The sequence below is a fragment of the Natator depressus genome, chromosome 4 (assembly GCF_965152275.1).
Source record: "Natator depressus isolate rNatDep1 chromosome 4, rNatDep2.hap1, whole genome shotgun sequence".
Taxonomy (NCBI): domain Eukaryota; kingdom Metazoa; phylum Chordata; order Testudines; family Cheloniidae; genus Natator; species Natator depressus.
The window spans coordinates 139,284,427-139,355,817 of NC_134237.1; the positions used below are offsets into that span (position 1 = coordinate 139,284,427).

A 71,391-nucleotide genomic window follows, 5' to 3' on the forward strand; every position below is an offset into this window, starting at 1 on the left:
ACATGGTAGTGTGGAGATGGACCTTAGCCAGACCTGCCATCCTGAATCCCCCAGGCTGTGGGGAACTTCGTACCCAGACCCAAACTCTGCAGCTCTGGCTCTTCTCTGATAGATGGATTGGAACCAGGGCTCTGGGGCCGCACTCCCTCTAGCTTTGAGGAAGGCAGGTCCAGAGTCTGTGGAACTCAGGCCCCAAGCCCCAGCACTCCCCTTTGTCTAACGCCCTGAAGCCTGGAGCCCTGACCCCCTCCACCGTGCGGCTGCAGCCCCAGTGCCCCTGTGGCTGAAGCCAGTACAGTATTGGCTTTTTTTGTTGTTGTTGCCTGATTGAGGACTTCCATTTCCACAGGGTGTCTGGTTGCCCAGTCAGTCCGTAACTGGTGTTCATATCTTTGAGGTTCTACTGTATTTAAATGATCGTTTATATTTCTTTTCATTTCATTTTTTACAGCAAACACGAAGGTCAGCGGTAAGCGGCGGGGTGCGGAAGGTGCTGTGCCTAGGGGCGCGGAAGGTGTAAATCCAGCCCTGACCTGGCCTCTGCTGGAGCTGCTTTCGCCACAATGCTAGAAACACCAGCCTTGAGCCCTGCCCAGCCCATGGGAAAGTTTCCTCTGATTGGCTGCCTACCACACTGCCCGGCCTGCTGGGAAAGAGCAGCCAATCAGAGCTGCAGCACAGGCCAGATGAGCTCTCTCCGCCCCCCAACCCCCAGGAGTCAAGGTGTTTGGGGAGGGGGAGCAGAGGGACACCTGGGGGAAGAGGCAGAGGTTGGGCTGCAGGGGGAAGAATTGATGTGGGGTTGGGGCACATGGCAGAGCTGGGGTGATGCACAAAATCACCTGCTGCAGAACTGAGGGGGCACAGAACTGATGGGGGGTGGCAGGGGACAGATAATTAATCAACTGGGATGCTTGGATTTAGAGAGAAGCTGAGAGCTCTCTGAACCAACTGGCAGGACACAAGGGTGGAGTTTATTCTCTCTCTCTTTATTGTTAATCTTTCACACGACATGGAACCGTCAGAAAGGATCGAGTGGTTCAGTAGCTTCCTCTGTAGCCATTTAATCCCGTCTTCATTGCCGTGGTCCTTCCATTCCCCGTCCGTTCCGCCATCTGTCATACTCACTTGGTGTGTCAGGTGCAACGGATCTCTGATTTGGGGCCTCTACTAGTCAATTATACATTCTGATAATGAATTAAGTAAATAATTACATTAAGAAAATAAATCAACATTTAATAATCAACAGATAATTTAATCAATTTTAAATGAATGCTATACATGAAATCCCGTTGCTGTTTGGGCCAGGTCTGGTGTCATTCTAGGTGGTGGTTCTGCAAAGCTTCCTGCGGTGACCCAGGAGCATGGTACCAATCTCAGGGCAGGCTGTTAGGGAGCCGGGCACAAACCCCAGACGGGCTGTGAGTTCTATACATAGATTTCACCAACCAATTCTCAAGTGTAAACTCCTCAGGCACCATAACAGCCTCAACGTGGAGTCACAGCCAGTCATAAGAACATAAGAACGGCCACACTAGGTCAGACCAAAGGTTCATCCAAACCCAGTATCCTGTCCTCTGACAGTGGACAGTGCCAGGTGCCTCAGAGGGAATGAACAGAACAGGGAATCACCAAGTGATCCATCCCCTGTCACCCATTCCCAGCTTCTGGCAAACAGAGGCTAGGGACACCATCCCTGCCCATCTTGGCTAATAGCCATTGATGGACCTCTCCTCCATGAATCTATCTAGCTCCCTTTTGAATCCCATTATAGTATTGGCCTTCACAACACCCTCTGGCAAGGAGTTCCAGAGGTTGACAGTGTGTTGCATGAAAAAATACTTTCTTGTGTTTGTTTTAAACCTGCTGCCTATTAATTTCATTTGGTGGCCCCTAGTTCTTGTATTATGAGAAGGAGTAAATAACACTTCCTTATTTACTTTCTCTATACCACTCATGATTTTATAGACCTCTATCATATCCCCCCTTAGTCACCTCTTTTCCAAGCTGAAAAGTCCCAGTCTTATTAATCTCGCCTCATACGGAAGCCGTTCCAGACCCCTAATAATTCTTGTTGCCCTTTTCTGAACCTTTTCCAATTCCAATATATCTTTTTTGAGATGGGGCGACCACATCTGCACACAGTATTCAAGGCGTACCATGGATTTATACAGAGGCAACATGATATTTTCTGTCTTATTATCTATCCTTTGATGATTCACAACATTCTGCTCGCTTTTCTGACGGCCGCTGCACATTGAGTGGATGATTTCAGAGAACTATCCACAATGACTCCAAGATCTCTTTCTTGAGTGGTAACAGCTAATTTAGACCCCCATCATTGTATATGTAGAGTTAGGATTATGTTTTCCAATGCGCATTACTTTGCATTTATCAACATTCAATTTCATCTGCCATTTTGTTGCCCAGTCACCCAGTTTTGTGAGATCCTTCTGCAGCTCTTCACAGTCTGCCTGGGATTTAACTATCTTGAGTAGTTTGGTATCATCTGCAAATCCCAGTCCCTTGGGTGCTCCGATCTGTTTTGCCACCCAGGTGAGCTGCCTCTGTGATAGACGGTCCCAAAGAATCACAGCAATATTCTGGGTACTCCCAGTGCCAAAGAATGAATCGCTTATCCCAGTGTCAGGAGGAGCACCTTAATTCTCACACCAAAGACTGCGGTTGTAGCCAATCTTGTAATAAACTAAATACAGATGTATTAAATAGGAAAAGGAAACAAGAGAGATATTTACAAGGATAAAGCAGGTAAGCACCTTTAAGGCTAATTCAGGCTAAGCACCGGGGATCTTTTGCTTATGCCTAGAAAACCTTACCCCCAGAGTTCGAGCAGCATAGAGATCCAGTTCCTTCTTGTTAGAGGGTTTTATCCCTCTCTTGCCATGTGCTCTGAGCTGCAAACCCAGCTGATGGAAGAATCCACTTGCATAACTCATCTTCCCGGGGAAGGGCAGAACAATCCCACCGTATCTTATCCTCTTTCACATCCCACAACAGTCCGTCTGGTGTCGATGGACCTTTCCTGTCAGTGTCCCTCTCCTGTCTGGTGGTTTACACCGTCACAGAGGCTCACAATACAACCACTCAAATAGTATCTTACAATATGGGATACGGGTGTTACGAGGCGGACAAATGCAGGCAGCAGTTCACAAGTATTCAGTGAAATCTAAGTACTAAACAAGTTTTTATGCACCTGAGACCTGTATTAACACTACTACAACTCAGGAGAGCCACACTGATCCCAGCCATGTATTTGTCAGTGTTCCATGGAGACATGGGGACTTTGGCTTGAGCTGGCACCTGGTCTGCCTGCGTCACAAGTACCTAATAAAAGCCCTGATTTAGGAAAACACTTAAGCACAAGTTTAAATTAATTCCAATTCAGGACAACACTTAAGCATGCAAGATTAAGGTTAAGCTCATGCTTAAGTGCTGTCCTGACTAGGCATGTTTTCCAGAAATGGGCTCTCGAATGGGGCCCTGATCCCGTAATAACAATACTCTTTATTCAAAACTACTTGCTGAATATTTCCTTTGTCTGCAGATTGTTCCCTTGCAGAGGGTTGTGAACGTTCCATCTTTAAAGTTCACACTCAGTTGCTTAAGTTTGAGGGGCTAAATAGGTCACACGGTATCCTTGTGTTCTCAGAATGAATGAAACTCTTAGAATCAGAACTCTGGTGCAAATATTTGTGTGTATCCATTGATATTCTATTTCAGGTAATGTCTTCTAACATTTGTATAAATGTTTTTCTCTCTCTCAACAGTTCTCTGAGTACACTCATTTGCTACAATCTCTGCAAGAGCTGGTTAAATGTTGTTATTGAAACATTTTTCCACTGAAAAGTGGCTTTTTGACCAAAATTATTTTTTTGCAGGAAAAATTTCATTTGAATCAAAATTCATTTTTTCCCACCAAGAACAAGAGATTTTAAAACTTTGTAAAATCGCAAATGAGTAAAAAACTTTCATTTGCTGTTCAATAAAAGTTTTAATGTAAAAATTGGGGGGTTGCTTTCAAAAATTATACCCAAAACATTTCTGAAATGGATTTTTTTGTTTTTCATGAAAAAAACTAAAAATTTTCACAAATTTCAAAATTTTGTGCAAAAAAATAAATAAATTGGCAGTTTCCAGACACCTCTAATATTTGCAGAGTGAAGGTGAATAGGGGCAAACAAAGAGAAAATGAATTTCAAAAAATGAAACAAAAATTCTCAGATTTATTTAGCTGGCAGTATTGTATCCAACTGGGAAATCACCCTGAGAGAATTAATCTGGAGGTCCCCAAGAGTCAATTTTCTGAGTCCGATCACACTTGTTAAAAACACTAGAAGGGAATGTCTCCACTACAAACTTACATCGACCTGTGTTAGGTCGCCTTGCAGCCACCGCAGTATTTATTGCAGTGGTCCATGTCCATGGTACCCTTCTTCTGACTGAAGAGGGGCAGTGTGGGTGAAAGTCCGGGCTCCTCACTTCCACCTCCCCGCTGGGAGGCTGGCTGCTCCCCGGGCTCTCGGCTCCCCACCCCCCACCAGGAGCACAGCAGAGAGCGAGGAGCCGGAAGCTCCATGCAGCCAGGCTCCCAGCGGGGAGCTGGGTGAGCACAGCTCAACTCGGAGCAGGCAGCGGAGAGCCAGGACCCAGGGGGTAGCCCCTCTTTCAGCATGGAGTGGGGAGCCGGGCAGGTGCAGCCCAGCTGGGACTGGGGAGCAGGACTGGCCTTACCGTGAGGTGAACTGAGGTGGCTGCCTCAGGTGCCAGACTGGGGGCTGGGGTGGGGGGGGGGCGCCACTAGGACCCAGAGTGTAGAAAATTGTGTCTGCTGCTGGTGTATCTGTATTGTCTCCACTCTAGACACACAGAGAGGGGGGAGCGCTGTGCTGGAGGAAGGAGGGCACAAGAGACAGAACAGGCAGGCAGGAGAAAAGGGGAGAGGGAATCACAGAAAGCAGCAGGAGCTGCAGGGAGACAGAGGAGGAGGAGCCTCTTATGTACCCCTCTAGCACCCCCAGGGCCTGGACTGATTAACCCCAGCTTCTCAGGGAGCTTCCTGTTTCCTGCTGCTTCCCTGAACCCACTTGAGGAGAACAGGCCGTCAGCTGAAGTAGTAGGAGCCAGTTAGGCCCTTAAGACACTGATCTCTTCCCTCACTCAGGCCCTGCTACCAGCCTGCTTATTGGTCCCCTTCAACTGAGTGTTGAGAGCCACTATCGCTGGCCTAGAACAGCAGCCGTGAGTGAAAGAAGAAAACGCCCCCCTGGGGCAGCATTCAGAAAAAGAAAGCAAGCAAAGGAAGCTTTTCTATCAAAGCAGGAAGGAGCTCTCCTGAGATACGTAGACACAACTGTTCAAGGTGAGCCTTCCGGCCCCAGGGAGGAGTGAGTGGTGCGGAGATGCCTGATCTTCCAGTCAGTCAGAGGGCAGGTGACCTGGCAGCTACTGCAGCATCCGTATCTCCATCTCCAATGGATGTAACCATGCACAGTCCTGAAGAAAAGTGTAGATCAGAGAAGAGTGTGGTGGAGGCGGAAGAAACAGCTGCTGCTGAGTTTAGTTCCTTAAGTCTAGATGATCCAGGACTGTAGACCCCCCCTGAGCAGTAGCCTGAGGGACTTCCTTGTACTGCACGGGCCAGAGCAAGTGAAAAACTTCATGTTCCCCAAAGCCAATGAAAACAGAAGTTTCCATCCAACCCATTACTGGCGTGAAATCCCCAATGGGGACAAAGTGGAGAGGCCATGGCTTATATACTCAAAAACCCAGAATGCTGCATACTGTTTTTGTTGCAAACTCTTCCAGTCTAATGTTCCAGCCACACTGGGTTCTACAGGAACAAAGGACTGGAAAAATCTGACTAGAAATCTGGCATGCCATGAGAAGGCAGCAAATCACCAGAGAGCATTCCATCGGTGGAAAGAGCTTGAGATGAGACTAAGGTTAAAGGCCACCATAGATGATCAGCATCAAGAGAAGATTGCATCAGAGTCTCTTTACTGGCCAAATGTTCTGAAAAGGCTCATTCCCATTGTGAGAATGCTTGCTACCCAAAACCTAGCCCTGCATGGCACTTCAGATCAGCTGTTTCCTAAAACTGTGGAGCTGATGGCTGACTTTGATGCTGTTCTCCAGGAGCATCTAAGAAGAGTCACCACCCAAGTAGTGCTACACACACCACTACCTTGGAAAAACAATTCAAAATGAGATCAGACAGTTACTGGCAACAAAAGTCAAACAGAAGATTGTGGCAGATCGGAAGTCAGCAAGATATTATTCTGTTATTCTGGACTGCACACTTGACATCAGCCATACGGAACAAATGACTTTAATGGTGCGTTTTGTAACAACAACAGAACCTAGTGAAAATGTCCCGGCAGTGGTGACTGTCAGAGCATTTTCTAGACTTTATTGACATTGATGATACTACAGGACCTGGTGTGACAAATGTGCTTCTTAAAAAGCTGGAAGATATGGGAGCTGCGATAGCTGACATGAGAGGTCAGGGCTACGATAATGGTGCTAACATGAGAGGAAAGAACTGAGGTGTGCAGACACGGATCTGAGAGTTAAACCTTCGAGCTTTTTTTGTCCCAGGCAGTTCTCATTCATTGAACTTGGTGGTCAGTGATGCAGCATCAGCTTCTAGAGAATATCTGGGAACATCCTCCCTAACACTGAAACCACTGAGTGCCACAGGATGGGAAAGTGGAGTGGAGGCGATAAAGCCTATCAAACACCAAATTGGGAAGATAGATGATGCCACAGTTGCCATGATGGAGGACAGTGCTATGACAGGAACTGTTCGTGGGAGAACAGGGGCAGAGGGAAATGGAATCACCAGAAACATACCTAACTTCACATTTCTGTGTGGCTTAGTGTTGTGGCATGACAGACTGTTTGAAATAAATGTTGTAAGCAGGAGACTCCAAGGTGTTGACCTTGATATATCTGGAGCAATGGAACAAGTGGACAAAGCAAAGTCAGACCTACCGTCTTACCGGTCAGATGGGGGATTTCAAAACGTTCTGAAGACTGCACAGAAGTTGGCAGAGGAACTCCACACTGAAGCGATTTTCCCACCCATTCAAGAATACAAGAGTCACCGAAGAAGACGACGACATTTTTAATACGAGGCAGGGATAATCCCATAAGAGACCCAAACAACAATTCAAAGTTGAATTCTTGAACCAGCTGCTAGATTGTGCAATACATACAGCTGAAGAACGTTTCATGCAGCTCAAGGAACACAGCAGTATATTTGGGATGTTGTATGATATTCCAAAACTCCTCACTATACCTGAAGAAGACCTACACCAGCAATGCACGGCACTAGAGACAGTGTTGACACATGATGACATGCGCGATATTGATGCGAGTGATTTAGGTGATGAACTGAAAGCCCTTTCAAGATACATTTCATCAGGATCAACTCCAAAGGCTGTTCTGGAATATTATGTGCACAAATAAGATGACCACCCTCTTTCCAAATGCTTTTGTTGCTCTGCACATATGTCTAACACTTCCTGTAACAGTTGCCAGTGGAGAACGCAGCTTCTCCAAGCTGCAGTTAATAAAAACACATCTACACTCCACAGTGACACAGGAGAGGCTGGTCGGCCTTGGAACCATCTCAATAGAGCATGAGCTGGCCCAGCCGGTGGACCTTCAGGAAGCAGTTCAAATCTTTGCAACCAAGAAGGCACGGAAAGCACCACTTTGATTATTCAAACAGATACAAATGCCAGTGTTTACCATGCAGACAAGGAAAGTTACATTTGCTGTTCAGGTGTTTGAAAGTTAAGTGTTACTTAACATTTTTGAACAAGGCATTTTAAGTTGTTAGTTCTCCTTTATTGGGGTAGGTAGCAGAGCAGTACCATGAGAGGAGTAGAACAGGAAGAAGGCAGAATTGAGAAGTTTTGAAGTTTTGGCCCAAGCGAGGAGGCATGGGGGCGTCATTTGAGCTCCCCGCCTCAGGTGCCAAAATATTGTGGGCCGGCCCCGCTGGGGAGCCTGGGCAGCAGCTCGGCTGGGAGCAGGGATCCAAGAGCCTAGGGCGTAGCCGAACTCAGGCTGGAGCTCCCCACACATCCCGGCGTTCTCCTCAATTTCACGGCTCCATGAATGAGCCAACAGCCGCGGTAAGTAACCCACGGTGTCTACACAGACACTGTGTTGCCCTGACTACACTGACATAAGGCCTATGCCCCTCGTGGAGGTGGAGTTATTATGTCAGTGTAGTAAGGCACTTACATCGGTGGGACCAAAGCTCTGGTGTGTACACTGACATGAATAGGTCGACGTAAGGCAGCTTACCTTGACCTAACTCTGTCGTGTAGACCAAGCCAGAGGGTGAGATTCTGCCACTTGTACTCACTATGACAAATACCCTAATTTGCAACTGGTCCCCTTGAATGAATGAGCCTGCTTGTGGAGGACGGTATAACCCAGTGTGGATTAGCATGGCAGAACCCAGCCCTACTGCATCGGGAGGTTTTTGTAAGCTAACTTCCATCATCAGCCAATGTGAAAAACAACATTTTCAGCAGAGGAAAGGGGAGTTTTCTGTTAAAACCATGTTCCACCGCAGCCTAGCGTTAACCTCAAGAGAACATGCATTCAGGCTCCCTTTGTACTCTGTGCGGCAGGAGATTTTGTCATTTGGGTTTAACCAAAAGATTCTAATTTTAATTGAAAGTCTTTTTCTTCATGCTAAGCAGTCCCCTGCTGTGCTCCTAAGCGTCGGGTGGCCTCGTCTGGTTGGGGAGAAAGGTTCGCCCTTAACACAAGCTAAAACCTCGTGGAGACAAGGTAGGTCATATTTTTCACATTACTTGTTAGGCTCCTCCACAGGCTTTAACTTGACCTGCTAACAACTCATGTGAAAACTACACACTGCCTTGTCTTCGCTAGGATTTTACCTCAAGTTAGTTAACTCAAGTTCTAGGCCCAGTGTTCTTTAACATCTTCAGTAATGACCTGGGCATAGGTATGGAGAGCATACTGATCAAATTTGCAGATGACACAAAGCTAGGAGGGGAGGGTTGCAGCACTTTGGAGGATAAAGCTAAAATTCAGAGGGATCTTGCTAAATTGGAGAACTGGGCTATAGACAACAAGATGAAATTCAACAAAGACAAATCTAAGATGCTACACCTAGGGAAGAACAACGAAATGCACAAATACAGAATGGGGGATAACTGGCTTGGCAGCAGCACGGCTGAGAAGGATCTGGGAGTTGTGGTGGACCCCAACCTCCACATGAGTCAGCAATGCGATGCTGTTGCAGAAAAAGCAAATGCAATTTTAGGTTGCATTAACAGAGGCACGGCATGCAAGTCACAGGAGGTGACAGTACTGCTCTACTCGGTGCTGGGTAGGCGTCAGCTGAAGTACCGTGTCCAGTTTTGGTCACCAATGTATAGAAAGGATGTAAAGAAACTGGAGAGTATCCAGACATGGACACAGATGATCAGAGGGATGGAATGCAATGCAAGGCGTCTGAGCAAAGACTGAAGGAACTGGGTATTTTGGTTTGGAAAAGAGGAGACTACGGGGGGACATGACAGCGGCCTTCAAACACTTGAAAGGTTGACTTAAAAAAGATGGAGAAAAGTTGTTCTCTTTTGCCACAGACGGCAGGACGAGAGGCAATGGGTTCAAACTACAGCACAGCAGATTCAGATTAAATCTCAGGACAAACTTCCCAACTGTAAGAGCAGTAGGACAATGGAACAGATCCTAAGGGGGTTGTGGAAGCTCCTTCGCTGGAGGGTTTCAAGGGCTAGCCGACTGTCTGGGATGGTTTAGACGCAGCAAACCTGGCATCTTGGCAGGGGTTAGACTAGATGACCCTTGCGGCCCCTTCTAACTCAATGGTTTTATGAGTTAACATCCCTCTTCTGCAGTGACGACAAGGCCGTAAGGGTTGGCTCCTGGCCTTCACTCAGGTAGCTCCAGCCAGGCCTTTCCCTCTGGCTGGTGTGGGGGAGGATGCTTCCTGATGCCTCCCTGACCCTGGATCCTCTCTGGATCTTCCACAGGTCTCTTTCTGCCCTTTACCCTCCTATCAGGGCCCCAGGCACCAGCTCTCCCAGAGCGAGGGAGCTCTACCAGCCCCTTGCAAGACTCTGGGCCTCTCCCACCAGCCCCCTATGTCTTTCTTTTTTAGTATGACACTTAACTGGGAGGAGTGGTAGATACGCTGGAGGGTAGGGATAAGATACAGAGGGACCTAGAGAATTTGGAGGATTGGGCCAAAAGAAATCTGATGAGGTTCAACAAAGACAAGTGCAGAGTCCTGCACTTAGGACAGAAGAATCCAATGCACTGCTACAGACTAGGGACCGAATGGCTCGGCAGCAGTTCTGCAGAAAAGGACCTAGGGGTGACAGTGGACGAGAAGCTGGATATGAGTCAACAGTGTGCCCTTGTAGCCAAGAAGGCCAATGGCATTTTGGGCTGTATAAGTAGGGGCATTGCCAGCAGATCGAGGGACGTGATTGTTCCCCTCTATTCAACATTGGTGAGGCCTCACCTGAAGTACTGTGTCCAGTTTTGGGCCCCACACTACAAGAAGGATGTGGAAAAATTGGAGAGAGTCCAGCGAAGGGCAACAAAAATGATTAGGGGTCTGGAACACATGATTTATGAGGAGAGGCTGAGGGAACTGGGATTGTTTAGTCTGCGGAAGAGAAGAATGAGGGGGGATTTGATAGCTGCTTTCAACTACCTGAAAGGGGGTTTCAAAGAGGATGGATCTAGACTGTTCTCAGTGGTAGCAGATGACAGAACAAGGAGTAATGGTCTCAAGTTGCAGTGGGGGAGGTTTAGGTTGGATATTAGGAAAAACTTTTTCACTAGGAGGGTGGTGAAGCCCTGGAATGGGTTACCTAGGGAGATGGTGGAATTTCCTTCCTTAGAAGTTTTTAAGGTGAGGCTTGACAATGCCCTGGCTGGGATGATTTAATTGGGGATCCGTCCTGCTTTGAGCAGGGGGTTGGACTAGATGACCTCCTGAGGTCCCTTCCAACCCTGATCTTCTATGATTCTATGATTCTGAGCCCCTTGTTTCCCCTCTGTGATACAGCAGGCTCCATTTTACAAGCAGACCTGCCCCTACCCCAGGCTACCATCACGTGATTTCTGATGCAGCCAGCGTCCCAAACCCATCACCTGGGGGTGGGGGGGAGGTGGGGGCTAACGGCACTTTGATGGGGCTGAGCCCAAATCCCCTAAAAGGGCCAGCCCGCCCCGTGACACCACCCACCTGGCAGGCTGCCGGGAGTCAGGCAGTGCTGTCCCAGGGGCGATGCTGGAGCAGTGCACAGAGATGCAATGGGCTAGGGGAGGCGGTGGAAGCAGTATTATGTGTAACTGTGACACCCCCTTCCCTCCCCCTCAGCACAACTCCCTGCTGAAGCGCTGGCCTGATCTCTGTCTTCTCAGGACTTCAAAAAAGAAAAGTATTGCACAGCCCAGCCCCTGCCTGAAGGGGTTAACGACAGCAGCTAGTCAGCTCAGAAAGTCCCAGACAATTTCTTAGTGAGCCACCGTTTAACACACACACAGACCTCGCAGGCAGGATTTGGGATACTTTTCAGTCCCTTCAGCAGCACGGGTAGGCAATAAATCTGCGGGGTTCCTTACGGAGACTCCCGGGGCTGTTGCTGTTACATGTGTTTCAGTGCAAGGTTACAGCACAACACTCACTTGTGGAGTTTCGGCCACACCTTCAGAGCATTCCCCTCCGAGCTCTCGCAGATCATTTCTCAGTCTCTGGGGCCGGGGGGGGCTCCAAACGTATGTGTCCCCCCTCGGGAGTCTCCGGGGCCTGAGGAGAATGGCGGCCTCTCCATCCCCGCCCAGCGCCTCGGAATCTCCTCAGCAAACACCAGTCCAAAGATGCGTGCGGCCAGCAGCACTTCCCGTCCCACGGCTAACAGACACCAGACAACCGTCTCCTCGTCGTTCAGTGAGATGGGGAATCCGGAGCCCATTTCCAAGGTGGTTCGGCAACTGGGACGCAGCCTTCACAGCTCTTAGTCCCGCATGGATCAGCCACCAAGCCCCCAGGGCTGCCCCCAGCTCCCATGTCTGAGCCTTTCCCTCCTGAGCTCTGACCGGCTCAGCTCTCGGGGAATGTGTGGAACCTGCAAGGCTGCTTGCCCTTCCTGAAACTTCCCGTACAGCCTCAGAGACGGCTACCGAGGCCGCGTCTCCGCTACAAAGTTATGTCAGCGTTCAGCCACCAAAGTTTGTGTATCGCTGGGCATGTGCCCACTTGGCTGCTTGCACCAGTGCTGCTCACACTCACCAGAGTGCTTGTGTAACCCACTAAACTTTGATTCCACAAGTGCCGCCGTCAGCCCATGTTACCGCAGGAGCAGCGAGCAGGTTCTGTCTCTTTTGACAGCAGAACTCCCACCTGTGGATGATCACACACAGGGAAAATATGCAGATGTGGGCAGTCGTGGATGCCCAAAGGATGGGGCCGGCCTTCGGGGCAGGTGGCATGGGTGACTGCCCAGGGCGCCATGGTCCGGAGTCAAGGAGCAGGACACAGGCCTGGCCCCCACACTGCCCCCAGCCTGCCCCTCACCGTGCTTCAGCGGGATGATGCTGGAGGCCCCACAACACAAGCGGGGCCAGGACACAGAGCAGGACTGCCATGGCTGGGGTGGAACTGGGGGCATCCCAGGAGGGGAGAGGGCACAGGCTTGGCAACTTTGGTTGGCTTTTACCCGTCTGCCTTGAGGTGAAAGGCTCAAAGCCCCGATCCACCCTGATCCCCCTCCTCTTTCCTTAAAATGGTAAATACATGGGGGAAACTGAGGCACAGACAGGTGAGGTAACTTGCCCAAGGTCTCCCAGTGAGTCAGGAGTAGAGGAAGGAATAGAAACCAGGAGTCCCTATTGCCAGGTCTTGTCAGGGACCAGACCAGCAGGGACAGCGGCTGGCCGGCTCTCTGAATAACCTCCCTGCTAGACAGCCTATAAGGCCACCTGCTGTTCCTGGGACCTGCCGGAGGCGCCACAGAGCTGGCTGGCTGCCGGCTCACCAGGCCTGCTTAGATGCCTGGCACCCAGATGAGCTCACTGGCTGCTCAATGTGTATCTTGCCCATGGCAGCTGTGCTTCCCTGTCGTCCAGTCCCTGCTCCAGCCGGCTTCCAGGCCCTGCTCCTGCTCTGCTCCAGCCCCTGCTCCCCTTCGGCTTCAGACGTCTAGTCTGATGCCCAGCCCTGCCTCTGCCTCACTCACTGCTTGGCCCCCCACTTCTGGCTTCGGCTTCTGTCTCTCTGGTACTGATCCCGGGCTCCACCTCTGGCTGAGGACTCTGCTGTACCCCCACCCTGGCTCTGGCATTTGGCTTCTGACCCTGGGCCCATTTCCTGGATGCTGCCCATGCTGGACCCAGCTCGAGCCCGTTGGCTGAAGTCTCACTTCCACCACGAGGCCTGACCACACATGGCCCAGCTGGTGACAGGGTGGCTCTCACCACCAGGCATCCTCCCCATTTCTATTTCTGGGCCAGGGCTGCATCAGAGGGAGGCTCTAACCCAGCAGGCCGCTGAAAGGATCAACCTGCCAGTGATCGGGGCTCGGCTCAGCGCGAAGGCAGGAGAATGGAGAGGGAGAATATCTATGAGAACCTGGAGATGATGGAAGCTGCTCCCCAGCCAAAAGGTAAGCACAAGAGGCTGCACCGGACCCTGGACTCCCGCTGGCCTTTCCTTGGCTTTGTGGTCTCTGCATCAGCGTTCTGGGCAGCGATCGCTTGCTCCAGTGACCACGTCCCCAGAGCTCAGCCTTGTGCTGGCTGGACAGCACCACGGGCAGTGGGCGAGGGTACTCGGTCAGTCCTTCCCACTCATTCTCTCCCCTGCCAGTCCCCAACGGGAGAAGGGCACAGGGAGGAGAGATGGGAGTCCCTGCACAGCACCCTAACCTCCTGCTCGGCAGAGCAGTGGCATGGGCTGGCCATAAAAGCCATCCAGGCTCCCCGACCCCAGCCCACTGCCACCATCAGCCTCTCGCAGGAGGAGATCGCCTGGGTCAAATCCTCACAGCCCCCGTTTCTGGGGACCAGCTCCCTCTCATCCCCCCCATTTCACAGTGACACCTCCTTTCCTTATCCTCTGCCCCTTCCCTGCCGGAGCACGTGCTTCTATCCAGGAGCAGGGGTAGGGAGATGCTAGCTGTGTTAGCAGAGAAGGGTTTTCCCCAGGACTCGGGGACAGGGGGAAGAGAACCTGTTCTTCCAAGGACCTCCAAGGAGCAAATGGAGCTGGAAGTTCTGAGATAAGGACCAAGCTGTTTTCCTAAAGCTCCCAGCACAGGCAGACTGCGAAGAGCTACAGAGGGATCTCACAAAACTGGGTGACTGGGCAACAAAATGGCAGATGAAATTCAGTCTTGATAAATGCAAAGTGATGCACCTTGGAAAACAATCCCAATTATACCTATAAAATGATGGGGTCTAAATTAGCTGTTACCACTCAAGCAAGAGATCTTGGGTCAGTGTGGAGAGTTCTCTGAAAACATCCACTCACTGTGCAGCGGCCGTCAGAAAAGCGAACAGAACGTTGGGCATCATTAAGAAAGGGAGAGATAAGAAGACAGAAAATATCGTATTCCCTCTGTATAAATCCATGATACGCCCACATCTCGAATACTGTGTGCAGATGTGGTCGCCCCATCTCAAAAAAGGGCAACAAAAATGATTAGGGGTACAGAACGGCTGCAGTATGAGGACAGATTAATAAGACTGGGACTCTTCAGCTTGGAAGAGAGACGACTAAGGGGGGATATGATAGTGGTCTATAAAGTCGTGACTGGTGTGGAGAAAGTAAATAAGGAAGTGTTATTTACTCCTTCTCATAACACAAGAACTAGGGGTCACCAAGTGAAATGAATAGGCAGCAGGTTTAAAACACACAAAAGGAAGAATTTCTTACCACAACGCACAGTCAACCTGTGGAACTCCTTGTCAGAGGATGTTGTGAAGTCCAAGACTATAACAGGGTTCAAAAAAGAACTAGATAAGTTCATGGCCGATAGGTCCATCAATGGCTATTAGCCAGGCTGGGCAGGGATGGCATCCCCAGCCTCTGACTGCCAGAAGCTGGGAACAGGTGACAGGGGATGGATCACTTGGTGATTCCCTGTTCTGCTCATTCCCTCCGGGGCACCTGGCCCTGGCCACTGTCGGAAGACAGGACACTGGGTTGGATGGACCCTTGGTCTAACCCAATCTGGCCGTTCTCATGTTCTTCTATTTGGTGGTACAGATGTCAGCTGAACAAGGGCCTCCTCCAGGGCTTTCTTATCCCCTTTGGTCTCAGTGCAATCCAGATGCCATGTGCGAGCTCTTCTGGTTTTGAACACATGAAAGAAGCCCAGGAAGGGTCTAGAGACAGGCAGGGAGACGGGGCTGACGGAAGTGGAGGGTGCTGGTGAGGACGTGAGGTTCAATATGCAGCTGCAGCTAGCCACCGAGCTCAGCTAGGCTCTCCGCAGCGGCAAAGGAAAACCCAAGGGGAAATGTAGCCTGTGCTAGGTGACAGAGAAGCTCCTCCCAGAATCTGTTTAGTAAAGGCTGAGAACTGTAAACTTAGCACATTAGTGAGAGGCAGCTTCACCCTTTGGTTAGAGTGAGAGAAGCCACTTCTGCAATGTAAGGGGATTATCTGGGCACCTGAGTGTTGTCTTCTGGTTCCAGGAACCACACCCCATGGGGGAGCACTGCGAGCGAATGGCTGAGGCCCACAGACAGGGAGGGGGTGCAGCAGGCTGAGACTTTCAGGGAGAGGAGAATCTGACAGTCTTGCGCCTCCAAGGAGCTGCTGTTCAGCTTGGGGAGACCAAATCCAGAGCACACAGAGCACACTTACTTCTGTCGACACATAGATCCTGGCTCGAATGCAGCTCTAGTGTTCTCCCTTTAATGTGCAGGGGAGACACAGACTTCTGGCTTTGCCCTGTGAGCCACCCCTTGGCTGCCTTGCAGTGAGGAGCCCAGCAACCTGGGGATGGGTTATTAGACAGGGATGCTGTAGAAAGGCCCTTCTGAGCACACTGCTGCTGTCAGCCCCACTTTTCTCCTGCAAAGAATCACTTCCCTCATTTCACTGCCTCCTTGTTTTGATATTTCATAAGTTGTTTCAGGTTCCTTTTCTCATTTAAAAATACTCCTTTGGGCATGGACTTCACAAGCCCTAAACTTCCCTCTCAAGAAAGGCTTAGGCAGGGGGAAAAGCCTGCTTCCAGCTCTCTCTCACAGGATGCCTGCCTGGCGCTACCGTCACCCCTGATGTAGGGAGGGTGGCTTTTCAGATTCAAGTTCAGGTCGGTTCTGACCTTATTTGGCCTGATTCTGCTGTTGCTGTTAACCACAGTCAGGGAACAGGAGGCTGAACAGTGATTAGATCTGGGGGATGGAGTTTCCGTGGTCACTAGCATTTGAGCTGTCACTTTCCACAGATATGTTTCTTCTTCTCCTTCAAGGAAATCCTACCGAGACATCGGTCCCTTGGCGGCGCGGGGCGGGGCGGATCGTCACTGCTGTCCTTCTGCTCCTGACGCTTGTGGTCCTGGCCAGCTCCCTCCTTGCTGTGGCGCTTCTATGTAAGTTCAGCTGCGGCTCCAAGGTCCACGTTGGCCAACTTCCCTACAGGCCAGCTGGCTCAACTGGGGGGCGGGGCACCCCCACATTTCAGCAGAATGTCGACTGTGTTTCCAGTCTGTCCCGCCAAATAAATCTCCTACTCCAGGGAGTTCGAATGGAGTTGAAAGATCTTGCCCTACTGGTTTGATATGAGCACAAACCTTCCAAGTCTAACGATGGTCAAGCACTGGCCCAGGTCACCTAGGGAATCCCCATCACTGGAGATTTTAAGACGAGGTTAGACAACCACCTGTCAGGGACGGTCTAGGTGTACTTCATCCTGCCTGAACTTCACCTCTGTGACTTCAGATCACAGGTGGCAGCCCCACATGCTCAACCTGCGCTCTGAGGGTCAAGCTGGGTCCTTTCCTGACCACATAGCACCAGCATGAGCCTCAGCCCCAGGTGTCCTCGTGGCACAATTGAAATGCCTGCCCTACGGAGAGACTGGACGGCCCAGAGCTTCGGGCACTTGTCTGGGGCTCTGATTGCTGGGTTTAATTCCCTGCCCTGGAGCCAGCAAACAGTGCTGAAAACAGGGGAGTTTGAGTGGAGAGCTGTTGGAGGAGAGGGGAGACAAGCCCCTGTTCCTTAGGGGCAGTGAGTGGCATCGACGACTGGTGCCTCCCCATGCTGGGGGTCCACAATCTAAAGGGGAGGACACGTGACCACCCCACGTGTCTCCTCTGCCCAGCGACCCCTGCGCCCAGCCCAGGACCTCCCTGCAGTCCCCACCCCACCAGAGTTACCTGTGGGGGGGGGGTCTGTCCTTTTCGCGCTGCGCCTCTCCCCTCCTGCCAGCACATTCGGCCGCTCTCCCTGGCAGCCGGGCCCAGGCGGGGAGCAGGAGGGAGCCACCTCTCATGCGGCTGAAGCTGGTCGCTCCAGGTCACTGTTCTGGGCAGTGCAGCAGCTGCCTGAGAGAACCTGGCTGGGGGCGTGGCGCCGGGCCGCCCCCACCATGGCCTGGGAGCCGGAAACGTGCCAGGGGGAGAGGGGACTCCAGCTTGTTCGACCCCTGTCCCTGGTAGCCTGGCCTTGGTGGGGCAGCCCCGCCACCTCCCCAACCAGGCTGTCTCAGGCAGTCGCTGCGCCGCACAGAGCAGCGACCCCGAGCGGCCGACATGAGAAGTGGCTGGTCCTGCTCCTTCCACTCCCTGCCCGGGCCCGGCTGCCAGGGACGGGGCCGATTGCGCTGGGGTCAGTATCAGCGGGAGAAGGACAGAGCCCCTCTTCCTCCTCCCCACCCCCGGCATGCCAAGCAGAAATCTGGGGGTGCTTCACCCTGCACACACACCCCTGTGCGTCGCCTCTGGAGAGTGGGTTCTTGAGAGTTTGCTGGCTGGTTTGTTGCGTTCAGTTTGCAGAGGCTGGTACGGGCAGTGTGCTGAGAGATGCAGAGCCTTTGATCAGATCAGATCAGGGCGGGGCTTCCCTGACTAGGAGGCCTATAAATGCAAGCAATGGAGTGGCAAAGAAGTCAGCAAACAACTGGAGACAGGGGAGTTAGAGTGCACGGTTGTAAAGAGAGTTTGTGGGAGGGGCGGTGGAGTTCTGTTTTTGTGTCGTGTGGGGTTTTCTTTTTCCTTGACTGGCGCTTGGGCGGGAAGGGTGTGACAGACACAGAGGCAGCAGTGGTAGTGACCCAGGCATTGGAGGAGACAATGAAGATGACCAGATGTGGAAGCTGCAGGATGTACATGATCCTGGAGTGGGTACCTGAAAAGAGCTTGTTTGTATGAAGTGCCGGCTGAGAGAACTGATAGAAGAGAAGAGCTGAGGTTTGGAGATGCAGGTGGAAAGTATGGCTGAGTTTGGAAGGGGATTCGAGCAGATGATGGAGGGAAGGCGAGAGGAGGCTGAAGGGAAAACTCAAGATTGGCAGATCCAAGCTGGACTGGAGAACTGGGAGGGGACACTGCTGGGTGAGTAAAGTGGCCAGTGGAAATGTGATTATGAGAACTGGGCAGAGGAAAAGACCAGGTAGTGAAGGAGAAGTAGAGCTCAGGAATAGGTTTGCTGAATTGGAAAATGAAGAAGACTTGTGGCAGGGAGTAGCCGAAGGCGGGAGGGCCAGGCAGAAGAGAAGAGCAGCTAGCCCTACAAGAAGAGGGGAAGAGTCAATGTAGATACCCAGAGGTCGGAACCCCAGGAGGACAGAGGATGACTTGCAGTAGATCGCAAGGGAGAGCAAAAGACAAGAGGACTTGCATGCAGAAGGAATGGGAGGAAGGCTGGAGAATGGCACCAACACCAGGAAGAGGCAGGTCTACGTGATTGGTGACTCCTTACGAAGAAGGATGGACAGGTCTGGCACCAGAGCTGATCCAGAGAACACAAGGGTGAGCTGTCTGCCAGGAGCTAAGTTATGGGATGTGGACCTGAGGCTGAAGAGGATCCTAATGGGAGCAGGAAAGAATCCACTGATTGTCCTTCATGTGGGAACAAATGATACTGCTAGATTCTTGCTGGAACGTACTAAGGGAGATGATGCCAGGCCGGGGAAGACACTTAAAGAAATGGAGGCTCAGGTGATCTTCAAGGGGCTTCTACCTGTCCCTAGAGGAGGAGAATGGAGGTGAGACAAGATGATGATGATGATCAACCCACGGCTCAGGCAGCGGAGCTGTAAGGAGGTCTCTGGGATGACCGACCACTGGGAGTCATTCACGGACACAGGACTGTTCTCATGGGACAGACTCCACCTGGGTAGGGAGGGAAATAGATTCTGGGAAGGAGGGTGGCACAACTGATTAAAAGAGCGTTAAGCTTGGAATTCAGGGGAGGCAGTTGAGAGATGCTCATGTAATCCCCACTTCTGATTCTAATCCTGAGCAGGAGAAAAAGAAGTAAGAGCAGATACAGCGATGGAGAAAGGAACAGCAGCGGGGAGGTGAATGGACATCAAGAGGAAAGGTAGGTCCCATACCAGTGATGCTAACACCCAAGAGGAGGTGATACTGGCAGTAGCATGACTGTACCTAACCGCGTGAGGAGCCCTGGCGAGGCCGAGCGGAAACACCTCAGGTGTCTGCACACCAGTGCAAGAAGCCTGGGGAACAAAATGGAGGAAGTAGATCTACTGGTGCAGGAAGTGAAACCAGATGTTACAGGGATAACAGAAACATGGTGGAATAGAAGCCAGGACTGGAGTACAGACCATGAAGTGTATGTGCCATTCAGGAAAGAGAGAAATGCAGGTAAAGGTGGTGCCGTAGCGTTGTATATTAATGCTGAGGTAGACTGACTGTAAAGAAATTAGAAGTGCTGGAACAGATAAAACAGAGTCTGTTTGGGTCAAAATCACTTTGGGGAAGAAAGCTACCAGAGGCTCCCCTCAGATAGTGCTTGGGGTCTGCTACAGACCCCCAGCGACCTATCTGGATATCGATAGAGACCTCCGGAGTACCTGTAATGAAATATGTACTCCTGGGAGCGGTGTGATTAGGAGGGACTTTAATTTCCCAGGTATAGATCGGAGGACAAGTGCTAATCATAATGGTAGGGCCCACGCTTTCCTGGCTGTGAGAGCTGACAGTTTTCTCCACCAAATAGTCACCAAACCAAGAAGAGGTGATGCCATTTTAGATTGAGTGTTGGTGAGTAGGGAGGACATCCAGAGAAGAATTGCTTGTAGGGGACAACCTTGGTTCGCGTGATCATGAGCTAATTCAGTTTCAACTAAATGGAAGGATAAACAAAACTAGGTCTGCAACTAGGGGCCTTGATTTTAAAAGGGCAAACTTTAAAATATTAAGGCAATTAACTAGGGTAGTGGACTGGGCTGAAGAACTCAAGGACCTGAAAGTGGGGGAGGCTTGGCATTACTTTAAGTCAAAGTTGCAGAAGCTCTCTGAAGCCCGCATCCCAAGCAAGGGGAAAAACTTCCTCGGGAAGGGTTGCAGGCCAGGCTGGATGAATAAGCGTCTCACACAGGTGATTGAGAGAAAGCAGAAAGCCGACAAGGAATGGAAGATGGGATGGATCAGCAAGGAAAACTACCTCTTGGAGATCAGAAAGTGCAGGAAAAAGTGAGAACTGCCAAGAGCCAAGCAGATCTGGACCTTGCAAAGGGAATTAAAACCAACAGCAAATGGTTCTTCCTTAACATTCTATAGGCATATAAACAAAAAGGGACTGCCAAAGACGGAGGATGTGTTGGAGATTGAAGATAATCAGAAAGAGTAAAAAAGTGATCTGGGAAACTACAGACCTTTTAGTTTGACCTCAATTGTCTGCTAGGTCTTCGAACGAATGTGGAAGGAGAAAGTAGTTAGGGGCATAGAGGTTAACGGTAATTGGGATAAAATACAACACGGTTTTACAAAAGGTTGATTGTGCCAGACCAACTTTCTTTTTCTTTGAGAAGAGGACTGATTTTTTAGAGAAAGGAAATGCAGTAGATCTCATCTATCTGGATTTCAGTGGCATTTGATACAGTTCCACATGGGGAATTATGAGTCAAATTGGAGAAGATGGGGATTAATATTCCTGTTAATCCCTATGTGCATGACCTTGCACTTCGCACTACTGAATTTCATCCCATTTCTACTACTCCAGGTTTCAAGGTTGTCCAGCTCTACTCGTAGGATATTCCGGTGCTCCTCCACCATGGCAATACCTCCCAACTTGGTGTCATCTGCAGATTTCATTAGCGCACTCCCGCTTTTTGTGCCAAGGTCTTTAATGAAAATGTTAAATAAGATTTGTCCCAAGACCAATTCCTGAGGAACTCCACTAGTAACCTCCCTCCAGCCTGACAGTTCACCTTTGAGCATGACCCGTTGTAGTCTCCCATTTAACTGGGTCCTGATCTACCTTTCAATGGGGTCGGGAAGGAATTTTCCTCCAAATGAGATTGGCAGAGACCCTGAGGTTTTTTGCCATCCTCTGCAGCATGGGACATGGGTCACTTGCAGGTTTGAACTAGTGTAAATGATGGATTCTCTGTAACTTGAAGTCTTTAAATCAGTAACTCAGGCAGAGGTTAAGGGACTATTACAGGAATAGGTGGGTGAGGTTCTGTAGTCTGCAGGAGGTCAGATTATGATCATGATGGGCCCTTCTGGCTGTAAGGTCTTTGAGACCTGTCTCTGCCTCAGTTCTCCACCTGTAAAATGGGGGGAGGAGACTTCCCTACTTCACAGGGGTGTTGTGTGACATTAAATAATATATTAAAGACTGTGAGGTGCTCATATACTGCAGTGAAAGGAGCCAGAGACGTACGATGGATCGCGGGAAAGATTCTGTAGACAGCACTTAGATCACAAGTCTGTTGATGCACGAGCTGGGAGAGAAGCTGGTTCTCTGGGGCATCGCTGTGTTGGCCCTGCAGCTCTCAGGGGAGTGAAAGGCTGATTTTTAGGGACAGATGCTCTGCAGGTGTCAATTGAAGGAGCTCCTCTGAACTCAGATTTACACCATCTGAGCAGCTGGCCATCAGTCTTGCAAGCCCAGATCCTCAGAGGCATTTGGGCTTCTGGTTTCCATTGAAATCCCTGGGAGTTTGTTGCTTGAACACCTTGAAGGGTCTGGGCCTAAAGGTAGCAGACAGGCCCCTGAGAAACACCAGGAGCAGAGCGGTCAGGATTGTTAATAAGCACTTGGACTGCCAGTGCCCTGAAGCTGCACCCAGGTCCTGCTTTCCATAGCGCTAGGTGCTGCAAAAACACACAGTAAAATGAGGCCATAGACTCACAGAACCATAAGGTCAGAAGGGACGCAAGGGCCTCCAGTCTAACCCCCTGCCAACATGCAGGAGCCGTTGTGTCCGACCCATCCCAGACAGACGGCTCCAGCCTCCTTTTGGAAACCTCCCAGGAAGGAGCTTCCACAACCCCCCTAGGCGTCCGTTCCATCGTCCTGCTGGTCTCACAGTCAGGAAGTTTGTCTTGAGATTTAATCTCAATCTGCAATGCTGGAGTTTGTAGCTCCCTGCTCCAGAGAGCTGACGCCCTACGTTAAGACGGTGTAACATACACCAGGAGAGAGCCCCAAACGGGGCCTTGGCTTTGCCCGTGTCCCTCCTCGGGAGGGAAGCTTTCCAAGATTAAAATAAAAGAAGTCCTAGAGAACAGGCTCGCACTCGGAGCATATTCCTTCTCTGGACGTGGCTGGTCTCCAGCCGCAGTTCAGTTCGGTCGCTGACCTGCAGACATGTGATTTCTAGATTTCCGGGCACAGAGCAAGCTGCAAGCGGTTGAAGAAGCGGTGCAGAAGCTCCAAGTCTCTCTGCGGCCTGACAACACCTCGGATACGTCAGCAAAGGAATTGGACAGTAAGTCGCAGGACGAGGGTCTCAGGCATCAGGGTCAGCTCCCCTCCCTTGGCCTGGAAGCTGAGCACTCTCCTGCCGAGAGGTATGGTGGGTGCCTGGCATCCTCCTACTCCCCTCCATATACTTCCCTGCCAGGTGGTCCCGTCCCCCTGTCTAATGAGCTGCTGCTCTGCACATTCCTCTGCCAACGGAGGCTCTGTTCCCAGAGGTGGGGGGTTGCTCCAGGTTCCCTCCTAGCGCCCTTCCTGGCAGTGGCAGGCTGGCTGCATCCATCCCATGCTCCTAAGCAGTTTGCCTAGTGGTCAACGTCCTCCGTCCTGTCCCTGTTGCTTCCTTCGCTCCATAGTTTTCACCAGGGCCCCTGTACTGCCAGGACTGCATTCGCGGGAAAGACAGATGCAGCTCAGGAGACACACAGGACCCAGTTCAGACCCTGGGGCAAGCAGGACGCCCGTGGAGCTGCGCTCGTGGGTCTCAACGTGTCCCCTACCCCAGTCCCCAGTCCCCGAGCCCTTCCCATGCAGCTACCATAATTTGGGTAACTGCCACAGACTCATTGCTGGAGGTAGGGCGCCCTCTTGTGGCCACGTGTCACAACTGTCTGTCGATCGGGCACAGGGCTGGACATACAAACCGGGCTATGGATCAGGTTATTCAGCGTCCAATCAGAAGATGGGCCTGAACTAAACCCCCGGCACAGAGCACACCCGAAAGCTGGGCTGTTGAAAATCCCAGGCTGGAGCCCAGTGCCATGGCTCAGGTCCGTGGATATTCCTGCAGCCCCAGCTCTGCCACATGCCGCAGGTGACCCACTCACAGCTCACAAGGTAGGAGCGAATGGGGCGGAGGAGGCTGGGTAGATTGGGGGTACAGGGCTAGAGTTCAGGAGAGCTGGGTTCAATTCCCAGCTCTGCTGCAAACTTCCTGTGTGATCTTGGGCTCGTCTCCCTGCACCTCAGTTTCCCAGCAGGAAAATCATCCTTTATTTCTCCCACCTAGAGTCTATTTTGACTGTGAGCTGTTGAGAGCAGGGACTGTCCCCTCCTGTCTGTACAGCGCCTGGCACACAGGGGCCTGCAGGTGCTGCTCTACTACATGTGCTGGTAATCAAGCGTTCTGCATCTCCACTGAAGTCGCTGTGACTTTCTTCTAGGTCTGCAGCTCCTGGATGAAGCGCTGGCAGGAGTCCGGATGCTGAAAGACCAGCTGGGTCACGTCAGTGCAGCGTATGGAGAAATCCAGACCCGTCTGGACAACGTCAGCGCAGCGCGAGCAGCAGTGCAAGGTCGCTGCAGTAAGTACTAGCTGCAGAGCCGGCTGGTGCCGTCTCTCCTGGTGCTGAGGATAAACGGAGCATTTCAGCTCCAAGGCTGTCAGCGCAGCGCCTTCCACCAGCACCGAGTTCTCGTTCATTAAAAATCACCTGTGGCTGCACCTGTGCCCACACCGTGGTGATCAGGGTGCAGTTAACTTACGCCCTGGGCCTCGTTAGCCTAACGGGAGCACCCAGCTACCAGCCCTTCTTAGATGCTCCAAACCTGTCTGGTCACAGGTGAAAAGTGATGCTGGCATTTCAGTGTATGGGGCGTTACTTTCACCAAGCCAGCACCCCCTGCAGGATGTGGGGGGAGGTGCTAAAGTGCGAAAGACCCGAGACCTTCACCACTTACAATCACTGAAAATTGTTGATACAGAACCAGGGGATGTTCCACCTTGGGCAGCTACATTCCCCCTCCTAGCTCAGCTGAACAATGAGTCTCCCCTTTCCCATTACAGCCCTGCTGCTCTGCACTGGGACCAGTGCCCATGGTCCACCCCAGATGCAGCTGCACCCCGTGGTGTCTGCTTTCTGCAGTGCTCTTTGGGATCCTTCCTACGGCCATGAAAGTTATCCACTGTGGTGCTGGAGAATCAGGATTCAGAAGTTCCCTGAGCGTGGGGCAGTTGAAGGGGAATGCAGCACTAGAATCCCTGAGCTCCCTGCATGTGTCCCTGTGACTTCAGCCCAGGTTTCTCACCTCAGTTTCTGCTCCTAGGTTATGTGCTGACAAAGCTCTCCAGAGGCTGGAGGTTTTATGGTGGGAACCTCTACTACTTTTCACAAGAAAAAAAGCCGTGGGACGAGGCCGAGCAGTTCTGTGTGTCTCAGGACTCGCACCTGACCTCTGTCTCCTCCCAGGTGGAACAGGTGAGTGAGGGAACCTCCTAGGGGCTTGGATAATGGGTCAGTGCCTTGTTTCATAGCAGAAGAAGGTGGAAGGTGGCAGCTGAGTTTGCAAACCATCGGAGAGGATGCCAAGCCTTGGAACCTGACTCAGGGGATTCACCCATCAGTTTAAAAGCAGAGATGGGGCAGAGGAACAGTGCCAGGATCAGAGTCTGGGGTACCAGGTGTGACGATGTGACGCAGCAGGGAGGGGGGAGTGTTGACCTGGGAATGTGCCCTGGGGACGGGAGACCTGAGAGCCTGTCACCTGAGCCAGGAGGGGGAGGGGGAGGTAACACCTCTGCCCAGGAATGTGGATGGAGGCTGCAGCAGGGAACCTGCTCGGTGGGTTTAGTTTCAGTTTGGGGCTGGGTGGAGGAACACAGGGAACCCCAGGGCTGGGGTCTAAGCTCCCTGCTCCCCCAGAAGGACTTCACTGAGGGGTCCTGGGTGTACCCACAAGCTCTGTTTTGGACTGTGTTCCTGTTGTCCAATAAACCTTCTGTTTTACTGGCTGGCTGAGAGTCTCAGTGAATCCCAGGAAGAGGGGTGCAGGGCCTGGACTCCCCCACACTCCGTGACACCAGGGGAGGGGGATTTGGGGTCAGGCTCATTTCTGATTTTCCCTACTTCCAATGTAGCATTTCCTGAAAACCCACTGACCTTTCCCAGTGAGGACCCGCTTTGATCCCTCCTCCCAGTCCTGAGCTCCTGCTGGACAATCTAGAAGCCTGTATCTGGAAGGCTTGTGAGCAAGGGGCCATGCACCTCTATCCTCTCTCCCCACGTGCCCATGGTAGACCTCACCCCAGGCCTCTGGGGCACTTTCTGAGGAAGAAAATCCCACCCTCCTGCAGGGCCAGACTTTGCACCCAGTTCTCTGCTCCTAGCTTTGCCGCCTCCAAGGGCAGGGGGCCGATGTGGACTCTGAGGTGCCTGTCAGTAACTGCCGCACCCAGCTCTGAGGTGGCCGTGGTGGGGAGCGTGCTGAGACAGGTCGCTGTTGTTAGCCCCATTCGGGTACAGATGCAGACACAGACACAGAGCTGCTCCAGGACTCCCTCGGGGTCTCCCAGCTAGTCACTGTCAGCGTTTGGGGCTGGACACCATGTCTCCCGCTGCCCAGTGCCCTGTTCACACCACTGGACGCCCTTTCCTCTCGCCCAAAATCTGCTCAGCCCAGGCAGCTGTGGCTGCATCCTGCAGCCTCTCTTGAGTGACCTGGACACGCTGCAAACTGTGTCGTGCAGGAGTTTCTCTCCAGCGAGATTAAGGGACAAAGTCACTGGATTGGACTCACTGACCGGGGGACAGAAGGCAGCTGGCGCTGGGTGAATGGCACAGAATTCAGAGCAGACGCAAGCAGGGGGTGAGTAAAGCTGGAGATACGTGATTATTTATTACACGTTTGGTCACCAGCTCTTTCAGGCAGCGTCTGTACGGCCCCTTGTGTCTATGCAGCACCTGGCACAGTGGGCCCAATCCTGAGGGAGGCCCCCGGGCGCTGCCACCCAACAGCAATTAATCCTCTCAGGAATTTCTACTAAAGCCCCTTTGCTTAGAGCAGGAGCCTAAACACGGAGTGTGTGTTCAGTGCCCACTGAGACCAAGGGCCAGAGCCTCACCTGGGGTAACTCGGCATTGACTTGAATGAACCACATCCATTTACACCAGCTGAGGATCTGGCCCCAAGTCAACTCAGTACAGCCAGGTCAGTCTGGCGTGAGAGGCAGGGTTCAGCGCTCTCCTTGGGTTTGCTCTGCGCTCTCCCCTCTCTCCGGCTGGGGAAGGGGAGGCTGTAGGGCCCGGGGGCCTGGCCGGAGCCAGCTGCAGTCGGTGCAGTGACCTCAGTGGGCTGTGGACGCGTCCCATAACCAGGGCCATGGAGAAGTTAATGAATGACCCCTGCTGCCCTCTCTCTCCGTTCCTGCGTTCCCACCTCGGGGTGTTCCTGGGACGTGCTGGGCCACGTGCTTTGGTTCTGGGCACTGAGATCTGAGCTGCTGCTGCTCAGCATTTGGAGCCACAGACTGACTTTGGCTCTTTGCTGGCCCACCAGGCGCAGGGCAGTTGCTACCCCTTGTCCTCAGAATCCCTTCGTTACCATGGCCACGAGTGCTGTGGAGAACTCTGAGGGGTGGCCGGGGGGTGGATCGCGTCACCGCGTCATTTCTGGGTGTCGTGGTCCCCTGCCAACAACACAGTCCACAGAGCAGAACTGAGCTCAGGAATTGGCTGTGGTTCTCCACTGACACTCTGATCTGTAGGTTCTGGGAGGAGAATCAGCCAGACAACTGGCATCAGGGGACAGGAGGCAGAGAAGACTGTGTGGAGATCCGCCCAAGGTGGAATGATGCCAACTGCACTCTGCCTTCTAGGTGGATTTGTAAGCAGGCCCATGGACAGGCTGGGCTGTGACATGCAGGTCCCAGCACCTCAGAAAGTGCCTTAACTTCCAAGCTATGGAGCATGTTTTCCAGCCACCTGCCGATGAGGAGCCCTGTGCACAGGCGGGGGCCGCTTGGCATGTGCATTGCAGGGACGCTTTGTCTTGGTGTGATGTTTCTGCTGTAGCAGAGACAGCTGCCCTTATGCCGCTCAGTGTGCATGGCTCTGTAATTTGTATGTTTCCAGGTCTGTCACAAAATAAAGTCCTTGGATCATAGAATTATTGTTTCATAATCAGCCAATAAATAATTATTTGCTTGACTTGAATTTCTAATTTTTGCACCTTTTGATCAGATGTCATGATGATGTCAGAACCATCTATATACACATTTAAAATGCCCAATTGTATATGGTAAGGAAAGTATGTCACCAAACATGTTTGGGCCACCGAGGAGATAAATTCATGCTCAACTGGGAGATTGGTTTCAACAGCTGTTCGAATTCTCCAATCCCTGCGCTGCTGTGCCATGAATTCTTGGTTTCTTTGCACCCATTCTGAAGGAAAAATGGCACCCTTCCAAAGGAATATCTGTAAATAAGCCAGGCAAAGAGACAATCTGATTTAAGTCATTTGACTATGAGCAATTTAGTCAAATTCACTAAAAGAACATAAGGGGTTTCTATTGGCACTTAACTGCCCACATTCTCCACCAAAAATGTTATGCTTAAAAAAGCACAGGAGATCTTTTATAGGGCAGAAGGCAGCATGCTGCATTTATTGAGAATACAGCAGTTAGCATATGCTTTTCAGTCTCTCTCTCACACACACACACACACACACACACACACACACCATGCACACAATGCTGCCAGTTGATGTTTATAGTTACCAGTCCAGAGTCTGGATCAATCTTCTGGCCAGCCAGATTGGTCGCAGAGGGAATCTGGGCTCTGTCGGTTGCGATCCGATGCTCCTGGAGTTGTGGCAAGATGAACCCAAAGTCCCCTGGTAAAGCACCCTGTTCTTATAGTCTTTTTTCTCTGTTGAAGTCTATGGATTTTGCTGTGTCGGTTTGTAACCGGTTACTCCTTAATTAGTGTTACCTTCTGATGTTAACATTCCAAAGCACCTCTGAGAGGGTGTCATAAATATAAAGGGAAGGGTAAACCCCTTTAAAATCCCTCCTGGCCAGAGGAAATCTCCTCTCACCTGTAAAGGGTTAAGAAGCTAAAGGTAACCTCGCTGGCACCTGACCAAAATGACCAATGAGGAGACAAGATACTTTCAAAAGCTGGGAGGAGGGAGAGAAACAAAGGGTCTGTGTGTCTGTCTATATTCTGTCTTTGCTGGGGATAGACCAGGAATGAAGCCTTAGAACTTTTAGTAAGTAATCTAGCTAGGTATGTGTTAGATTATGATTTCTTTAAATGGCTGATCAAAGAATTGTGCTGAATAGAATAACTATTTCTGTCTGTGTATCTTTTTTGTAACTTAAGGTTTTGCCTAGAGGGGTTCTCTATGTTTTGAATCTAATCACCCTGTAAGGTATCTACCATCCTGATTTTACAGGGGGGATTTCTTATTTCTAATTACTTCTATTTTTATTAAAAGTCTTCTTGTAAGAAAACTGAATGCTTTTTCATTGTTCTCAGATCCAGGGGTTTGGGTCTGTGGTCACCTATGCAAATTGGTGAGGCTTTTTATCCAACATTTCCCAGGAAAGGGGGGGTGCAAGTGTTGGGAGGATTGTTCATTGTTCTTAGGATCCAAGGGTCTGGGTCTGTAGTCACCTAGGCAAATTGGTGAGGCTTTTTACCAAACCTTGTCCAGAAAGTGGGGTGCAAGGTTTTGGGAAGTATTTTTGGGGGAAAGATGTGTCCAAACAGCTCTTCCCCAGTAACCAGTATTTGTTTGGTGGTGGTAGCGGCCAATCCAAGGACAAAGGGTGGAATATTTTGTACCTTGGGGAAGTTTTGACCTAAGCTGGTAAAGATAAGCTTAGGAGGTTTTTCATGCAGGTCCCCACATCTGTACCCTAGAGTTCAGAGTGGGGGAGGAACCTTGACATGGTGGCATAGTGGTGGGATTAACCTGAAATCATTTTGAGATCCAGTTGAGATTTTTTGAACTAGAAATACAGATTTTAAAAAGGAAATTTTTTTTTCCTTTGGAAAGGAAGTCCAAAAAGCAGCTGGAACTGAAAGCAGCTTGTTTTTTCTCTGCTTTGTGGCCAAGCAGAGACAAAAGGGGATTATCTTTGTGAATTGCAGGTTTTCTTTGCCTGGAGGCAGGGTACTTAACTCCTGCAGGGAAATTCATAGTCTTCCAACCCAGAGTTTTTTTTTTCCTAAAAGTAAATAGGGGGAGTGTGTTCTACCCATTTGCTTTTTCTTTGGGCTGGGTAAGCAGGTTTCCACGTAGTTGGAGGTTTTTTGCTTTGATTTGGGCCCAGAGCAGAGACAAGGGAATTGTCTTTTTCTGTAGGCTGACAATCACTATCAGAGAATAGGTATTCTATTCCAGCACAGCAAAATTTTACAGCCAAGTTTTGTTTATTTCTAAACCTCGGGTGTAAAGTTAGTTAAAAACAGAGAGGTTAGAATGACAAAATCCGCGGCTCGACTACAGCTGGAATTAGCCAAATTTCAGGCTGAGGAAAAACAAAGGGAACATGAAAGACAGATAGAACTCATGCGGCTGGAGAAGGAGGTACAGGAGGCTGCCCACAAGAGGGAAATGGAGGCAAGGAAGCATGTGGAGGAGGAGAAGGAAAAAGAGAGGAAGCATGTGGAGGAGGTGGAGAAGATAAAGGCTCAGCAGAATATACCAACAAACCCTAGCAATCCTTCTCCAGGTACCACTTCCCATCCCAGAAAGTTCCCCACCTACAAGGCAGGTGATGAAACTGAGGCCTTCTTAGAAAACTTCGAAAGGGCCTGCCTTGGGTACAGCATCTCTACCGACCAATACATGGTAGAGCTGAGGCCACAGCTCAGTGGACCCTTAGCTGAGGTGGCGGCTGAAATGCCTAGAGAACACATGAACAAGTATGAACTGTTTAAATCCAAGGCGAGAGTCAGAATGGGGATAACACCCGAGCAGTCTCGTCGGAGGTTCAGAGCCCTAAGGTGGAAACCAGACGTGTCATTTACCCGACATGCCTACCACATTGTGAAACATTGGGATGCCTGGATATCCGGAGCAAGTGTTGAATCTCCAGTAGATGTGCCCTTCCTAATGCAAATGGAACAATTTCTTAGAGGGTGTTCCTGAAGGAATAGAAAGATACATCCTAGATGGGAAGCCCAAAACTGTAATCGAGGCAGGAGAGATTGGAGCCAGATGGGTGGAGGTGGCAGAGAAGAAGAAAACTGGTCGCAGTTGGAGCGGAGACCAGAAGGGACAACCCCAGACCCCACCCTATTACCAGGGGCCGCCCAAAGCCCCACCTACCTCCCAAAGAACCCTCCAGACCCCTTATCGTCCCACCACCCCGTTCTCCAGCAACCCTCCTCGCCCCAGTGACCCGTCAGCTGGACGATGTTTTAAATGTAACGAGCTGGGGCATGTAAAGGCCAACTGCCCCAAGAACCCCAACAGATTACAGTTCATTGCACCGGAATCACATCAGAGGTCCACAAGCCCAGATACCTCCCAGATACCCTTGGAGCGGAGGGAAACTGTGAGTGTGGGCGGGAAGAAGGTCACCGCGTGGAGGGACACCGGAGCACAAGTGTCAGCTATCCATGCTTCCTTAGTGGACCCCAAGTTAATCAACCCAGAGATCCAAGTGACGATTCAACCCTTCAAGTCCAACTCTTTCGATTTGCCTACAGCCAGGTTGCCTGTCCAGTACAAGGGCTGGTCAGGAACGTGGACTTTTGCAGTCTATGATAATTATCCCATCCCCATGCTGTTGGGGGAAGACTTGGCCAATCATGTGAAGCAGGCCAAGAGGGTGGGAACGGTCACCCGCAGCCAGGCTAAACAAGCCATGAGGCCTAGCTCTGTTCCGGAAACTTCTATCAGGACCCGGTCAGAGGTGATGGACCCAGACCCCAGACCAATGCCTGCAACAGCAGTAGTGGATCCAGTCCCAGAGACCCAGACGGAACCAGTCCCAGAACCGGAACCAGCTGAACAACCAACACCAGATCCATTGCCAGCACTGAATCCAGTACTTGCAACCTCAACACCAGAGGGCCCCACCGACCCTGAACTGGCAGCAGCCGATAACCCGACACAAGAGGCTCAGCCGGAGCCTGAATCCCAACATAGTGCACCAGCGGAGAGCGGTTCACAATCAACAGAAACAGCTCCATCCCCTATATCGCTTCCAGAGGGACCAAGCCTAGGTCCACAATCCAATGAGGAACTGATGTCTCCAGCATCAAGGGAACAGTTCCAGACCGAACAGGAAGCAGATGAAAGCCTCCAGAGAGCTTGGACGGTGGCACGGAGCAACCCACCGCCTCTCAGCTCTTCTAATCGATCCAGGTTTGTTGTAGAAAGAGGACTTTTATGCAAGGAGACTCTTTCTGGTGGACACCAGGAAGACTGGCATCCTCAGAGACAGTTGGTAGTTCCAACTAAATACCGGGCCAAGCTCTTGAGCTTAGCCCATGATCACCCTAGTGGCCATGCTGGGGTGAACAGGACCAAAGACCGTTTGGGGGGGTCATTCCACTGGGAGGGAATGGGCAAGGATGTTTCTACCTATGTCCAGTCTTGTGAGGTGTGCCAAAGAGTGGGAAAACCCCAAGACCAGGTCAAAGCCCCTCTCCAGCCACTCCCCATCATTGAAGTTCCATTTCAGCGAGTAGCTGTGGATATTCTGGGTCCTTTTCTGAAAAAGACACCCAGAGGAAAGCAGTACATACTGACTTTCATGGATTTTGCCACCCGATGGCCGGAAGCAGTAGCTCTAAGCAACACCAGGGCTAAAAGTGTGTGCCAGACACTAGCAGACATTTTTGCCAGGGTAGGTTGGCCCTCCGACATCCTCACAGATGCAGGGACTAATTTCCTGGTAGGAACTATGAAAAACCTTTGGGAAGCTCATGGGGTAAATCACTTGGTTGCCACTCCTTACCACCATCAAACAAATGGCATGGTGGAGAAGTTTAATGGAACTTTGGGGGCCATGATACGTAAATTCGTAAATGAGCACTCCAATGATTGGGACCTAGTGTTGCAGCAGTTGCTCTTTGCCTACAGAGCTGTACCACACCCCAGTTTAGGGTTTTCCCCATTTGAACTTGTATATGGCCATGAGGTTAAGGGGCCATTGCAGTTGGTGAAGCAGCAATGGGAGGGATTTACACCTTCTCCAGGAACTAACATTCTGGACTTTGTAACCAACCTACAAAACACTCTCCGAACCTCTTTAGCCCTTGCTAAAGAAAACTTACAGGATACTCAAAAAGAGCAAAAAGCCTGGTATGATAAACATGCCAGAGAGCGTTCCTTCAAAGTAGGGGACCAGGTCATGGTCTTAAGGGCGCTCCAGGCCCATAAAATGGAAGCATCGTGGGAAGGGCCATTCACAGTCCAGGAGCGCCTGGGAGCTGTTAATTATCTCATAGCATTCCCCACCTCCAACCGAAAGCCTAAGGTGTACCATATTAATTCTCTAAAGCCCTTTTATTCCAGAGAATTAAAGGTTTGTCAGTTTACAGCCCAGGGAGGAGATGACGCTGAGTGGCCTGAAGGTGTCTACTACGAAGGGAAATGTGCTGGTGGTGTGGAAGAGGTGAACCTCTCCATGACCCTTGGGCGTATGCAGCGACAGCAGATCCAGGAGCTGTGCACTAGCTACGCGCCAACGTTCTCAGCCACCCCAGGACTGACTGAACGGGCATACCACTCCATTGACACAGGGAATGCTCACCCAATTAGGGTCCAACCTTACCGAGTGTCTCCTCAAGCTAAAACTGCTATAGAACGGGAGATCCAGGATATGTTACAGATGGGTGTAATCCGCCCCTCTGAAAGTGCATGGGCATCTCCAGTGGTTCTAGTTCCCAAACCAGATGGGGAAATACGTTTTTGCGTGGACTACCGTAAGCTAAATGCTGTAACTCGCCCAGACAACTATCCAATGCCACGCACAGATGAACTATTAGAGAAACTGGGACGGGCCCAGTTCATCTCTACCTTGGACTTAACCAAGGGGTACTGGCAGGTACCACTAGATGAATCTGCCAAGGAAAGGTCAGCCTTCACCACACATCCCACTTTCTGGACAAGGTTTGGTAAAAAGCCTCACCAATTTGCCTAGGTGACTACAGACCCAGACCCTTGGATCCTAAGAACAATGAACAATCCTCCCAACACTTGCACCCCCCCTTTCCTGGGAAATGTTGGATAAAAAGCCTCACCAATTTGCATAGGTGACCACAGACCCAAACCCCTGGATCTGAGAACAATGAAAAAGCATTCAGTTTTCTTACAAGAAGACTTTTAATAAAAATAGAAGTAATTAGAAATAAGAAATCCCCCCTGTAAAATCAGGATGGTAGATACCTTACAGGGTGATTAGATTCAAAACATAGAGAACCCCTCTAGGCAAAACCTTAAGTTACAAAAAAGATACACAGACAGAAATAGTTATTCTATTCAGCACAGTTCTTTGATCAGCCATTTAAAGAAATCATAATCTAACACGTACCTAGCTAGATTACTTACTAAAAGTTCTAAGGCTTCATTCCTGGTCTATCCCCAGCAAAGACAGAATATAGACAGACACACAGACCCTTTGTTTCTCTCCCTCCTCCCAGCTTTTGAAAGTATCTTGTCTCCTCATTGGTCATTTTGGTCAGGTGCCAGCGAGGTTACCTTTAGCTTCTTAACCCTTTACAGGTGAGAGGAGATTTCCTCTGGCCAGGAGGGATTTTAAAGGGGTTTATTTTTATTTTTATGACAGAGGGCCATCCTGTCCTTTTGATTTAATCAATTGTCTTGTCTTTGGGGGTGCCAGCCTCCACTTCAGGGTTGTTAATCTGCCTTCCCTCAGTCATGGATGGGCATTGATGGTTCTCTGTTAAATTTCTTCACTCCTCCTGCCTTGACCATCTGGCTTGATAATGGCCTTCAGACCTTATCTTTTCCTGATGCATGCACTCCTCATTCACACGAACAGTCTTTTACAGAGACCTTCAAAGGTTTACAAACAGCAGTAGTTTATATTTAGCAAGAAAGGAATTAGAAATTAAACCTCACTGAATCTTGTAATCAAAACAGTTCACACTGTGGCTCGGGCCTTCGGCGTTCCTCTACTCTAATTAACACAGTCACAATACATGACCCTGTCTTTTACTCACTAAATCTTAAAACAAAGAAATGACTAGAGCGACGTTTATAATGCATATAGGAAGCAAGACCCCATCTTTTATAATACAACTTATCCTAAAACAAAGGGTGACCATAATCAGTCATAAGGACTGTTCTGGTCTGTCCCTGCCTTAACATCAGTACAGACGCTGGCAGTCTGTCAGATGCGTTTCTACCAATGCCCCAGAGGGTCCTTCCTTTCTGCTATTCAAAAAGGGTGCCTGGCAGGATACACTGTGGCCTTTAATACAAATATAAAATCCTACCCCTAGATCAAAATGTGTCTGTCCATTCCAACCCAACAGGAGCAGTCCCTCCCAAACCTGTCACTTCCTTGGAAGGACCCAATAGGTTGTTTTTCTGCATCTTAGGCTGCTCTTCCTTCAAAGACGTGTAATATTTATTTCCAAGGGCATTTAATACTGGGAGAAAGATGACAGCTCTTAGGATTGATCTCTACAGCAAGTAGCTCTGCTGATGGACCTCTACCAACACGAGATGGGGTAGCTCCTCACCGGAGATGGGGTAGCTCCACCTCTGAGACCCACTCAGTTCTTAACAAACAAGCTACCAATAATGGTGCTGGTTTGGGGGCACCTCTCTACCGGGACCACAAAATTATTTCCACAGAAGATGATGAACAGCAACCAGCTGGCAACAACCTTCAGCCACTACCCGCTGGAGTGGATTTAAATTGTTGACCTAGATGTGAAATGCTCGAGTCAGTTACCACTTGCTCAAAGCAGCCTGGCCCTGGGTTAGTCGCCCTGCTATTGGTAATGTGTTTTACGTAGATCCCAAGGCTAGAAGGGACCATTGTGATCATCTAGTCTGTCCTCTTGTATAACCCCGGCCAGAGACGGTCACCCAGGTACCCATGCATCGAGCCCATAGCTTGTGGCTGAGCTACAGCATGAATTCTAAAAAGCCATCCAATCTTGATTTAAAGACATCAAGAGATGGAGAATCCACCACATGCCTCAGTAAGTTGTCCCAATGGTTAATTGCTTCTCAATATTAAGCATTAACTAAGCTCTGAGATGACAGACTCGGAGTCAGAGCTCTTTAAAGTACTCACATATTTTTGCTAGTGTGCCCATATGAAAGGAAAACAGAACAGCAAGTGATGTAGACAGCACAGGTACCAAAAACTGCCCAATAAAGAAATGAAGAATTGCCCATTTCAGACACCTTTGAAAGGAAAAAAACTAATTCTAAACTGGGTTGACCCCCATACCAGATATACAGAGTCTGCCTGCTAGAATATAGATATGCAGGCCTGCCTGTAAAGGCCTATACTTTAAGACAGGGTTGGGCAAACTTTTTGGCCTGAGGGCCACATCTGGGAATAGAAATTGTGTGGTGGGCCATGAATGCTCGCAAAATTGGGGTTGGGGTGTGCGAGGGGGTAAGGGCTCTGGTTGGGGGTGTGGGCTCTGGGGTAGGGCTTGGGATGAGGAGTTTGGAGGTTTGGGGTTTGGAGGGTGCTCTGGGCTGGGACCAAGGGGTTTGGAGGGTGGGAGGGGGATCAGGGCTGGGGTAGGGGTGTGAGAAGGGGTTCAGGTTCCGGGGATGAGAGGTTTGGGGTGCAGGAGGGTGCTCCTAGTTGGGATTGAGGGGTTTGGAGAGCGGGAGGGGGATCAAGGCTGAGGCAGGGGGCTGGGGCGTGGGGAGAGGCTCAGGTGTGCAGGCTTCGAGAGGCGCTTACCTCAAGGGGCTCCCGGAAGCAGTGGCATGTCTCTTCTCCAGCTCATATGCGGAGGTGTGGCCAGGCGGCTCTGCACGCTGCCCCATCCGCAGGCACCGCCCCTGCAGCTCCCATTGGAGCACAGGAGGGGGCCATTGGAGCACATAGGAGCCGGAGCTGGGCCATGCCATGACTTCTGGGAGCCACGCGGTGCGCCCCTGACCCAGTGCCACAGATGTAGCTCGGGAGTGTGGCAAGCCCCAAATCTTGCTCCCCAGCAGGAGCTCACGGGCTGTCTGAAAACAGCTCATGGGCTGTAGTTTGCCCACCTCTGCTTTAAGAACTTAGGTGTATTTTTATCACTTAGCTAGTTATAGAGGTCTAAAACAAATAATCAAAATCACAGTCTGCCCATGTATGGGCCTTCTCTCCCTCGGATAGTCTGAGGCCTTATTCTTAGGCTAAGATCTCTGGCTAAGCAGCAGGGGCAGCCATAAGCTGGGAAGGGAACGGTCACATCCTCACATTCCAAACTAGTCACATTGAAACAAGGTGGTACTGGGCTCTTAGGAATACAATCCTATCCTGATAGTGCCCATCACCACCAGATAAAGATGGTTAAAGAAAACTTAGTTTGATAGCATCCTGTCTGGTGAGAAATCCCTTCTCAATGGTTGTGGTTGTGAAACCTCATTTCTGTATGTTTTATCTTTATGGCCCCCACTTTTCTATTGTTAATCTGTCTGGTTGTCTAATTGTTTCTGTCTACTGTATAATTAATTTTGCTAGGTGTAAGTTAATTAGGGTAGTGCGATATAATTGGTTAGAGAATTACATTACAATATGTTAGGATTGGTTAGATAGATTTCAGTAAAATGACTGGTTATGGTATAGCTGGGAATATTACTATATAAACTGGGGTCAAACAGGAAATTGGAATCATGCTTGCTGGAAATTAACCCCAATAAACATCACATTGTCTGCCCTTCGGACTTCTGGTCTTTTGCTGCTTGTGTGACAAGAACCAGGGAAGTGGGAGGGTGGAGGGAAAGCCCTCTAACACTGCCCATAAACTAGGTGAATAGACCGAAGGCCATTAAAAGCAACCCCATAGTTCTTTGATGTTGCAATATCATGACACACTTCTAGAGGTTGCAACCCTAACTGCAGGCGGTAGTTAGATGGGGGAGATCTAAACTGGGTTTATACTCTTTTAGGCTCGGATTTGCGTCTCAGGTAAAGAACTGTCCCAGTTCCAAAGCTGTTATGACTGTGTCTTGACAGCAGAGGGAGTCTCCTGCGTGCCTTGGAATGTTTCTTGAGGATGTGCTCAGAGCTGCAGCTTTTCTTCAGGACATGGGAGGGGCTAGTTTCCAAAAAGGGCCAGGAATTAAATTGCAAATGGGTTGTATTTTGAGTGACTTTCTGTGCTAGAAACTAGATTGTACTGCATCCAGGTAGAAACCTTCATATTTCTCTGCATAGTGAATATGCAGTTTTTGGTTGTTCCCTTTTATGTTCTACATCGTCATTGATAATATGATGATGAAAGGACTAACCTGCCTACTTTTCCCCCACCATTTAGTTTGTTCCCTTGCATTTGGAAACACTTTTTCATCGCCCCATGAACTGAATGGAGCCTGAAATGAACATGGATCTTGTTTGTGGGTCATGTATTGGAGACAATGTTTTATTTCAGAAGGTGGATAAAGCTACTAGGGGAGAGGCTGTTCTAGATTTGATTGTGACAAATAGGGAGGAACTGGTTGAGAATTTGAAAGTGGAAGCCAGATTGGGTGAAAGTGATCATGAAATGACAGAGTTCACGATTCTAAGGGATGGTAGGAGGGAGAAGAACAAAATAAAGACACTGGATTTCAAGAAGGCAGACTTTAGCAAACTCAGGGAGTTGGTATGTAAGATCCCATGGGAAGCAAGTCTAAGGGGAAAAACAACTGAAGACAGTTGGCAGTTTTTCAAAGAGATATTATTAAGGGCACAAGTGCAAACTAGAAAAGATAGAAAGTATGGCAAGAGACTAATATGGCTTAAAAAGGTTTCAGAGGAGTAGCTGTGTTAGTCTGTATCAGCAAAAAGAACGAGGAGTACTTGAGGCACCCTAGAGACTAACAAATTTATTTGAGCATAAGCTTTCGTGGGCTAAAACCCACTTCATCGGATGCATGCAGTGGAAAATACAGTAGGAAGATATAAACACAGAGAACATGAAACAATGGGTGTTGCCATACCCACTATAACGAGAGTGATCAGTTAAGGTGAGCTATTCTCAGCAGGAGAAGAAAAACTTTTGTCGTGATAATTGGGATGGCCCATTTCCAACAGTTGACAAGAAGGTGTGAGTAACAGTGAAGGGGGAGGGGAAATAAGCATGGGGAAATAGTTTTATTTTGTGTAATGTATACAGCAAACAGGGAAAGATTAAGAATGAGCTCTCAAACTGGATACTCTCATGAAAAAACCAACCTTCCACAAAAACTTCCTCGTGGCTGGACTTTACAAAAACTAGACAAGCCATTTACAACACACACTTTGCTTCTCTACACAGGAAAAAGGACACTGCACTATCTAAACTCCTACATGCCACAAGGGGCCACAACAGTGGTTCCCTTAACCCACCCAACAATATTGTTAATCTATCCAGCTGTACTCTTAGCCCAGCAGAAGAATCTGTCCTATCTTGGGGCCTCTCCTTCTGCCCCTCCACCCCCATGAACATGATACAGTTCTGTGGTGACCTAGAATCCTATTTTCGACGTCTCCGACTCAAGGAATATTTCCAACACACCTCTGAACAATGTACTAACCCACAGAGACCTTCCTACCAACACTACAAAAAGAAGAATTCTAGGTGGACTCTTCCTGAAGGTCGAAACAACAGACTGGACTTCTACATAGAGTGCTTCCGCCGACGTGCACAGGCTGAAATTGTGGAAAAGCAGCATCACTTGCCCCATAACCTCAGCCGTGCAGAACACAATGCCATCCACAGCCTCAGAAACAGCTCTCACATCATAATCAAAAAGGCTGACAAAGGAGGTGCTGTCGTCATCATGAATAGGTCGGAATATGAATGAGAGGCTGCTAGGCAGCTCTCCAATACCACTTTCTACAAGCCATTACCCTCTGATCCCACGGAGGGTTTGTCACGGAGTCCCTGGGCGATGCTCTGGAACTGCTCCCCATGAAGCCAGGCAGGACTCTGGGGCAGTCTCCTCTCTGTGAGCAGCCTGTCTTCAGGACACACAGCTCACCCAGCTTCCACCTTCCTGGGTCTGACCTCGGAGCCTTCAGCGTCCTCTGCCCCTCCGTGCGCTTCCCACAGCGAGTCCGCCCAGGCGGGATCCTGGGGAAGCCAGAGGGTCCTGCCCCCCAACTTCACAGTCAGACGTGACTCTCAGCCAGCCGGTAAAACAGAGGTTTATCAGACGATAGGAACATGGTCTAACACAGAGTTTGTAGGTGCAGAGAACAGGACCCCTCAGCCAGGTCCATTTTGGGGGGCAGTGAGCCAGACAACCATGTCTGCACTTCACTCCATGTCTCCAGCCAGCCCCAAACTGAAACTCCCTCCAGCCCCTCCTCCTCTGGGCTTTCCCCTTTCCCGGGCCAGAAGGTCACCTGATTCCTTTGTTCTCCAACCCTTTAGCTCTCACCTTGCAGGGGGGAAGGGCCCAGGCCATCAGTTGTCAGGAAACAGGGTGTTGGCCATTCTCTGTGTCCAGACTCCTGCACACACCTGCCCTCTAGGGCTCTGCAACAATCATACACCCTACCCCACCACCTAGATACTTAAGAACTGCGTAGGGGAAACTGAGGCACCCCCACACTATTCAGAGGAACCATTAAGAACAGTCCCACTTCATCACAGGGTTACCAAAAGAAACTACAGCATTTGCTCAAGAAACTCCCTGAAAAGAACAAATCCGCACAGACACACCCCTGGAACCCCGACCAGGGGTATTCTATCTGCTACCCAAGAGCTATAAACCTGGAAATCCTGGATGCCCCATCATCTCAGGCATTGGCACCCTGACAGCAAGATTGTCTGGCAATGTAAACTCCCTCATCAGGCCTTACACTACCAGCACTCCCAGCTATCTTCGAGACACCACTGACTTCCTGAGGAAACTACAATCCATCGGTGATCTTCCTGAAAACACCATCCTGGCCACTATGGATGTAGAAGCCCTCTACACCAACATTCCACACACAGATGGACTACAAGCCGTCAGGAACAGTATCCCCGATAATGTCACGGCAAACCTGGTGGCTGAACTTTGTGACTTTGTCCTCACCCATAACTATTTCACATTTGGGGACAATGTATACCTTCAAATCAGCGGCACTGCTATGGGTACCCGCATGGCCCCACAGTATGCCAACATTTTTATGGCTGATTTAGAACAATGCTTCCTCAGCTCTCGTCCCCTAATGCCCCTACTCTACTTGCACTACATTGATGACATTTTCATCATCTGGACCCATGGAAAAGAAGCCCTTGAGGAATTCCACCAAGATTTCAACAATTTCCATCCCACCATCAACCTCAGCCTGGACCAGTCCACACAAGAGATCCACTTCCGGGACACTATGGTGCTAATAAGCGATGGTCACATAAACACCACCCTATACTGGAAACCTACTGACCGCTATTCCTACCTACATGCCTCCAGCTTTCATCCAGACCACACCACACGATCCATTGTCTACAGCCAAGCTCTACGGTACAACCGCATTTGCTCCAACCCCTCAGACAGAGACAAACACCTACAAGATCTCTATCAAGTGTTCTTACAACTACAATACCCACCTGCTGAAGTGAAGAAACAGACTGACCGAGCCAGAAGAGTACCCAGAAGTCACCTGCTACAGGACAGGCCTAACAAAGAAAGTAACAGAACGCCACTAGCCGTTACCTCCAGCCCCCAACTAAAACCTCTCCAACGCATCATCAAGGATCTACAACCTATCCTGAAGGACGATCCATCACTCTCACAGATCTTGGGAGACAGGCCAGTCCTTGCCTACAGACAGCCCCGCAACCTGAAGCAAATACTGACCAGCAACCACACACCACACAACAAAAACACGAACCCAGGAACCTATCCTTGCCACAAAGCCCGTTGCCAACTCTGTCCACATATCTAGTCAAGGGACACCATCATAGGATGTAATCACATCAGCCACACTATCAGAGGCTCGTTCACCTGCACATCTACCAATGTGATATATGCCATCATGTGCCAGCAATGCCCCTCTGCCATGTACATTGGCCAAACTGGACAGTCTCTACGCAAAAGAATAAATGGACACAAATCAGACGTCAAGAATTATAACATTCAAAAATCAGCTGGAGAACACTTCAATCTCTATGGTCACTCGATTACAGACCTAGAAGTGGCAATTCTTCAACAAAAAAACTTCAAAAACAGACTCCAACGAGAAACTGCAGAACTGGAATTAATTTGCGAACTGGACACCATGATATTAGGCTTGAATAAAGACTGGGAGTGGATGGGTCATTTCACAAACTAAAAACTATTTCCCCATGCTAATTTTCCCCCTACTCTTACTCACACCTTCTTGTCAACTGTTTGAAATGGGCCATCCTGATTATCACAACAAAAGCTTTTTTCTCCTGCTGATAATAGCCCACCTTAATTGATTAGTCTTGTTAGAGTTGGTATGGCAACACTCATTTTTTTTCATGTTCTCTGTGTATATATCTTCCTACTGTATTTTCCACTGCATGCATCCGATGAAGTGGGTTTTAGCCCATGAAAGCTTATGCTCAAATAAATTTGTTAGTCTCTAAGGTGCACAAGTACTCCTCGTTCTTTCTTCTGGCTTAAACAGGTGATCTTCAATGATCTAAAAATCAAAAAAGAGTCCTATAAAAAGAGAAAACTTGGTCAAATTTTAAAGGATGAATATAACAAATAATACAAGTATGTAGGGGCAAAATTAGAAAGGCCAATGCACAAAATGAGATCAAACTAGCTAGAGACATGAAGGGTAACAAGAAAACATTCTGCAAATACATTGGAAGCAAGAGGAAGACCAAGGACAGGGTAGGCCCATTACTCAATGGGCTGGTGGGCGGGCGGGTGGGTGGGGGAATAATAACAGAAAATGTGGAAATGGCAGAGGTGCTTAATGACTTCATTGTTTCAGTTTTCATCAAGAAGGTTGGTGGTGATGGGACGTCTAACACAGTGAATGTCCATGGAAATGAGGTAGGCTCAGAGGCTAAAATGGGGAAAGAACATGTTAAAAATGCCTTAGAGAAATTAGAGGTGTTTAAGTCACCAGGGCCCGATGAAATACACCCTAGAATGTACTGTTCAAGGAGCTGACTGAGGACGTATCTGAGCCATTAGCGATTATCTTTGAGAAGTCATGGAAGATGGGAGAGATTCGAGAAGACTGGAAAAGGGCAAATCTAGTGCCCATCTATAAAAAGGGAAATAAGGACAACCCAGGGAATTACAGACCAGTCAGCTTAACTTCTGTACCCGGAAAGATAAGGGAGCAAACAATTAAGCAATCAATTTGCAAATATCTAGAATTTAATAAGGCGATAAGTAACAGTCAGCATAGATTTGTCAAGAACAAATCGTGTCAAACCAACCCGCTAGCTTTCTTTGACAGGGTAACAAGCCTTGTGGATGGGGGGGAAGTAGATGTGGCATATCTTGACTTTACTAAAGCTTTTGATACTGTCCCACATGAACTTCTCATAAACAAACTAGGGAAATGCAACCTAGATGGAGCCACTATAAGGTGGGTGCAAAACTGGTTGGAAAACTGTTCCCAGACAGTCATTATCAGTGGTTCACAGTCATTCTGTAAGGGCATAATGAGTGGGTCCTGCAGGGATCAGTTCTGGGTCTGATTCTGTTCAATATCTTCATCAATGATTTAGATAATGGCATAGAGAGTACACTTATAAAGTTTGCAGACTATACCAAGCTGGGAGGAGTTGCAAGTGCTTTGGAGGATAGGATTAAAATTCAAAATGATCTGGACAAACTGGAGAAATGGTCTGAAGTAAATAGGATAAAATTCAATCGGGACAAATGCAAAGTTCTCCACTTAGGAAGGAACAATCAGTTGCAGACATACAAAATGGGAAATGACTGCCTAGGAAGCAGTCCTGCTGAAAGGGATCCGGGGGTCATAGTGTACCACAAGCTAAATATGGGTCAACAGTGTAACGCTGTTGCAAAAAAAGCAAACATCATTCTGGGCTGTATTAGCAGGAGTATTGTAACCAAGACACGAGAAGTAATTCTTCTACTCTGCTCCGCGCTGATTAGGCCTCAACTGGAGTATTGTGTCCAGTTCTGGGCACCACATTTCAGGAAAGATGTGGACAAACTGGAGAAAGTCCAGAGAAGAGCAACAAAAATGATTAAAGGTCTAGAAAACATGACCTATGAGGGAAGATGGAAAAAATTGGGTTTGTTTACTCTGGAAAAGAGAAAACTGAGAGGGGACATGAGAACAGTTTTCTAGTACATAAAAGGTTGTTACAAGGAGGAGGGAGAGAGAAGTTATTCTTCTTAACCTCTGAGGATAGGACAAGAAGCAATGGGCTTAAATTGCTGCAAGGGAGGTTTAGGTTAGACATAAGGAAAAACTTCCTAACTGTCAGGGTCGTTAAGCACTGGAATAAATTGCCCAGGGAGTTGTGGAATCTCCATAGACTCATAGATATTTAGGTCAGAAGGGACCATTATGATTATCTAGTCCCACCTCCTGCACAAGGCAGGCCACAGAATCTCACCCACCCACTCCTGCGAAAAACCCCTCACCTACGTCTGAGCTATTGAAGTCCTCAAATCGTGGTTTAAAGACTTTAAGGAGCAGAGAATCCTCCAGCAAGTGACCCGTGTCCCATGCTACAGAGGAAGGCGAAAAACCTCCACGGCCTCTTCCAATCTGCCCTGGAGGAAAATTCCTTCCCGACCCCAAATATGGCAATCAGCTGAACCTTGAGCGTATGGGCAAGATTCACCAGCCAGACACCCAGGAAAGAATTCTCTGTCGTAACTCAGATCCCCCCCTATCTATCATCATTGGAGATTTTTAAGAGCAGGTTGGATAAACACCTGTCAGGGATGGTCTAGGTAATATTTAGTCCTGCCATGAGTGGAGGAGAGTGGACAAGGAGACCTCTTGAGGTCCCGTCCTTCCAGTCCTATGAGTCTATCCCAAGATGGAGTCCAGTACCAGGTGACCTAGTCACATGTCCCTGTAAAGCCACATGGGCAAGTCACATGCCCATGCCTGCTTCACTTAGTCGTAGCAGAAGCCAATGCCCATACTTTAGTTAGAACGTTTACAGGAAAGCCCATTAGATGTAGATGGGTGTCTTCCACAGTCCGTTGTGAGCTAAGTGTTTCTCTAATGGGCCATGCAACTTGAATGTCATCAATGTAGCCCAAGTAGAGTAGGGGCATTAGGGGACGAGAGCTGAGGATGCGTTGTTCTAAGTCAGCCAAAAAAGTTCTAATTCTTCAACAAAAAAAACTTCAAAAACAGCCTCCAACGAGAGACTGCTGAATTGGAATTAATTTGCAAACTGGATACAATTAACTTAGGCTTGAATAGAGACTGGGAGTGGATGAGTCATTACACAAAGTAAAACTATTTCCCCATGTTTATTTCCTCTCCCCCTCCCCCCGCCTGCTCCTCGGATGTTCCTGTTAACTGCTGGAAATGGCCCACCTTGATTATCACTACAAAAGGTCCCCCCCCACACACCACTCTCCTGCTGGTAATAGCTCACCTTCCCTGATCACTCTTGTTACAGTGTGTATGGTAACACCCACTGTTTCCTGGTCTCTGTGTATACAAAATCTCCCCACTGTATTTTCCACTGCATGCATCCGATGAAGTGAGCTGTAGCTCATGAAAGCTTATGCTCAAAGAAATTGGTTAGTCTCTAAGGTGCCACAAGTCCTCCCTTTCTTTTTACAGGAAATACAGATACAGAGTCAATATTCCTAACTTATGATCCCAAAAGATACATGCAAACAAATAGGATAATGATATTCAGTAAATCGTAACCTTTCCAATGATACTCACATGGCCTATCTTGAATAAAATACATTATGATTATGTCATAATCATATAATAATAATAACAACATTACTGTGAAGAATATGGGGTGTAGTGTCATTACAGGTCCCAGCCATGCACCTTGGCACAAAGACAAACGCTCCCTGCCTGAAGTGTGTTGGGGGGTGTCAAGGTTCCTTCCCCACTCTGAACTCTAGGGTACAGATGTGGGAACCTGCATGAAAGACCCCCTAAGCTTATTCTTACCAGCTTAGGTTAAACGCTGCCACCACCAAAGTGTTCCACAAAAACAGGGGAAGTGCCCACTTGGAAACGTCTCCCCCCCAGAATATCCCACCAAGCCCTACACCCCCTTTCCTGGGGAACGCTTGATAAAAATCCTCACCAATTTGCACAGGTGAACACAGACCCAAACCCTTGGATCTTAAGAACAATGAAAAAACAATCAGGTTCTTAAAAGAGAATTTTAATTAAAGAAAAAGTAAAAGAATCACCTCTGTAAACTCAGGATGGTAAATACCTTACAGGGTAATCAGATTCAAAACATAGAGAATCCCTCTAGGCAAAACCTTAAGTTACAAAAAGACACAAAAACAGGAATATCCATTCCATTCAGCACAACTTATTTTATCAGCCATTTAAACAAAACAGAATTTAACGCAGATCTAACTAGATTGCTTATTAGCCCTTTACAGGAGTTCTGACCTGCATTCCTGCTCTGGTCCCGGCAAAAGCACCACACAGACAGAGAGACACTTTGTTTCTCACCCGCCTCCAGCTTTGAAAGTATCTTGTCTCCTCATTGGTCATTTTGGTCAGGTGCCAGCGAGGTTATCTTAGCTTCTTAACCCTTTACAGGTGAAAGGGTTTTTCCTCTGGCCAGGAGGGATTTAAAGGTGTTTACCCTTCCCTTTATATTTATGACAGGGGGATGAGAGTTAGCCCCTGGAACAATCACCACACTTAAGAGAAAACCACTTTTTAGCTAACCCAACAAATTTACAGGAGCAGACCCAGCTCAGGATCCCCAACCAGGCTTACACAGACTCCCTGGCACAGCACACAGCTAAACACCCCTCCCTTCAGCCTGGCGGGACACCCACAGACACATGGCCTCACACAGCCCTTCCCTGCTTTGGCTCAGGCCAAGCTCTCTGTGTGCTTTCATCATGGGCTGAGCACAGGAGGCCGGTTGGGTTATGTGACCTACAGCTTTGACGACATCGGGCGCCTCCCGCCAGTCTGCTCGTTCACTCAGTGCATCCCGGGGATTGGAGTCATTCTGTCCTTGAGTGGCACTCCCTCCTAGCTAGTCGGCTTTGTGCGGAGGAGCACGGAGGGAGGGAGAAAGGGCTGGCGCTCTTATGCCAGCTCAGCAAAAAAGGGGCCAATCCCTCACTACCAGAGAGCAGGCTGGAGCACTTGGGTATTGATCCTTCTACCTTTCACCTGCAAAGCGAGCACGCTTTCATTTGAGCTAATTCCCCCAAGCTGGAGCCTGTCTCCTGTGCTCCTGACACTGCCAGGCAAAGGAGGGCCAGAGCCCAGCATTTCTCTGCCCCGCAAGGGCCGGCTTTTTGGGAGGCCAAGTAGGGAAAGGGAGGGGGCCACTGGAGGTGCCCCCCGGCTGGCAGTGCCTTCGAAAAAGAAGGGGATGCCCCTGCCACTGGAGAATGCAGGCATCATTCCTATTGCTGGCTGTATTGTAAATTAGAACTCTGCCATGTGAGCTAATTCCCCTGCAAGTCCCCAGCTGCCCTGAGCCACCCATCTCATTCTGGAGGCCACAATGTCCCTGTGGCTCCTTTCCAAAAGGGCTACTTATAAACTAGCTCCCCGTGGGCTGGCTCGCTCAGCTGGTTAGAGCATGGTCCTAATAACGCCAAGGTAGTGGGTTCGAGCCCCATGCTGGCCACTCCACAGGTGGAGGGGGTTCTCTTGTCTTGTCTTTCTTTAGCCGACTGCTCTGGGCAGGGAGGCCAGAAAAGGAAATGGGCTGAGCAGCTGGTAGGGAGCAGGCAAGAGTCCTGGTGGGAGGAGAGTCCATCTGGCACAGGCACTGCAAGTTGCCAGCCTGCGGGGAGGTGGCTCTGGCCACCTCCTTTCCTCCCCTCTCCCAGCTAGTTCCCTGATCTGGTGGTTGAAAGGGACTAAGACCCGGGGCAAAGCCTGGCCAGCTGCCTGCCCGACTTGCAGGAGAAGGTGCATATCACAGGACTGTCATCTCGACCCCATTGTCCTGGGTTGACCTGATAGCCCAAATTCTTGCCGCCTGCACTGTCCACCCAAATGCACCCTACGGGGGGCAGGCCCTCCAGCCCAAGCCACAGAGGAAGACTTATAGTTGCTGTGACAGGTTCAGTCACAGAGACCGACTTGGGACTGTCACCTGATGTGCTGAGATCACCTCTGAGCCCATTTTCCCTGCCAGCTTGGGACTCCAGAACCCTGCCTTGTTGAGCCAGATGCACTAGCCTACTGCAACCCAGACCCAGGTCTGGTCCACACCCCCAAAGCTGCAGACTTTAACCAAAAACTGCTCAGCAGGTCACCTGTCTCCAGGACCCAGACACCCAGCTCCCAGTGGGATCCAAACCCCAAATAAATCCAGTTTACTCTGTATAAAGCTTATACAGGGTAAACTCAGATTGTCCACCCTCTATAACACTGATAGAGAGCTATGCACAGCTGTTTGCTCCCCCAGGTATTAATAATTTACTCTGGGTTCATTAATAAACAGAAGTGATTTTATTAAGTATAAAAAGTAGGACTTATGTGATTTCAAGTAATAACAGACAGAACAAAGTAAATCACCAAGCAAAATAAAGCAAAACAAGTCTAAGCCTAATACATTAAGAAACTGATTACAGATAATATCTTGCCTTCAGAGATGTTCCAATCAGCTTTTTTCACAGACTAGATCCTTTTCTAGTCTGGGCCCGATCCTTTCCCCTGGTATAGTCCTTGTTAGTTCCAGCAGACATCTTAGGTGGAAAACAGGGGCTTTCTCATGTCTGGAAAACCCGCTTTGTTCTGTTCCACCCCCTTTTATAGCTTTGGCACAAGGCAGGAATCTTTTGTCTCTCTGGGTTCCCCCCTTTCCTTCTAAATGGAAAAGTACCAGATTTAAGATAGATTGCATTATCAGTTGACCTGATCATATGTACTGTGAGACCCCAGCCTTCATTCTTCCCGGGCTGGCTTACACGAATGCAGGAAGGCTTGCAAGTAAACAGAGACATTTACAACCAATTGTCCTAGTCAATGGGAGCCATCAAGATTCTAAACCACCATTAATGGCCCACACTTTGCATAATTACAATAGGACCTCAGAGTTAGACTTCATATTTCTAGCTTCAGATACAAGAATGATACATTCATACAAATAGGAGGAATATATTCAGTAGGTTATAACCTTTGTTATGTTTCAGAGTAGCAGCCGTGTTAGTCTGTATTCGCAAAAAGAAAAGGAGGACTTGTGGCACCTTAGAGACTAACCAATTTATTTGAGCATAAAGCTGTAGCTCACGAAAGCTTATGCTCAAATAAATTTGTTAGTCTCTAAGGTGCCACAAGTACTCCTAACCTTTGTTATGATACCTTACAAGAGACCTTTTGCATAAAGCAAATTCCAGTTACATCATATTCACACCCATAAGCATATTTCCATAAAACATATGGAATGCAACATCACAGTCGCTACCTCCAGCTAGGGCAGAGGCTTAAGAGTCGGCCTGGGCCAGGTCGGGCTCGGGCTTCCCTGGACCACAGCCTCCCAATGCATGGACCACACACTGCCCCACATAGCTCACACAGGAAGGATCAGGAGGAGCACTCTCCCAAGGGGCACCAGCCCTCCACGTCAGCTTCCTTTGCTTTCTCTTCTACCCATTTCCTCCCCAATTCTTTGGGCCTCAGAAGATCCCTCCCTGGGACGCAGGGAAGACACAGGCACGGGAGTCTAGTACCCCCAGGCAAACACACATACTCACCGTTTTGCAGAGGCTATTGTGGCACTGTAGAAATCCCATTCAGATCCATGGAAGTGGTCAACCTGTATGTCAAAAGGCCCTACATGTGGAAAAAGACGACTTTCTTCTAGTAAAAACACTTTTCCTTCGGCTAACCTTCCAAATTTTCACATGGCTGTAAAGAGGAAAACGCACCAACACACACATGCTGTGACAAAGTTCCTCCTCTGCCTTGGTGGGTCCTGTGCTTACTGGCAGATTTGCTCACCTCAGAGGTTCACGGCAGCCCTCAGTTTGGCCATTTTCATGGCTCGAATCTGCCATTCACTCAGTTAGCTTCATCACTGGCCAGCATGGGGAAAGGAAGAAGAACAATCCCCACAGTCTCTGCTGATCCACCTAGGGATTGAGGAACAGGCCAGAGACCTTCCCCTCTGGTGGAACCCACAGTCCAGGTCAACTCCTCCGGTAACAAGTAGGGAGTTGGGGGAATGGAGGGATGGGGGAACCCTGGCCCACCCTCTACTCTGGGTTCCAGCCCAGGGCCCTGTGGATTGCAGTTGTCTACAGTGGCTCCTGTAACAGCTACAACTCCCTGGGATACTTATCATAGAATCATAGAATATCAGGGTTGGAAGGGACCCCAGAAGGTCATCTAGTCCAACCCCCTGCTTGAAGCAGGACCAATTCCCAGTTAAATCATCCCAGCCAGGGCTTTGTCAAGCCTGACCTTAAAAACCTCTAAGGAAGGAGATTCTACCACCTCCCTAGGTAACGCATTCCAGTGTTTCACCACCCTCTTAGTGAAAAAGTTTTTCCTAATATCCAATCTAAACCTCCCCCATTGCAACTTGAGACCATTACTCCTCGTTCTGTCATCTGCTACCACTGAGAACAGTCTAGATCCATCCTCTTTGGAACCCCCTTTCAGGTAGTTGAAAGCAGCTATCAAATCCCCCCTCATTCTTCTCTTCTGCAGACTAAACAATCCCAGCTCCCTCAGCCTCTCTTCATAAGTCATGTGCTCTAGACCCCTAATCATTTTTGTTGCCCTTCGCTGGACTCTCTCCAATTTATCCACATCCTTCTTGTAGTGTGGGGCCCAAAACTGGACACAGTACTCCAGATGAGGTCTCACTTCCCCATGGCCTCCTCCCAACACCTTCTTTATCCTCACCACAGGACCTTCCTCCTGATGTCTGATAATGCTTATACTTCTCAATCTTCCAGTCGTATGCCTTCTCACTCTCAGCTTCTTGCGCCTCTTGCTCCCAGATCCTCGCACACACACCACAAACTGAAGTGAGCTCCTTTTTAAACCCAGGTGCCCTGATTAGCCTGCCTGTCTTAATTGATTCTGGCAGCTTCTTGATTGGCTGCAGGTGTTCTAATCAGCCTGTCTGCCTTAATTGTTTCCAGAAAGTTCCTGATTGTTCTGGAACCTTCCCTGTTATCTTACCCAGGGAAAAGGGACCTACTTAACCTGGGGCTAATATATCTGCCTTCAATCACTCTCCTGTAGCCATCTGGCCTGACCCTGTCACAACGCACACACACAGTCCTAATGCTCCCCAGCCAAAAATAAAAGAAAGGAAACAATTTCGCAATGGACACCCTGCCACAACAGTACACCTGTGAAAATGAAACCGGATTGCTGGACATTATGCAAAAGGGGGCGGATGGAAAGCTGCCAAAATGGAGATGGTGTGGAAAGGTAGAGACCCACCACTGCGCTTCCTTTTCATACTTCTTGCAACAGCTGATGAACTCTCACGGGCTTTTCACATCTGAGCCTATGCTAGCGGAACACCTTGAGGAGCTTCCCAGGGGCTGCCTGGGTCAGCTGGACTGAGCATTAAGAGACCTGAGCCTGCCCCCTACTCCGGGTCCCAGCCCTGCCCACTACTCTGGGTCCTGGCCCAGGGACCCTGCAGCTCTTTAATTTCTCATCAGTGCTGCTTCAAATTCCCTGGGCCATTTCCCTGCAGCCCCAGCACTTTCTTCACCCTATTCCCAGGGCCTTGAGCCTGCAAGCCCCAGTAGCCAGCCAGGAGCTCTCTCTAGATCCCTCCGTCCCTGCTAGCAGCTGCCCTGTCTGAGGTGCTACCCTCCTGCAGCCCTCTAGGAACTGATATCTGCTGGGAGAGCAATACAGTGGTGCATAGACAATCCAGGAAGTTTTTGGAAAGCGTAGGGGACAATTTCCTGGTGCAAGTGCTAGAGGAGCCAACTAGGGGAGGAGCTTTTCTTGACCTGCTGCTCACAAACCGGGAAGAATTAGTGGGGGAAGCAAAAGTGGATGGGAATCTGGGGGGCAGTGACCATGAGTTGGTCGAGTTCAGGATCCTGATGCAGGGAAGAAAGGTAAGCAGCAGGATACGGACCCCGGACTTCAGGAAAGCAGACTTCGACTCCCTCAGGGAACAGATGGGTAGGATCCCCTGGGGGACTAACATGAAGGGGAAAGGAGTCCAGGAGAGCTGGCTGTATTTTAAAGAATCATTATTGAGGTTACAGGGACAAACCATCCCGATGAGTCGAAAGAATAGTAAATATGGCAGGCGACCAGCTTGGCTTAACGGTGAAATCCTAGCGGATCTTAAACATAAAAAAGAAGCTTACAAGAAGTGGAAGGTTGGACATATGACCAGGGATGAGTATAAAAATATTGCTCGGGCATGTAGGAATGAAATCAGGAGGGCCAAATCGCACCTGGAGCTGCAGCTAGCAAGAGACGTCAAGAGTAACAAGAAGGGTTTCTTCAGGTATGTTGGCAACAAGAAGAAAGCCAAGGAAAGTGTGGGCCCCTTACTGAATGAGGGAGGCAACCTAGTGACAGAGGATGTGGAAAAAGCTAATGTGCTCAATGCTTTTTTTGCCTCTGTCTTCACGAACAAGGTCAGCTCCCAGACTGCTGCGCTGGGCATCACAGCATGGGGAGAAGATGGCCAGCCCTCTGTGGAGAAAGAGGTGGTTAGGGACTATTTAGAAAAGCTGGACGTGCACAAGTCCATGGGGCCGGACGAGTTGCATCCAAGAGTGCTAAAGGAATTGGCGGCTGTGATTGCAGAGCCACTGGCCATTATCTTTGAAAACTCGTGGCGAACGGGGGAAGTCCCGGATGACTGGAAAAAGGCTAATGTAGTGCCCATCTTTAAAAAAGGGAAGAAGGAGGATCCTGGGAACTACAGGCTAGTCAGCCTCACCTCAGTCCCCGGAAAAATCATGGAGCAGGTCCTCAAAGAATCAATCCTGAAGCACTTACATGAGAGGAAAGTGATCAGGAACAGTCAGCATGGATTCACCAAGGGAAGGTCATGCCTGACTAATCTAATCGCCTTCTATGATGAGATTACTGGTTCTGTGGATGAAGGGAAAGCAGTGGATGTATTGTTTCTTGACTTTAGCAAAGCTTTTGACACAGTCTCCCACAGTATTCTTGTCAGCAAGTTAAAGAAGTATGGGCTGGATGAATGCACTATAAGGTGGGTAGAAAGTTGGCTAGATTGTCGGGCTCAACGGGTAGTGATCAATGGCTCCATGTCTAGTTGGCAGCCGGTGTCAAGTGGAGTGCCCCAGGGGTCGGTCCTGGGGCCGGTTTTGTTCAATATCTTCATAAATGATCTGGAGGATGGTGTGGATTGCACTCTTAGCAAATTTGCGGATGATACTAAACTGGGAGGAGTGGTAGATACGCTGGAGGGCAGGGATAGGATACAGAGGGACCTAGACAAATTGGAGGATTGGGCCAAAAGAAATCTGATGAGGTTCAATAAGGATAAGTGCAGGGTCGCACTTAGGACGGAAGAACCCAATGCACCGCTACAGACTAGGGACCGAATGGCTAGGCAGCAGTTCTGCGGAAAAGGACCTAGGGGTGACAGTGGACGAGAAGCTGGATATGAGTCAACAGTGTGCCGTTGTTGCCAAGAAGGCCAATGGCATTTTGGGGTGTATAAGTAGGGGCATAGCGAGCAGATCGAGGGACGTGATCGTTCCCCTCTATTCGACATTGGTGAGGCCTCATCTGGAGTACTGTGTCCAGTTTTGGGCCCCACACTACAAGAAGGATGTGGATAAATTGGAGAGAGTCCAGCGAAGGGCAACAAAAATGATGAGGGGTCTGGAACACATGACTTATGAGGAGAGGCTGAGGGAACTGGGATTGTTTAGTCTGCAGAAGAGAAGAATGAGGGGGGATTTGATAGCTACTTTCAACTACCTGAGAGGTGGTTCCAGAGAGGATGGTTCTAGACTATTCTCAGTGGTAGAAGAGGACAGGACAAGGAGTAATGGTCTCAAGTTGGAGTGGGGGAGGTTTAGGTTGGATATTAGGAAAAACTTTTTCACCAAGAGGGTGGTGAAACACTGGAATGTGTTACCTAGGGAGGTGGTAGAATATCCATCCTTAGAAGTTTTTAAGGTCAGGCTTGACAAAGCCCTGGTTGGGATGATTTAATTGGGGATTGGTCCTGCTTTGAGCAGGGGGTTGGACTAGATGACCTCCTGAGGTCCCTTCCAACCCTGATATTCTATGATTCTATGAACCCCGTCCTCTTTCCTGGGATCCCTGGAGCAACTGACCACCTCTGCCCCTGCAGCTCTTTTCATATGGGCCTGCTGGGCCCTGATTGTCTGCTTCTCGCATCCTCTGTCAGATAGGCTGCTCCCTGCACAGCCTCTTTAGGCTGATTTTAACCCCTTCTCTGCCAGTGTGGGGCAGATGCCCCATCACGCATCTACAATATATTTCTCAGACAGGAGAGCAAATACGTACTGAAGTACCACACGGTAATGCAGAAATCACCCAAGTGCCGAAAACTATTTCAGACACAGGACATCACTCTTGGTGGGAAAAACTATTAGGGTGGTCGCCTTCTGTGACTGGAATGCTAAACATAATGACTCATCTCTCTGTGGTGATCATTGGAATCCGATTTGCTTTACTGGTAGGCAGGATGGCTTTGCTTGCTGGATGAAAAGAACTGTTCAGAAAATACAGGAGGCTGGCATAAAATGTCAAATAAAGCCCTTGTTAATCTTACCGTCTGAGAAGGTCTGAGTATTGGACTCCTGTAATAGTAACCACGACTTTGGTTAAAGTGTCATTCATAGAATATAGAATATCAGGGTTGGAAGGGACCTCAGGAGGTCATCTAGTCCAACCCCCTGCTCAAAGCAGGACCAATCCCCAATTAAATCATCCCAGCCAGGGCTTTGTCAAGCCTGACCTTAAAAACCTTTAAGGAAGGAGATTCCACCACCACCCTAGGTAACGCATTCCAGTGCTTCACCACCCTCCGTGTGAAATAGTTTTTCCTAATATCCAACCTAAACCTCCCCCACTCCAACTTGAGACCATTACTCCTCGTTCTGTCATCTGCTACCACTGAGAACAGTCTAGATCCATCCTCTTTGGAACCCCCTTTCAGGTAGTTGAAAGCAGCTATCAAATCCCCCCTCATTCTTCTCTTCTGCAGACTAAACAATCCCAGTTCCCGCAGCCTCTCCTCATAAGTCATGTGTTCCAGTCCCCTAATTATTTTCGTTGCCCTCCGCTGAACGCTTTCCAATTTTTCCACATCCTTCTTGTAGTGTGGGGCCCAAAACTGGACACAGTACTCCAGATGAGGCCTCACCAATGCCGAATAGAGGGGAACAATCATGTCCCTCGATCTGCTGACAATGCCCCTACTTATACATCCCAAAATGCCATTGGCCTTCTTGGCAACAACGGCACACTGTTGACTCATATCCAGCTTCTCGTCCACTGTAACCCCTAGGTCCTTTTCTGCAGAACTGCTGCCGAGCCATTCGGTCCCTAGTCTGTATCGGTGCATTGGGTTCTTCCGTCCTAAGTGCAGGACCCTGCACTTGTCCTTGTTGAACCTCATCCTCTAGATCATTAATGAAGATATTGAACAAAATCGGCCCCAGGACCGACCCTTGGGGCACTCCACTTGATACCGGCTGCCAACTAGACATGGAGCCATTGATCACTACCCACGGAGCTCAACGATCTAGCCAACTTATCATCCTTTCATCCAGCCCATAATTCTTTAACTTGCTGGCAAGAATATTGTGGGAGACCGTGTCAAAAGCTTTGCTAAAGTCAAGGAACAACATGTCCACTACTTTTCCCTCATCCACAGAGCCAGTTGTCTCATCATAGAAGGCAATTAGATTAGTCAGGCATGACTTGCCCTTGGTGAATCCAGGCTGACTGTTTCTGATCACTTTCCTTTCCTCTAAGTGCTTCAGAATTGATTCCTTGAGGACGTGCTCCATGATTAAGGAGGGGAATTAAGGAGGGGAATTGTGGACTGAGGACTTTTTGCAGTAAAAAGTAGCAGCAGCAGCCATTAGCTAAAAGTGGGGAGTCACGTCACACCTAAATTGTACAAAAGAGTAGAATATGAGGTTGTTAAGAAAGCATTCCAGCCCTAAGGAAGTGTAACACCAACAGTGATCAGATCAACAGACAGACATTAAGATGTTTAAAGGAAAACTTTGCAAGATAACACTCTCTCTGGAAAAACCCCTTATGAGCAGTTTCAGGTGAGGAATATATATAAATATATATATGTATATATATATATATATATATAAATATATATATATATATATATATATATATACTTCTCATTTTACCTTCATTTGTTTCTGTCTGGTCTTTCATTATTTCTGTCTCTTGAGTAACTGGCTTCACAGCATTTGAATTGACTCTTGTATGTAGAAGGTAATGTGCTAGGATTGGTTAAAGAATTGCTCTGTAATACTTTAGTAAAAATGGTTGGTTAAAGTACAGATAAACAGGTCCTAAGTTTAGCTATATAACCTGGGGTTTAAAAGGAAGTTCTTTGGAACCTAACTCCAGGACACAGTCCAAAATCAAAGCTGCCAGAACTCGATAATCTGCATAACCATTCCATGCAGAAGCTGAAACCAGAGCCCCCAGAAGATCTGATTCTGATTGGCCATTGGGAGAAGCTCGTCTACCTTATTGGGCGTGGTGAGCATTGTATGCTTAGCAAGTGTATTCTGTTAATTAATTGTTAATAAATATAGGTTAAGGATATTACTGTGCAAGGCTCTTTCACTGGGAAAAAATCCTGCAGACCCATAGAGGTGGGTCCCTTATGCCCTGAGTACCCTTGAGAGTTTAGGGGGACATTGCACCCCAGGCCTAGGGAGGGTAGGGGGCGGGAGCCCTAAATTGTGTGAGTAATAGAACAGAGTGTCAGATGGGAGGGATACCCAGAGCTGGGGAAGGGGTCTCAAGTCCCGGGTCCCAGCCACATGCCTCGGCACAAACACTAACCTTCCTTCCCTGGGGTGTGTCGGGGGTGAGAGTGAGCCCCTGGAACGAGCACCACACTTAAGAAGAGTACACCGCTTTTACCTAAGCCAGGAGCAGTCCTAGCTAACGATTCCCTGCTTTTTGTCTCTTTATGGTTAGGATGTTTTTCCATCATCCTGGAAAAGCATAATGTATGCAATGAAAACGACTCAGTGAGCTAAATAATGTTTCTTGGCCATTTTGTTTTATCTATCCGTACATTTATGCACCAAGTATCTAACGGTCTGCACATTCCCTCGTACGACCTGGGGACAGTTTCCTTTTTCCAATTGCTCTTAGTCCCATCTAATGGTCCTGGGAATGTTAGGACTTTGGTTGGGAGGTGCAGTCTGAAGAGTTTTTCTGAAATACGGGAAGAGGCATTATTACAGTGTGCTCCACAACCCTTACTGCTGGTTGTCACCATCTGGGAAGTTTTGCTGGGCAGGAGACAGGAGCGACTCGCTTCTCTGTTCCTTGGGATCACCCTCAATTATTTTAGCCACCCAGTAGCGTTGCGGAGTCAACAACATGTCTGGCATACAAGCCATGATGCGATGCTCTTTAGGTTTGCGTTGCTCTGTGATACATCACTAGCTGACATAGATCCAGGTGTTTCTTATAGATGCTGTCTTCCAGATAACCTGCTGAATGGACAGTAACCAATTTATTAAATATTGTTGTGTCAGGATTCAATATTGGTAACCAGACACTGTTTTGAATAACGTGTGACTCACTTATGACGCGCTGTCACTGACCCCAAATCATGACTGGTGCTAACAGGGAATTTGTCTCTACAATCTGCCGCATTGCCAGCTCACACTGCTTTTGTGACACACTGAGGGCAATGCCAGTTACCTGTTTTGTAGTAATTAGGTCAGGCAATTTTCTCTCTCTCTTTTAAATGTTCTCTAACGAGTTGGTTATGGTAGTTACTATGTGACTTTCATAAGCAGTAGAAATCATTTCTTTACCAATTTGTTTTTTCTGGGCTTGAGAAATGGGCACCGACTGGTGGGATCACGTCATAACACACGTTTGGGACGATGAGCAGTGGCTGCCGAACTCCTGGCTGCGACAGGCCAATTTCCCAGGGCTCTGCCCCTGCCCTCCAGTGCAAGGACACCGAAGTGAGAGCAGCATGGACAGCGGAGGAAAGAGCGGCCAGGACGCTCTGGAATCATTTTCAAGTTGGAAATGCCACAGTGAGGGCCACTGGGATCCAAGTATGTAATGCCATTAAATGTCTCCTGCTAAAGAAGACTGTGATCGTGGTAATGCACAGGAAATAGTGGATGGGGGTGGGGGGCGCGAGGAGGGCCGCCCATGCCACAGCAGGTAAGGGGGGCGCAGGGGAACTGCTCCCCGCCCCACCTCCCCTCGCCGCCCTCAGCCTGAGTGCGAAGCCGCTGCCTGCTTCTCAGCCCTCCCAGGCTTCCTGCGCGAACAGCTGATTCGCGGGAAGCTGGGAGGGGGGCAGAGAAGCAGAGCGGGGCGGCGCGCTCAGGGGCGGAGGCGGAGCGGAGGTGAGCTGGGGCCGGGCGCGGGGCGGGGAGCTGCCGGTGGGGGCTCTGCACCCATCAAATTTTCCCCGTGGGTGCTCCAGCCCCGGAAAACCCAGGGAGTCGGCGCCTAAGGAGCCACTTTTGATGTGATCAGTGGGGGAGCAGCCGCTCCCCTGCTCCCCCACAGCTACGCTCCCCTGCCCCTAGGAGCCAGAGGGACCTGCCGGATGCTTCCTGGGAGCTGCCCTAGGTAAGCACCGCCGGGACGCCCCACCTCGTCCCCCGGCAGGTGCCTCTGGCTCTTAGGTGGGCACCCACTACGGTGGCCCTTGAGACCCTCCTGCCCAGTTCTGGAGGCAGTCAGGGGACAGGGGAGGTGGGTGGATGGGTCAGGGGTCCTGTGGGGGGGGACGTCAAGGAACACGGAGGACTGGATGGGGCAGGAGTCCCGTGGGGCGGGGTGGGCAACGACCCCCTCGTGGGGTGAGGAGGGAACCCGTTGTTAAGATTTTGGCAGCCCCAAACTAAGCTCATGCCACTGCCACTCCACACCTGCCTGAGGCTACTACGCCCATGTTAAGAAGTGGGTGGGCATGGCTCTCCCACTTTTAAAAGTGTGGGGGGGAGCATGGCCCCATGCCTCCCCCGATTCTGGCCCCCCTGGGCTCCCCACACCCTGAGGGCGCAATGTTCTTTGTGCCCAGTGCCCCAGTAAAGCTTAATCCACCTCTGCGGAGCAGAGCAGGTGGGGAGAACACTCTGCTACCAAGGCTGGAGGCTGGGGGAGGGCAAAAGACACCACTGGAAGGGCTGGAGGTGGGGGACACAGGAAGATGCAGGAGCAGCAAGATGATCAGGGATCCAGCCGTGACTGAGGGATAGATAAACAAAACCTCCATTGGACCCCCAAAACAGCAGCAGAATTAACCACCCTGCTGGAGGGGACTGGTCAGCCAGCATCAAATCCCTGGGGGGAGAGGGAGTTGGCAGGCTGAGAGGAAGGACCATTCCCCCTCTGGGGAGAAAAGCCCATGTAAGGGAGGCCACCCAGAAATTCCTTCCTGGACAGTGGGCAGCTCTTCAACATGCTTCAGGCCCCGGAAACCAGCACAGAGCTTGGGCTGGCTCGTCCCTCTGTTTCCTAGCCGCATCAGGACATGGTTCCAAGGAAGGAAAGAGCTGGATTCAGAGAGCTGAGAGCTACACACCAGACTTCCAGGAGCTGGGGCAGACACAACTGAAGGGCTGGGGGAGACAGGATGGGGATTCTGCCCTCAGACCCCTTTCACCCTTTATCCCCCTGCTTCCGGACAGAGAGACCAACATGGCTACAACAACAGGTGCTGTCAGAGACTGGTGAAGGAGCCCCCCGCTGCCTGGTGCGCTGGAGAGTGCTGTTAATTGTAAAAGGTGGATGGTGCTAAAAACAATCCGAGTAGGGGGCCATAAGCCAAACATTTTTCAAAACCCAGGCAGTCGTTCCTGTGTGCTCGGGAGAGCGTGCTAAGAAACCGTCATGCCTCCCTCTGTGGATAACTTTGGTGGGGAAGCTCTTGTGAGAGTTTGTAAATGATCATTTGTGGCTGGCCAGGTACCATGGTATCCTCAAATGCTCCCTGACAGTAACCGTGGTCCAATGGTCGATGCACTAAAGATCACACTGGTGACCGCAAGACCCAGTGTCGTCTGTTACGTTCTTCCACACGGAACAAGACTTGAAACTATTTTGTGCCTGAGAAGAGTTGGGAGGCGAAGCCAATCTGTAACCCTTTACCAAGTCGCTAAACCAGCCAGCTGACCACAGGCTAAATTGTTTTGCTTTGTTTTAATTGAGACGTGGGGTGGAAATAAATGTTCTCATTTGACGAAGTTACAACGAGAGACCACAAAGAGAGACTGTAACCTGAGTCCGGGGTACATTTATGTAAGAATGGAGAGCTGCAGCTGGTAGCACAGGCATTCCTGGATGTCACTGATCGGTTACTGGAATGGGGGTTGCTGAATTGTGGGTGCTGAGGTGGGAGGTCTGGGGGAAGGTGGAAGCCCATTCTTTTACCAAGAAAATACACCTTTTGCACCGCTTGTTTGCAACTGGCTCTGGGTTTTAAAATGATTGTTATTAGCATAATGTAGATAAGCACAGAGAGAGAGGAAGAGAGAGAGAGAGAGAAGAGAGAGGTGCCTTGGTTTGTTTGTCTCTCCTTTTTATAGTGTCAGTCCCCCCATGGAAAACATTTCCAGCTGAAATTCAGGAGACAAAGAATCTATAGGAGAGGGTGTTTCTTGCTGCTTTTCCTCATCTGTTTGAGATTTCTTTGTCTACCCTTCCTGCTTCATGACTGTTTACTGCTTAAATGCAAATTAAACAGAGCACACATTCCTTTGTTAGAGACAGACCTGTTTGCCAACTTTGGCTGTGGTTTGGAACATGTGTTAATAACATTATACAGTGGGATCCTATAACCTGACATACAACATTGCCACATGCATTTTATCAGGACAATAATGTCCAGCAAATTATGAGCTTTCAAATGATACCTCACAAGGCATACTTTGTACAAAGATTATTACAATAGTGTGTAGGGTGTGGACACAGGGGTACATTCCATCACAGTGCTTAGCAGAGGTGCCGACTCTGTGGGTGCTCCAGGGCTGGAGCACCCACAGAAATAAATTAGCAGGTGCTTAGCACCCACCAGCAGCTAGCTCCCTCTCCCTCCTTCCCTCCCTCCCAGCACCTCCCACCTGCCATGATCAGCTGTTCCATGGCGTGTGTTAGGATATAGATATTCAGGCCTGTCTGTAAAGGCCTGTACTCTAAGAATTTACGTGTATTCTTATCACTTGGCTAGTTCTAGAGGTATAAAAGAAAGAATCAAAATCACTGTCTGCCGGGGTAAGGGCCTTCTCTCACTGTGACAGTCTGAGGCCCTGTGCTTAGGCTAAGGCCTTTGGCTAAGCAACAGAGGCAGCCATAAGCTGGGAAGCGACCGGTCACCTCCTCACATTCCAAACTAATCACATTGAAAGAAGGTGCTATTGGGCTGTTAGGATACAATCCTGTCCTGATAGTGCCTATCGCCTCCAGAGAAAGGGAAGTGCCTAGAAGATGTAAAAGGAAACTCAGTTTGATAGCATCCCGTCTGGCAAGAACTCACTTATCCATAGCTGGGATGTGAAATCCGCATTTCTGTGTTGTTCTATCACAGTAGTCCCCATTTCCCTCGTTTGTCTGTATCATCTCGGTCTGGTTCTCCGATTGTTTCTGTCTGCTGTATAATTAATTTTGCTGGGTGTAAACTAATTAAGGTGGTGGGATATAATTGGTTACATAATCATGTTACAATCTGTTAGGATTGGTTAGTTAAATTTCAGGAAAATGATTGGTTAAGGTATAGCTAAGCAGAACTCAAGTTTTACTACATAGTCTGCAGTCAGTCAGGAAGTGGGTAGGTGCCGGGGGGGGGTGGGGGGGGGGGAATGGGAACAGGGAATGGGGGTGGGGAAATTGGAATCATGTTTTGCTAAAGAGGGAAATGGGAACAGGGAATGGGGTGGGGAAATTGGAATCATGTTTGGCTAAGGGCAGGAATGGGAACAGGGACACAGGTGTAAGGCTCTGTGGTGTCAGAGCTGGGAAGGGGGACACTAAGGAAGGAAACTGGAATCATGCTTGCTGGAAGTTCACCCCAAAAAACATCGAATTGTTTGCACCTTTGGACTTCGGGTATTGTTGCTCTCTGTTCATGCGAGAAGGACCAGGGAAGTAAGTGGGTGAAGGAATAAGCCCTCTAACAGCGTGCAGGATACACGGGCAGGGGAGGAGCAAGAAAGGGGTGCAATCAGGGGAGGGGGAAGAACTGGACAGGAAGAGGCTCAGGGTACGGAGCGGGGCGGGGGGGCGGGGGAAGAGGCAGGGTGGGAGGGGGGCCTTGGGGGAAGGGGTGGCGAGCTAGCGCACAATCCTTAGAGCCTCAGTATGTAATGCTGGCATCTTAGCACAATGATTATAGACCTGTTCCCTACAACTCTGCCTGCCTGCTGCAGCACTTATTGTTAAGAAACAGAAGATGGATAGGGGAGAGAGAAGAAACCAGAAAAAAATCTTGAATTAGGAGAGGACATTTTAGAGAAAAAAATAACTTGAAATAGTTAGAGAATGGGGAGAAAAAGGAAGACAAAACTCATTATGATAAGGAAGGAAAACACAACAGAGTAGAATATTTTTATTCTATTATCTAGGGATGTTTTGATATTTAGTATCAGAGGGGGAGCCGTGTTAGTCTGGATCGGTAAAAGCGGCAAAGAGTCCTGTGGCACCTTCTCGACTAACAGACGTATTGGAGCATGAGCTTTGGTGGGTGAACACCCATTTCGTCGGAGGCATGCAAAAATATTCCCAGACTAAACAAACACATGCATCTGACGAAGTGGGGATTCACCCACCAAAGCTCATGCTCCAGTACGTCTGTTAGTCTACAAGGTGCCACAGGACTCTTTGCAGCTTTGATATTTATTGGCATTAAGAGGCCAGGATTTTACGGTGGCTTGGCTGTTCCTGTCACACAAACCAGTTGAATCTATTTTTTTCCAGCTTTGGACCAAGAGAGGGATGATACCCCTCCTTGGACTTTGGGAGGCCACTTGTCCATTTTGAACCGGACAGTCATCTTTTTGGATGGTTTGTTCCCCATCCGGTACTGAGACAAAACTGGACATGGTTTTGTCCTGTATTAGATGGGGGACGCCATTCTGAACACCGTGCGTGCAAGATTGTGCTGGCATGGGCGGGAAAGGAGGGTGTGCTCTGCAAAATGGTGCTTCCTATGCGGTGTGACCTCACATGCACCATGTATGCGAGGTCACACCAGCGGGGGCCGGCCCACGCCATTCCTGGAAGTATCGGAACGTCCGGTATTCTGGGAACGTTTGAGTGGCCGACCTACTTAGACCTGACCCCGCAGGGATGACTACGGTGCTGCCACCCGCAAGTGTTCAAAACTTCTGGGTCAGCCTCTCCTCCTGCCCCTCCCAAAAATATCACAAGGTTTGTGATGAAATTGTGGGAGCTGGCAGCACTGCATCTATCTCAGCCTAGTTTTCTTTTCCCCAATGTGTTGCAATAGGACGTGCTGTTTCCTGTCTGCTCTTCTAGCCAGGGCGGGGATAGTATGCTCCATTGTGTTCAGACCTGCCACATCACAGCGCCGCGACCTTCTTACAAATCCACCTTTCCAGGAAAGTGCAGCTGACATTGTTCCAAAAACCGCTTTGGAATGAGTCTAGGAACACACAGTCCTCTGTCCTGTCTATGCTCTGATTCCAGTTGTCTGGCTGACCTGTAGCCCAGAACCTAGAAATAAAATGAAATTTCCTGTTGATTGAACGGACTGGACTTCATTTACAAGGATTTTTTTTTACTTGGGGGGTTGCACATTTCAGAGCTTCTGCAGGAAGAGCTCATTGCCCACCCCAGGGCTCCTTTGACAGCTCCATTCCCCAGGGTCCCCATATGCTCTCCCCTCCTACCAGGGCTGTGTGTGGGCCCCCTTCCTCCATAGCAGGGTCCCCTATTCTCACACCCATGCAGAGGCGCTGTACACTCCCTTTCCTCTTTCCACACATACCAGGTCCCCCATTCTCTCCACCATGGCAGAGGCTCGAGGTGCACCCCCAGTCCTCTCTTTCCCCTCATGCTCCCCTTCCCCCGTACAAAGGTCCCACAATCTCCCCCAACCAGGGGGTCTGTGTGCCCCCATTTCCCCTTGCTCCCATACTAGGGTTTCCCCATTCCTGCCCATGCCAGGGCTGTGTGCAAGCGACCATTTCCCGTCCTTATCCCCCTCCTCCCAGTCCCACCACCAGTATTATCTGCCTGGGCGACAGGTCACTCAGGGTGTCAACACATCCAGCTCGATTGGGAGGTTGAGTAGGGTTACTGCTATGCTGGAAGGCACTAATGCTCCATCAACCAATTGTTTGATCAATGAATGGAAGCTGGGGCTGTATGCTAAACAGAGGGCAGGGGCTCCACGTGCCCCCCTTTCCCTCTGTGGAGTTCTGATTCCCCCCCAGATCAACAGGATTCTGGCCATTAACGCTGGATTTGATGGCTAGTGTTCAGTAGTTAGTGCACTGCAGGCAAACACAGTAACGACATCTCGGACTTGTCTTCACGTACCGCACTGCCACAGCGAAGCTGCAGCGTTCTCGGGCAGATGCTGCCTACGCGGGCAGGAGAGCATCTCCCATCGGTGGAGTTACTCCACCTGCCGGAGAGGCGGCAGCTGCGTCGTTGGGAGAAGCTCTCCCGTCGACAGAGTAACCCAAGCCTGCTTGGGCTGGCGCTCTGTCCCCCTGGAGTGGCAGCTAGACCAGCTAGAGCTCAATGAGGCTGCTACAGCCTTGGCTAAGAGAGGTGTCGTTTAGCTCATGCAATAGAGGCTCCTGCACTAAGCTGCAGAGGTCCCAGGTTTGATCCTGGCTGCTGACAACTGGGTTCTATCGGCGTTACGATCGCACTGGCCACATGGGGGGTGAAGCTGGTATAACTCTGTCACTCAAGGGTGTGGATTTTTCACACTAGGTCTGTAGCGTAGACCTGGCCCCCCTTGAGTATATGGCCTTTACAAGCTTGGCCAATTAAAGATTGTGAGGCATGGTAAAGGGGGGCCATAGAAGTACCTGAACTGGGTTAAAATGCACCTTCTCCTAAGGACCAATATCTACAAATCATCTGGAAAGCAATGAAAACCAACCCACCCGAAACAAACTATTTCTCTTTGGAGAAAGAACAAAGCTTTCATAAAAGAATGGGTAAGTCATTTCTTTTGAAAATGTTCGTGAAATCTTCCCTTTTCTTTCTTCAGCTGGCTCTGCTGAGCACAGACCCCCTCACTGAGCATTGACGTTGATCCCCTATAGGCAGGAGCATCCGTAGCCGTTTCCTAGAGAATTAATACATGGCAGCAGCATAATGATTCATTTCAAACTTTACCCTCCTGTGTATTCGGCACCATCCACCCAGCGCCAGTTGCCTTCTGTCCCTTTGTCAGTGAGTCCGATCCAGCGATGTGTTCCCCAGGTTGCATTGACAAGATATTTCTGCAAAACACAACTTATATTGCTTGCATTCACCCACAGGACCCTGAGCAATATGATAGTGATCCAGCCACGGCTGCCGGGGGTTAATAGGTGTTACATGGAAAGTCTTCTGCTGTATTTGATTGGTAAGTGAAGGGCCCAGTTCCCATCTGACCCTGGTGTAAATCAGAAGTAACTCCACTGATGTCCGCATGCCGGACAGGGGCTTATGCTCCCAGTTCAAGTCCTGGCTCTAGGAGCTCCCTGGAGCTCTCTGTGAAGAAGGGGCTGGGCTGGAGGAGAGAAGTGCAGGGCAGAGTCTCCATTTGTGGCACAGAAAGGTGCTACAGAAGTACAACAAAGTGGGAACCAGCTTCCCTCTGAGTCTCCTTTGGGGAGGGGACTGGAAAGCCTGGGAAGTGGTGAACTCTGGCTCCACCCCCGATGGCTTGTGGCATGGGGCGGAGATATCACAGGTGATTGGGAGGTGATTCAATCATCCTTCAGGCCCCTGTGAAGTTACTGCTCTCATCTGCTCTGCCTCCGTGACAATGGAGCTCAGGTGCGAGTCCTGAGACACACAGAACCGCTCGGCCTCCTCCCAGGACTTTGTCTCTCGTGAGAAGTAATAGAGGTTCCCACCGTTAAATCTCCAGCCGCCGGAGAGCTTTGTCAGCACGTCACCTAGGAGCAGAGACTGAGGTCAGAAGCGCAGTACAAAGGTGCTACACTCTCCTGGGAAATACATAGAGAGATCAGGATTTCTGGAGCTGCTTTTCCCCCAACCCTCTGCCTCTCGACAGCTACAGATTCAGGGAACTTCTAAGCCATGATTCTTTCAGCACAGAGGAAGCCCTGACAGCAGCTCCTTCCCGTTTACTGCAAAGATCTCTTCACCTGAAGGCCTCCATTGATTGCACCCATGGTTCCATGGTGTGGGGTGTCTCTAAGGGGACGTCTACACAGCAAAAAAATCCCAAACCATGCCGCAGCGAGCATCAGACCCTGGGTCAACAGTCTTGGGGTCCTGGGGCTTGTGCTGCGGGGCTAAAAGTAGCAGTGTAGACATTTGGGGCTGGGCTGGAGCCTGGGCTTCAAGACCTTCTCTGCTCACTGGGTTTCAGAGGCCAGGCTCCAGCCCGAGCCCAAACATCTACATTGCTAATTTTAGCCCTGTAGCACAGGTCCCACTTGTTCTTTTACCAGAAGAATACACACCATGAGTGTCTTTTTATGGGTCAGATTGTGCCTAGGGTTTCCAACTTTCTACTCAAACAAAACCAAACACCCTTGCCCTGTCCCCTACCCTGCCCCTCCTCCAAGGCCCCGCCCATTCTCCGCCTCTTCTCTGAGGTCTCCCCCGCTCACTCCATCCCTCCTCCCTATGTCATTTGCTCTCCCCACCCTCTCTGATTCTCTCATTTTCACCAGGCTGGCTCAGGGGGTTGGGGTGCGGGAGGGGTGAGGGCTCCAGGGTAGGACCTGAAATTAGGAGTTCAGGGTGTGGGAGGGGGCTCTGGGCTGAGGCAGTGGGTTGGGATGTGGGAGGCGGTGAGGGCTCCGGATGGGGGTGCGGGCTCTGGAGTGGGGCCAGGGATGAGGAGTTTGGGGTGTAGGAGGGGGGTCCAAGCTGGGAGGTGGAGCTGAGGGGTTCGGAGTAAGAGAGGAGGCTCCGGTATGAGGCAGGGGGTTGGGGTATGGAAGGAGGTATGGGCTCTGGGCTGGGGGCTGCAGATTCTGGGGTTGGGCCAGAAATGAGGGGTCCAGGGTGCAGGAGGGGTCAGGGGTCCAGGCTTCAGACGGCGCATACCTCAAGCAGCTCCTGGAAGCAGTGGCATGTCCCCACTCTGGCTCCTATGCGGAGGCGCAGCCAGGCAGCTCTGCGCACTGCCCCATCCGCAGGCACCACCCCCGCAGCTCCCATTGGCCATGGCTCCTGGCCAATGGGAACTGCAGAGCTGACACTTGGAGCGGGGGTAGCGTGCAGAGCCCCCTGGCTGCTCTTACACACAGGACCCAGAGTGGGAACATGCCGCTGCTTCCAGGAGCCGCACAGAGCCACAGCAGGCAGGGAACCTGCCTTAGCCCTGCTGTGCCGCCGGCTGGACTTTTAACACCTGGTCGTCGGAGCCGCTGGGGTCTCTTTTCAACCGGGCGTTCCAGTCGAAAACTGGACACCTGGCAACCCTAATTGTACCCCTCTCCAGCCTGCATGTGGAAGGGCCCTCCAAGTACAGATCTCCCCCTTTGCAGGTGGAACCACGAATTCCATGGCACCGTTCCCCCCTCCCCACCCCAGAGATGGGGCACTCTCTCTCCACAGTCCAGGGGCTGTGTAGGAGAAGGGGGTATAGCCAGGCTGAACTGTGGGGTGCCATGATGCTTCCTCCCGCCTCCAGCCTTGTGGAAATCACCTGGGGAAGGTAACCCGCGTTCAAGCTGCATTATTGTTTCTGCAAAGCCGATGTGACGACCGCCGTAGGGGAATGAGCCAGGAGCCTCCAGGGCGGGAAGCACGAGTCACTACAGCTTGAGCTGGAGAGCCAGACCCCGTAGCTGGAGCTGAGACAGGCTCACACCCTCCGTGGATCGGGCACGGAGCAGGGGCACGTAACAAACACTGACCAGTGGGTCAGACTGAGCTCCCCACAAGCCCAGGAGAGGAAGAGATGGGGTGGCTGCCCTATTTCCCCCTCCCCCACCCCCTTACTTTAATGCCTGCCCCACTGGTAGTTAGATTCCTTGCAGCATTTGCTCCCGTTACTTACTGTACTGCTTCCGCATCGCGGCACGGGAGGTGCCGACTTCCTCCAAAGGGCCCATTAACAGCTGCAGCGTGTCCAGTAATGGGCCTAAAACCCATTAAAATAGTTAAAGGGGCACTGCCATGCGGTGTAGGCCCAAGCGTTGGCAATTGCCCACCCCGGGATCTCAGATGATATTCTGAGGGTTTAGGATGTCTTGTGTCCGTAGTTGTAAGCTCCAGGCATACTAGGTCTGAACGGACCCGGGCCTGACTCACAGTCCAGCAAATACCCTGAAGTGACACAAAGTGTAGATAAATGCAGTAAAATACCCACCTATGCATGGGGTGCCATCTTCACGCCCCGCTGGAACGAATGGGACAACACATGGAGTAAGGCACCGCTCAGTGTGAGTAAGGGGATCAGTAGGAAAAGCCAGCAGACAAGATTCTAATACTTTCTAATATAATAATAATACTTGCCATTTTATTCCAGGGCTGGTGAATAAGATGTATTGCCAAGCTTCAAAAAGTCTTTGATTCTCTGAATCGCTTCTGCAACTTGGTGTTTCTTCCTGAGCTCCTGGTGATCTACAAGAGATGACAGGAGGGAGAAATAACTGGAGAGTCGACACTTTGCCCCCTGTCTTCAGAGGAGAAAGAAGAAATTGGATTGCAATGCCCTCCCCCACGCCAGTGGGTGCTAAGGGTTTGTCTACCTGAGAAAATTAAATTGGTTTATAAACTGATTTGGTTAAACGGGTGCAACTTCCTTGTGGGGAGCCTCATAGTTTAGTTTCTGAATGCCTCACACTGATTCACTTAAAGTCAATTTCGGTGTAACACACTCAAACTGAAATAAGAGTGTTCACACACAGACATTACACCTGTTTAACTAAATCATCTGAAGGAGACGCCGCAAGCTTAGATTAATAGATTTTAAAGCCAGAAGAGATCATAAGATCAGCTAGTCTGCCCTCCTGCATAGCACACGCCAGAGAATGTCTATGCTGATGCTGCAGGAAGCCTGGATCACTCCATGGTATTTTCCTAAATCTTCCTTCCATATATTGTAGTTTGAATACAGAGTGACATAGGGCACGTGGCATAATTACAATTCCTCAATATTTCCATTCTAAAGGATCTTTTCAGTTGATTAGACGTTTGTTAGCTTTCATGTTTTGGGCTGAAATTTATGGATCTATGCCTTAGTTTTGGTCAAATTCTATTGGCAATTACCATGGTATATATCTGAATGGACACTGCTGTCACTGAATGAGTGAGGGATGTGTAATAAATTAGGCAGGCATCCCCTCAAGGGCGAGAGAGGACAAAAATACATATTGAACAAATTCCTCATTTCCTGCACACTGTCCAGCCTTCACATTGGATGAGACAAGGAGCCAGCAGAACAAAGAGAATGTGATCCTGTACTTATAAACTATTTGTAACCAATGTCAAAGTGGGGGGAAGACTTAAGGGTTTTTGGGACAAATTTAATTTTGGAATTTTCTGACTTTTGAATGCTCCTACTTGCAACCTTCAAGTTCTTTTTGTAACATAGTTAAATATTAAAAAACCCTATCATTAAATGGATGTTTTTTGTCAGAGCGAGCCTGGAGCACTGGGCCTGGTGTAAGAGCTAAGGTCTGAACCATAGTCAGCAAAGTCAAGCCATGTATGAAAGCAGATGCTTACACGTTCACTGTCCAATATATGAACTTGGCAAGGGCACTGCTAGCCTTGCTAAAACACAGGCACTCCTAAGAAGCAACAGATACTGGGTATGTATGTGAACACATTCCAAAAGATTAGCCCAGATATATCCTGACCTAGCACAAGATAAGAGGGTTTGACAGAAGTGAGGAAGAGGGATGTTTTGCCCATGACATCTGGAGCAAGGTAACAAGCAGATGTCATGAGACACATAAGGTGGGTACATAAATTGTTTGTCTCAGACTATAAATGTCAGGGTACCTCGCCTTAATCCTGTGTGTGGCCGAGGGGACAGCAGAAATTCCCACTGCTGACTGAGCCGTTCCTTGCAATGGGGCACTCATGTCTTAGTGTATCTGTAGCTCCTGGGGGACACTAGGAATGTGCCTTGAGGGCAATAAACCTGGCCGAGTGCCTTTGTCAGCGAACTGTGCCAGTGGTCTTTCTTTATGAGTAACATCGAGGTCTGTTGAGTTAGCAGGTTGCACTCTCTGCTAGTGCTGATAACACTGGAGCTCCAAGAACAGAAGCACTGAGCAGCTGGAACGGCTCAAGCAGCCTGAACAGTATTACCGAGGCAATGACATTCCAGCCTTCAACACTTAACAGGTTTTTGCTACCCTCCTCCCACCTCCACCCCCCAAAACTCACCTAAATGTTGAGTTTATAGCTATAGTGGAACTTACACATAATGGTCATAGTAACAAAAGAAGCACTGAGGGAAAGACTCAGCAGTATAACTACAGCACGGATGATGACCTCTCTCTTCTGAGATGTCTCAGGTAGTCTTCCTTGAAGGAGAAGAGGAAATGTTACAGCTGCATTGCAAGGCCTGAAATGCTATTAATTATAATAAAGATAAAATCATATACTAATACAATAAAAAGAACACACACACACAGAGTCTTATAAATATTTAAATTTATTAAGTGGTTGTGTAAATTAGAAATTCATAGATTCATAGATTTCTAGTCCAGAGGTACCATTGTGATCATCTAGTCTGACGTCCTGCATAACACAGGACAAAGGACTGCCCTGAGATAATTCCTACTTCAAGTCCAATAGCTGTGGTTGATGTAGAGTGTACCTTTTGGAAAAACATCCAGTCTTGATTTTTAAATTTCCAGTGATGGGGAATCCACCACAGCCTTTGATAAGTTGTTCCAATGATTAAGTACCCTCACTGCTAAAAATTTGTGCCTCATTTCTAGTCTGAATTTGTCTAGCTTCAACTTGCAGCCACTGGATTGTGTTATACTCGTGGTTTTCAACCTATGGTCTGTGGATCCCTGGGGCTCTGCAGACTATGTCTAAGACGTCTATGAAAGGTTGTTGTTACCACA

General features: G+C 49.6%; 1 protein-coding gene and 1 non-coding gene across 2 annotated transcripts; both read left to right on the forward strand.

Moving 5' to 3' along the window:
* Positions 1–13,651: 13,651 nt before the first annotated feature.
* LOC141986995 (C-type lectin domain family 4 member F-like) lies at positions 13,652–27,806 on the forward strand. Its single transcript, XM_074952082.1, has 6 exons — positions 13,652–13,712; positions 22,862–22,969; positions 24,123–24,263; positions 25,006–25,157; positions 26,426–26,544; positions 27,443–27,806. The coding sequence occupies exons 1-6, from the start codon at positions 13,652–13,654 to the stop codon at positions 27,591–27,593; spliced, it is 732 nt and encodes a 243-aa protein (XP_074808183.1). The 3' UTR covers positions 27,594–27,806.
* A 19,726-nt stretch (positions 27,807–47,532) lies between these two features.
* Positions 47,533–47,606, forward strand: TRNAI-AAU (transfer RNA isoleucine (anticodon AAU)). The gene has a single exon. It is a non-coding gene; the product is annotated as a tRNA-Ile (tRNA).
* The last annotated feature ends 23,785 nt before the right edge of the window (positions 47,607–71,391 follow it).

Coding starts and splice junctions, on each gene's coding strand:
- LOC141986995 (XM_074952082.1), top strand. CDS start 13,652: ATGGAGAGGGAGAATATCTATGAGAACCTGGAGATGATGGAAGCTGCT. Junction 13,713..22,861: donor AGCTGCTCCCCAGCCAAAAG/GTAAGCACAAGA, acceptor TGTGATTTCTAG/ATTTCCGGGCACAGAGCAAG. Junction 22,970..24,122: donor GTCAGCAAAGGAATTGGACA/GTAAGTCGCAGG, acceptor ACTTTCTTCTAG/GTCTGCAGCTCCTGGATGAA.